This window comes from Momordica charantia (assembly GCF_013281855.1).
Source record: "Momordica charantia cultivar OHB3-1 chromosome 11 unlocalized genomic scaffold, Mcharantia_2.0 BLBB01000011.1, whole genome shotgun sequence".
Lineage (NCBI taxonomy): Eukaryota > Viridiplantae > Streptophyta > Magnoliopsida > Cucurbitales > Cucurbitaceae > Momordica > Momordica charantia.
The window spans coordinates 7,290,476-7,359,336 of NW_028275159.1; the positions used below are offsets into that span (position 1 = coordinate 7,290,476).

The following is a 68,861-nucleotide window of genomic DNA, read 5'->3' on the forward strand; positions in this document are numbered from 1 at the left end:
GTAATTTTTCCTAACATTTTTTTTTTTGACAAAATGTTAAAATGAATTTTTCAAACAACTAAAAACACCTTAGAAGTGGGCAAATTACTTGAAAATGCTTTTAGCTAATTATTTTTTTTTAAATTTACTGTTTATATTTAAAAAATTTTGTTTTAGGCCAGAAAAAAGGACTTCAACTTTGATTGACATTTTATATATTTTTTAAGTGCTCTACTTCAAAATTAATTTGGTTTAATATACTAAAGTCATTTCTAGCTAACGAACTTGTTTCAAAAAAGGAAAAAAAAATTATAGCTATAACGACCGGTTACGATTTCAAAATCAATTGATTCGATCCTCCACTTTTATAATTGTTGAATTAAAAAATGTTTAATGTATTAAAAATTTCTAATCTTTCTAATCTACATTAAAAAAAAACTTTTGAAATTCTAACTAAAATTTGAGAACTATAAAAAAAAATAGTTTTTTTTACCAAATTACATGTTTGTCCACATCTAATTCGGGTACTCTTAAAAATTGGGTTTATGTAAGTTTACTAAAATTTCAAGGTTGTGTCCGTACATCCAATTCTTGTACTCTTAAAAATTTCTAACTTTAAGTTCTTAAATTTTCAATTGGTTAGTTTATATCTTCATGTCGATGTGACGTACTAACTGTTTTATTTAGGGTTTGTTTGAAAACGATATTTATTTCTGGTTTTCTTGTTTCCTGTTTTTAGTTTTTAGTTTATTAAAATAAAACCATATTTGTTTGATAATTTTTTTTGTTTTTTTAAATAAAAAACCAAAAATATATGGGAAACGTTTTTAGTTTTCTGTTTTTTAAAAGTTAGAAAATTGAAAATATATTTTAGAGAAAAAAAAATTATATATAAAGTAGATAAAACAATGGTGTGGGACGGGAGTAAAATATACTCTCTCATTTTTGTGTTCGTGAAGATTTATAGTCCAGCATTTCAATTTTGTTCTTCTGTTCGGGAATCGAGATCCAATTAAAGAATCGGGGACGTGGATATTCGCAGAAAAATTACTGATTTTGTAATTAATTTTAATTATTTTTGAAATTTAAAAAATAAAAAAATATAATAAATATATTAGAATTATTATTTATTAATATAAATAACTAATTTTAAAAATATTTAATATTATATTCACAATTTAGTAAATATGTTAATAAATTATATATTAATTATTTGAAAAATGGAATCGAGGAGGGTTAGAGACATCCATTGAAAGTTCATCATATTAGGTGTCCAAGTGTGTTGACGCCTTGCATTAAAATACGCTTAAACCTTAAAAGACGAGAACACAATCTTTAAAAAATTTAAAAATCTATTAAAGACTTATAATAACCAATACTTTACTGTTATATTTTTTTACCCTTAACTTTCACACCAAGAAAACGTTTAAGAAATAACTTAAAACTTTTTATCTAGTTTGGAATTGGAATGATTTAAAATAAATATAATTAGATTTCTTTGTTCAAATATTTCTTAGAAAGGAAAAAAATTATTATTATAAGCTTTTAATCTTTAATTTATTAATTAAAAATTAAAACATGACAAAGTTAAATAAGTAATTTACTTTAAAAGTCTTTAAAATCTAGTTAAAGTTCTGAAGATTTTTTTTTTTAAAATGAAAATACGATTTGAAATCAAATAATTTTATTTTCGTGTAATAACATACAATGGAATACATTTGAAACTCGTCCCCATTCAAAATTTCTCAAAACTCTTAGCACCAGGCAGTATATGAAAAAGAAGAATTATGTTAACATTATAAATTTGTTGTTTTTCTTTTCTTTTCTTTTTTTTTTCTTTTCATTTTTTGGTACTTTGTGTTTTGAATTCCAAAGTACAATAATAGAGAGACCATTTAATTGGGAGTTGAATTAGGTCAGGAGGGAAATTAAAAACAAAACAATTAGTTCACATGGTGATTGGATTTGATTTTGATCTATATTGGTAGCCTTTTGGACCTTCACAAAAAGGCTACCACCCCTTAATTTGGAGGGCCTCCCCTCCCCCACTTCTTTTTTTTTCTTCTTATTTTGTTTCTCTCTCATCCTCTTTTTCTCTCTCTACCCTAAATAATACCATGGTTCTAAATATCGGTCGACACGTCGACATTTCCATCGACATATCTATATCCATCGACATCATCGATATGAGGGGTGAATCGACATTTTCATCATAGTACAAAAAAATCGACAAAATATGAAAAATATCAACAAAATGTCACTAATATATATATAATATTAATATTAATTATTTTTAACTAATTTAGAAATGAAAAAATGTTTATTTGTTCATTTAAATATTTTTTAATTTTTCTAACTTTTACAGAAATATTCATCGATATCAACATTTTATCGTCATTTTCATCGACATTGATATTTAAAAGCTTGAATAATACTATGTAATATCCTACACCATGTCCTTTCCATGCCAATAATATTTTTCCCTCCCTCTTCTCTTACCAGAAACTCGAAACAATAGGTTATAAACTTTCTCGGGTTATTCTATGTTTCATCTTATAAAATACCGATTCAATTTTTAAACTTTATAACGTTTATTTAGTCGGTGAACTTTAATTTATTGTGTTATTTTATAAATGAGTGAAAAGATATAACATCTAACTCTACAGATGTAAGTAATGTTTTGACCTTATTTAGATCCTGTCCCTTTACTTTTCATGAAACTCGATGACCATTAAGCCAATTCAGAAAGTTAATTTGAAGTACGTGTAAAAATGCCATAAATCATTGGGAAATTGGATTTTGGACCTTAAAGCTGACGAGAGAAAGAGAGAGAACTTCCCATGACATAAAATTGCTGCTCCAAAATTCAATCCAAACAAGGAAAAGAATGGGAAATAAGAGTATGGACATACTTTAGTAACCTGTCAAAACATAATGGATACTTCCAGTTTGCAGAAAGCCTCATTTCTTTTACCTTTTTGTTTTACCTTCGCTAGATTGCCCGGAGGCCCCTGAAAAAGTTACTGCACTATGACTACGTCCCAAATTCTGAGTCGACCGGTCGGTCGATCTACTAGGTTCATGTGCGTGTTTTCTTTTCGATGAATCCTTTTTCAAATGATCTTTGGACTCGGAAGGTTCCGGTTCCCGTTTTCGACTTGAAGGCTTTGATGGTTCCTCATATTCAGACACTGAACTCCTTGGTTTACTAGAGCTTGTTCTTCTACTGCTCGAGTGTGGAGTTCGGGATGTAGTTTGACGAGAAGATGTGGTCAACGAAATTCCAGAAGATTTCTGAAACGCTGATTTCATAGCTGTGGCCTGTTCGAGTTCTTCAGGTTCTGGATAATGCACGAGAGATATCCGCCGGGAAATCTTTCCAACTTCAAGGATATAAGAACAGAATCACAAAATGGAAACAATTTTATCAAATAAAGCATGGTAAAGCTACTCATACAATAAGGACCATGCCACTAGAATATTATGATGTGATGTGAACAAACATCAAGAGACAATTGGACTTGAATTGAGATGAACAACATTGTTCGTTCTCGTTCCGAAACATTTAGGCATGCAGAAAGTTTTTTTATTTATGAAAAACCAAGCTTTTCATTGACACAAATGAAAAAAGAAAGCTTAGAAAAGGGCATAAAAAAAAGCTCTATTAGAGGCACACCTAAAGAAAGGGGCTCCAACCAACAAGGAACACCTAACTCATAGTTACAAGAGAATTCATAAAATGACCACGCAAGGAAGTATTAAATCTAATAAGCTCCAAAAGATACTCTTTGGATCTCTCCACCCTTAAAGATTCCATTATTTTTCTTGATCTATATCTCCCACAAAATCGGACAGAAACAAGCCTACCAAAAAAACATCTTTCCTTATCCCGAAAATGAGGGAACAACAAAACCTCCTCCATTGGAGCCTAGCAGAAAGTTGAATCTAATGTTTGAGTATCGCAGCTGACAAATAAAATTTTAAGACAGAACCAGCAACGACAGATGCTGATGACATAAGGAGATTAAAAGTTCGTCAACTATACGGTCATGTGAAAACATACAGAATTAGATTTAGCTCGGGACAAAGGAGAAGCTAGAAATCTAGACGCTACTGTTATTAGTGTTAAAAGTGAAACTACAATGCCCTAAATCCTAATATAAAATATAGGGACTCTCAAACTGTAGCACGAATGGAGTTTACAACTGAAAAAGCGCAAGTACCACCAAGTATAACAAGAAAAAGGGCAGAGAGAATGTAGCTGCAATGGAGAGACTGATACTACTGGCATGTGAAGTAAAAGTGAAACAAAATCAGAATATAGATAAATTTGTTAGAATAGAAATAGGAGGCATTTACCTAACTTGGTGTCTGATGAAGATGGTAGAAAAACAGAAGCCTCGGGTTCTTGAGCCACACAGCTGACCACATCATACGATTTTCCTTTTGACGGTAACAAATAATACATTGAAAATATTGTAAGAAAAGGAACAGAATAGCTAAAGAAAATAATGTCGAGATCAGATTGTTGGCGTACAATAGCACCAAAAAAAATTATAATTACCAGATGAACCCTGAAAGCTGCCCAAATGTCCATCATGATGAAGTTGGAGAGAAAACTCTTGCCCATCAAAATCAGGGGGCTACAATAAAGAAAAAAATAAATCCTTTCCAAATTAAACACATGCAATGGCTGTACTGTAACAAACTACAATCTTGAAAGAAGGTACATTTTATGGGCTATTCTTTATTATATTTTCTCCCAAATTGCAGGTAGCTATTATGTTTTCAAGGATTAGTTTGTAGGATCTTACTTGATTAGCAGGCCATTGAATAAGCCAAAGCTCAGTGGAGTCAGACAAAGAGATATCAGCGAGCAATTCCCTATCGTCTTCCTCAAACTCTGGTGCGGGTTTGTATTCTTCTGCCCTTTTAAAAGCACCAAATTCGTTGCTCATACTGACAGCTAACTAAGTCCCTACGCTAGCAAATAGCAAAGCAACACTTCAATATCCAATAAGGGAATGAAAGACGATTGCAAAAGAATGAAACCAATCGATAACTCCATTTGGGCATTTCGTCGAACAATTCACGCGCACTGCTACTTCATTCAAATATCTCTTTTTAATGCTCGTGCGTTCCGGTGAGAGCAAAAAGAGAGACAAAAGAAAAAAAAAAGTAACTCCTGTAGCACAAGCTTAGTTCCCATATGAATAACAGCAAACTAACGTAATTCTTTCACTTTGGTTTAAATTCAGCTGAAAAATATAGATGGGTAACAAAATACCCAACGAGGTAGTCCAGAGAAAGCCGAATGAGGGGAAAAAGGGAAGAAAAACTTTACCTTTGGCCAGTGGAAACCGAAAACAGAAGACCAGTTTGAACGGAGAGTGATGAACTATTGCTAAGAAGAAACAGAACGAGAGTTGAGAGACTCGCGACTAGGTTTTGTTGTGAGAGGAGAACAACTTGGGCCCTCTGCGGGTCCGGGGTCGGGTATTCGGGTATACTCCTTAAATATGGGTAAATCCGAGATATTTTTTTTTTCTTAAATATGTTTAATTCAGCTGCAGAATTAAACATATCAAAGATATTATTATTTTTTTTCCTCCGAAAAAAAGATATTATTTTTTTTGGCACGTGTATGGTAAAATGTAGAAGGAAAAAAAATACGTTAAAATATTTTTTTAATTGCATTTGTATGATCTCTTCCTTGTATTTTAGCTCTTAAAATTTGCTGTCTAAATAATATTTCCATCCTCCTACTTTTAGTTTTAGTTCAAGTTAGTATTTGTATTTTTAAAAATCTATTTTAATCTTTGTATTTTAAATTTTTGTTCATTTTAATGACTGTATTTTTATAATGTTCATTGACGCTCGTATTTTTAATGAATTATTATATTGGTTAATTCATTTTCATTTTCATCTTATTTTTTAACTCACAATTTTAGTATCAAATTTCTTAAAATATATTCATAAATTTGTATTATGAAATTTCTATTGTGTATAAATTTTTACAAATAGAGATCAAATTGTTCGAAAAAAAATAGACATTTTAGAAGTATAATAATTAAAATGAACAAAAATTGAAAAGTAAATAATCAAAATGAACAAAATTAAAAAATAAAGAGACGAAAATAGTAGCTAAACATAAAATTTTATATCAACAAAATGGAAGTTACGTCAACAACACGATATACATAGGTGTTTTTCAAATATAGCATAAAGTTTAAAATGTTACAAAAACAACCCAATTCAATAAATGAAATGTAATGTAAATATATTAAAAATAACCAATGTTATACTGCATATATATATAAATACATATTTTGTCTTATATTATTTCATATGTCAATTATCGTCAACTTAGGTTCGTTTTCGCTATCTACTCAGGAGTGTTTTATATATTGAATTAGGTCGAAATTAATATATCTTTAACTAAAATGTAAATGTATAAACCTCTTAATAGTAATTAACGATTAATATCGGAGGATTAGTCAATTATCATTGAGTTGTTGTTTAATTGTATTTAAAGAAAAGAATGATAAAAGCCTATTTAGGGATAAAGTTTGATTTGATTTTGATTTTTTTTTGTTAAATTGTAATATTAACTGTTACGTGACACGAACAGTTTTAGGGCGGCGACTTCCATCCGCCGCTCGAATGTGACAATTCCAGAACCGAGAACCGACTGAAGATTATACTCCAAACACTCCCACGATTCTCCTTTTTCATTTTCACTTTCACAGCAAAACTCCGTGAGCAGAACAATGGAGGAATTTGCAGTGGATGATCCCACTCAACTGCTCGAAGCAGCTGCGGACTTCGCAAGCTACCCCGGTTAACTCCATGATATAGAAATTCAACTTCAATTTATATATATTATACTCAAAAAATGCATCAGAATCTGATTCTATTAAGCATTTCCCCTTCGCACAGGTGTTCGGACTGATGCCTCGGTGAAGGAATTTCTCGACCGTTTTCCTCTCCCCGTCATCATCAAGTACGAAAATCTTAGCATATCTTGTTTGATCGACTGTTTTTGAGCTGTTGTGTTATGTTTACTGTCATTGCTATGTTTTTCTGTATTGTCTGTGACTTGGGTTGGTGTTCACTTCTGCAAGTGCTTTACAAACAAAAGCAGAAACTCCTGGTCTGGAAAACACGTTGGTTGCTTGTCTCGACAGGATATTCAAAACCAAATATGGTGCTTCCTTTATCCCACATTTTATGGTATTGGACACTTTCCTTGTACTATTACTCATGTTTGGGACGTGCTCAATTTTCTGATACTATAGAGGGTGCCGTGGCGGCGGATTTTTGGATGTTTATTTTTATTTTTTAAATATTAATCATGTGTTAATGGGTCAGTTGGATTGAGTATAAATTCAGTGGAGATCACTCTACTTGGGTTCAAGTGCAATACCGTTTCATTATTCTTCTTCTTTTATCTTGTACTTTTGACTACATGAGGCTAGTCCATACTGTCAATTGTGTTCTATCCATGGCCAGTCGTATTAGGATCCTTTGACGGCCTTATGGTAGTTGTATTAATTGTTTATATTTCCCTCTTCCTCGCCTGCTTGCAGCCTTTTATACAGGTTGGACTGCGAGCAGATTCTCAAACAGTTAGAGATCTAGCTTGTAAAACGGTAGGTATTCGTATGCCATTATTTAGTGCAACTAGTTATCCTTGTTTCTCGTCAATTAATTTTCCCTTTCTTTCTGAACTTCATTTGTTTGTTATCACTGTGCAAGTTATAATCATTTGTATTCCTAATCTAAGAGTTGAATATTTTCTTCAGGTCACTTTCCTTTTAGAGGAGTCTGATAATGATGCGGTTTTGGCCATACAACTAATTATTGACTATGGAATTTATCCACTTTTGCTCGAGTGCCTTCTGAATGGGTAAGAACACATGCTGGTGATTGTGTATTAAGTTTATAAATGTTATTGAGCTTTGGATGGTATTGGGATCGTGTTATGTATGTGCATGTTTTTAATTAAGTACTTATTGTTCATATAGTTTTTTCTACTTAAACCTTTTCTACAAATGTATTGAGACTATAAATAGAATAGCTGTCTTGAATCATTAAAGAATTATTGTATTATGCAAACAATATTCTCTTCTCTCATTCCTGTACCTTACACACGTTTTTTTCTTAATTTCTACAGAACTATTATATAATTGAGTTATATGATTGACAACCCTAGGGATTTGATGTCAACCCCCTTTCCCTCGTCTTCTTTGTGTTAAGCAGCATTTAGCTGATAAAACCATAAAACTCCTAAGCAATATATATCTAATTAGAGCCATGAATAATGGAGCAAATGATGTTGTTCTCTGCATGCTCCATATTGAGTTTATTAATTTCAAAATAAAGGAAGAACAACTTTCAGCTCTTCGTAGATTCAAGATATGAGTCTATATATTTAATCTGTTTTTAGCTTGGAGTGGGGGTACACCTGAGGTTGTCATTATTTTTTGTAGTAATGAACAAGTTGCTAACTCATCAATGGATGCAATAAAGAAATTGGCTGCATTTCCAAAGGGAATGGTACGTATACTATACAAATAGCTGTTAATTATCTGCTCTTTCTGGTTTTAAATTGTCCTACATGTTGTTACAATAGATATTTTGTGCCAGAACTGACTGCAATTTATTGCTCTGTAGGAAGTTATCTTCCCAACAAATGAAACGGAAGCAACTCACCTAGGAACTCTAGCTTCAACATGTTCATCTCTGGTATTGTAGTGGGCACTATGACTTTGAGATGTATACATTTATTGGGTAGCATTTAAACTTGGTGAATATCATTTTTTGCGAAATTTGTTTCAATCATGTTTTCTTTTGCTAGAGATTATGTTTATTCATTCTCTTTTTAGCTCCATTACTTAGAAGAATCTCCCACTTGCAGTTTAGTTGCTAGTGATTTGTGCTTCTGTTTCTTATTGAAGTTAAAAATTTGCAGGGAAGAGTTCGAGTTATGGCACTGGTAGTGAAACTATTTTCTGTTTCTAGATCTGTGGCATCAGCAATATACAATTCAAATTTACTAAATCTACTGGAAAGTGAAATCAACAACTCAAATGACACACTTGTAACTTTAAGCGTGTTGGAACTCTTGTACGAGGTTACTCTCTCTTACACCTCAACTTCTTGTTCACGAACATGTCTGTTGCCCCATCTCTTCTTCGTGTTGGTCTTGGTAGCATAATGGGAAACATACAAAAAAAATGGTGTTATAGATTGTGTTATCCCTTTAGGTTTTTTTAATGTTAGTATACTGGTACAAGCTGAGTTACTGCAATCTCAGTGACAGGATTCTTAGCATGAATCTGAGACAGACACGATTTTGATTGTCATGGCTAAAATGAACTGCCTGTCTGACTTCCTGGAATAAGTTAAGCAGTAAGATGGTAGTGGATTAGTGGTTTGATAATGCAAGAAAAACCATTATGGTTGATCATTGTAGATTACGTCAATGAAGGTGCATGGAAAATTTGAAGTATAACCACATGACACAGCACATTTTCAATCTCAAGATTGGGTTTATAGAACTATGTCCAGGATTTTACTTTATGACTCTAATATGCATGAAAGGGCGCATCATCATGAGTTATTCTTTGCTTCTTTTGTTCTTCACTTGTTATATCATACCATCTTTAAACCTCTCATTCTGATATATTGGTTTTTCATTTTTATGCAATTTGTAACATATTTTTGTTATATCTCCAATTGATGAAGTTAGTGGAGATTGAACATGGTACAAAGTTCTTGCCAAGGACCAGCATTCTCCAACTACTAAGTTCTATAATCAGGTTTTCATTGAAAGAATTATAAATTTCAGTTATACAAGCAAATGGTCCGACTCTGTACGGTGATGGTGTTCATAATTTTTTGTTGTTTATTGCAGCAACTCATCAACGGAGTCTATCTTAAGGTCAAGAGCAATGGTCATCAGTGGAAGACTTCTATCAAAAGAGAATATGTACTTGCTTGTAGATGAATCTTGTAAGAAATAAGTTGACTTTCTGAACATTTTATTGACCTGTAACGCTGCATCATCATCTGATTTGAAGTTCTTTAAGAATTAGATAAGGCACGAATAAGAATAAATTTGCCAAATGTCTCACATGGCAAACCTTTTTTCATTGAGCATTTTTGGGACACCCATATTCCATAGGACCTATCGACTGTCGTTACTCTTTTAAGCGCCATTGGTGTAACTATATGTGTAGATCATGAAGTTCATGTTCTATAAGTGACCTATATGGAAGGAATTACACGCCTTCTATCATAATTTCAATTGAGGTTTTGCACAAATATCATTCAGATGAAAGCTACAAAATTTGTGCAAGGTTGGGTGAAAACTTGCATAAACAATGTCCAAAGCCAGGTTATGAGTTGGATCATTTCATTTCACTTCACAAGTAAAAGTTTTCAAGACTTAGTGCCTTCCACTGTTGATTTTCATGCCTTAAAAAAAAAATGAAAATTACTTGAGATATTAGCACCTCTTATTGATTTTGTTAAAGCAGTTGACAATAATCCATAATCATAACATACTGGTGACCCTATTGCCTAATTTATAGTATTCTGGATGACAAAATTCTTTGACGGTGTTTTGCTTTTTATATTCTCAGGCGTAAGGATTCTAATATCTGCTATAGATGAAGCTCTTGGGTCATCAGAAGGTCAAGATGTAAATGTATGTGAATCTGCATTTGAAGCACTGGGTCAAATAGGGTCAAGTAAGTGTAGCCACTGCCACTTGTAGTCTAAGATATGTCTATTTAATATGAGCAACTCTGATTGTGATTTATATTACCATATCTTCTTTTAGAGAGAGAGAGAGTGCAACTGGAGTTGCAATTTTATGTACTTGCAAATGCATGAAGACTAGTGTATATCCAGGAAAATAAACCTTGAACTCTTTAAAACATGTTAAGTGTTATCTTGTTTTTGTTTATTTATTTATTTTTTTTAACACAAAATTATGAACTTGAAAACTAGTATATGGCCACAAATACAAGTATTGGATGCAAACCATTGGCATTCTTTTAATGAAGAATATCTTCTATGATCAGATTTTAACTGTCATATAGAGAACTTACAGTAACCATTGAGGTGTCTACTTTGCAGTAGGCGCTCGTAATAGATATAATTTAGGAACTTTTCTTTGAGGTCCTAACATGTATGGAGGTTTCCATTTGGTTATGTGGAATATTGGTACCTGACCCGAGGAGTTTGTATATATGGGAATGGGGAACTTGTGGAAAAGGGATTGCATCTCTCCTTGTGAAATGATTGTTCCATTGGAACACGAGGCACATAAGGTACAATGTCATAACAACGGAGTACATACTTTTTTCTGGGGTTCAGTCTTCTGCTATGTCTGGCGTGAGGAAATGCTAGTTTCAAAATTCCTTGGAAATTTACTTTTTTGGTTAGAGGGATTTGCCGCTTGAGAATATTTATTTTGTGGTGGGAAATGGGGCAAATCTGAGCTGCTGGAAGGAGCCCTGGTGTGGCAGTGGACTTAATCCTGATACTTCTATTGCTGATTGCTGGATAGCAATCTGAATTTATGGAACGTCAACCAAAGGAACATGAATGTGGAAGAGGCCATTGAGTGGGGTCTTCTGATGTATAAGTTGGAAAGGTGTCACTAACCTGAAAGAATGCCAAAAGCTGGAAGGGTGATTCTTCAGGCTCTTTTTCTTCCTTTGTGGATTTTTTTTCCTCAGATTTCTGCACAGTAATTTGGAATAAAAATTATCCTAAGAAGATAGAAGTCTTCCTTTAAAGTCTTATGCTGAGAGGGTTCAATACTCATGCCAAAACTCAAGGTAGAAATCTAACCTCCTTTCCCCTAATTGGTGCAGCCTGTATGATAGGACACAGGATTGTGGACCATTTGTTCTTTTGGTGCCCTTCGAATCAAGCACCTGATTATTTTTTGCCTGAACTTAGGTTTTCCTTGGAGGATCGACATCTTTCTTTCTTTATTTTTGTGTGGCGATCTCCTAAATAAGAAGGCTAAAATCCTTTGGACTGGATCAACTGTGTTGGTAGTGTGGGGAATAGAATAACCTTCCAAGAAATGGAAAGAGATTTGAATTATTGTAGGATCTTTCTGTTTTTGTTACCTCTACATCGAGTAATATGGGCAGGTTTTCCTTTATTTATTTATCTATTATTGGTATTTCTAACTATGTTCTTTCTTTAATTTGAGCCAATTGGAGGAATTTTTTCTATTCCTCTTGGCTATGGTTTTGTCATGAATTAATTCCATTAAAATCATTTGTTTCTTAAGAAAATGTATGAGCTTATAATTAGGTTTACTTTTGGAACTGCGTAATCTCAATCTGAACAAGATGTTGCATGTGGACCTCAACCTTTATATGGAGAATACTCGTAGCTTTTTATTGTTTCTGGTCTTTACCATTTTATGGATGATGGAAAGATACTTTAGATGTAAACTGGAACAGTTAAATTTTAAAAAATACTTATAATGGTGTTTTTTTTTTTTGTTAATGTGAGATGTGGCACAAGTGCAAATATGAATTATCCTTGAACAAAATACACTTGATCACTGTTTGATTTGTACTAACCTCCCGAAACATTCTAAGCGACCTATTGGTTTGTGAAACTAAGGTGTTTTGCATCATCATGAAACTTTATTTAGATCTTTATAAGCATGTAATCCCCCAAAGCCAACATGTAAAGATCCAATTTCTGTTTCTCTCAGCTAATCGGGGAGCTACTTTACTGCTGTCAAGTTTCTCAACTTGTGTGAAGCTTTTAATTCATGCAGCATTTGATCGGCATGAACATGGTAAACAGCTGGTAAGTAGTTTTTAACTCTTTGGTTTATGTTTTTTTTGCTTTCTCCTCACCTCCTTTTCTCATTGATTAAACCACTAGGTATGGTAAGTATATGGTGAAAAGCTAGGTGTTTCAGCTAGCATTGTAAACGATTGAATTTGGATAAGTCATAAGCCCTTGAAACTAAATGTTGCTAGGATGAGAAAGTTCTATGGTGAAGTTCTTGCAAGGAATATAAATTGGGAGAGTAGAGTGAGATAACATTTTCAATAATGATAAAAATAGAATAGTGATATTTTTCCTATAATGCTATGATATTGACAGCAAATATGAAATTCAGAATAATTTTTTGGATTGTGAGGTTGTAAATTTTGGTATTCACTTTTTCTCTTGTTAATTTACTTCTAAAAAACATTCATTATTTTATCCCCGAAGGGGGTGGCCACGTTGGCAAGAACTTGGGGTCTTTTGGTCACACCATCTCAGAGGTCTCAAGTTCGAACCTTCAAGTGAGATTTATACACAAAAAAAAAAAAAAAAAAAAAAAAAAAAAAATCCTTGATATCTTCTGGGTTGGGTTTGGGGCGAGCACAAGTGCGGTGCCCCTAGGTATAGGACCATTGCGTATTGGTACTTATCGAGTATAGAATAGATCTACTTCTTTTTGTTCCTACGAATAGAATAGAATTGTTCCATTATTACTAAAAGAATAGACCAAATATTAATCCTTTCACCAAGATAATCCCCTCAAAAGGGGCTCTAGTGCGTTGTAGATTCTTATCCAAGACTTGTATCATTTGATGATGTCGTAGGGGGGCGGCTTGATTGTGATACGGTCCAACCAATTGGGAGAGAATCAATCGATTCCTTTTCGGGAGCGATTCATCCTTCCCGAACGCCGAATGGGATAAGATAATTCGTACTATTATTTAGTATTTTCTTTTATTTAATTGAAGAAATAATTGGAAAATAAAACAGGGAGCGGTTATCAAAAAATAAAAGAAGTATTCATCCTTTTATATTTTCTGTAAAGCTTTCTCTTGGCATGGAAGGGGATATTGTTTTAAAAAGATGTTTGTGATTGTGAACTGGAATCTGCCATTGCCAACTATATATTAATGCTAGGTGAGAACCTACTAATATATGCATGTGGGTATTAAATTTTTGTCCGACATGTCGACATTTCCATCAACATTTTCATGTGTCCATGAATTCGACATCGATATTAGGGGTAAATCAATCTTTCATAATATTGTAAAAAATAATCAACAAGATATGAAAACTATTGCTAATATAGACATAATATTAATATTAATCATCTTTTTAACTTATTTAGAAATTGTGAAAGGTTTATTTGTTAACAATTTAAATTTTTTAATGATTTTTTTATTTTTATAACTTTATAAAAAATATTCATCGACATCGACATTTTATTAATATTTTCATCGACATTTTCTATCAACATTGACATTTGAAACTTTGGGTACCTACTATATCTTGCTTATATTTTCAACTCAATACAGGCAGCCATGCATGCTCTTGGCAATATCTGTGGAGAAACCCGATCTGAGAATGATATTATGCTGAATGATATGGCAGAAGAAAATTTGCGGGACTTGATGTATCAAATTGCATCCAGAAGTTCAAAAATTATGCCATCAGTAAGTTAAGGATTTAGGGTTCATTTCTTTTGATAATGTTTTCCTGCTTTGGTATGCTTTATGTCTGAAGTAATTTGGAACTTGATATCTACTCTGCTTTAGTTGCAGAATACACATCACTCCATTTCAAACGAATCCTTCTGCACTTGCTGAGATTGAACATTCCTATGTTTCATTCCATGTTAGCGTTTAAAATGCTTAAGCTGTTAGTAATGGAGTCAGGTCCATACAGGTCAACAGGCTTCCAAATGTAACAGATTTATGAAACAAGAATTGTTGTTGGCTAATCACTAATGCACGTGAATTTAATTTGATTGCCAAGATGTATGGTGTTGGTGCTCCATAAATTATTTGGTTACCACTATCGTAAAGGTCTGTACTAGGAAGGAACTTTAGATGTATATCTTTTTTTTTTTTCTCTCTTTGAATAGGAAACCAAGACTTTAGATGACAGCAGTCATCAAGCATCAATTTTTTTAGTGTTCTGTTAGAGCGTCTGCAGGGAATCATTTTTTTCTCAATCAAGAATGCTTCAACCTGATTGTCCCATTTTCCTTATTTTAGCTTTAGCAAGCAGCAACTTTGACATTGTTTTTCATTTCTTTCGTGATTATAGTTTGTAAAAGTTTTAACGAGTTGCTATGGCAGGGCCTTTTTCTAGCTGTCCTTCAGCAGGACTCTGAGATTCGATTGGCGGTGAGTATTTGAGTCTTTTTTGTTGCCTTCGGGAATCCCTAATCTATTTGTTAATTGGCTTTCAAGGAGCTTGCTCTTAGTTTCTTAGAAAATTTTCCCTAAAAAGAAAATATGTAATGTCTGACAAGCCAATACTTTTTTTTTTTTTGATATCCATGAGTGTTCGGGCCAGCTTACGCGCACCTCAACTAATCTCACGGGACAACCGCTTGACCCTACAATATTTGGTGCCATAAAACACATAGGAATTACTAATTCCTAAGGTAGGTAGCCATCATGAGATTCTGACAAGCCAATACTTCAAGATGACATAAATTAAACGACCCTTGGATTTAAGAGTACATAAATTTAAAATTCATTTAGGTTATGTGCCTAAGCTTTTGTTACCTAATATCATTGGATTAGAAAATAGTCTTCGGTTTCAAACAGGGTGTGTCAAAAATGCTGCAAGGTGCAAGGTATTTTAATATCAAAAGAAAAAAGACCGTTCATGCTATGGACTGACGTGATTTATTATTTTCTTTTTTATTCTTGTGCGGAAGGAGTACTTTGCAATCCCCGTGTATGGACAATTAATATAGGACCATTTTTCAAAAAAAAAAAAAAAAGGTGAACGTAAGTGCTAAAAAAAGAGATGTGCACACATAGATGGGTGTATGTATGAAGATTTAGATATAGATATGTGGTGCTACACATTATCTCGTGCAAGATAGAGATGGCAAAAAATTCTGATGCTTAGAGAATAAATACCCCATTTAGACACACCCTAGATTCACATCTCGAGGGTTATATCTTAGTTCAGACAATATTCTTATCCTAGACTGAAACTATGTTGGTCCTAGCTCTCTATGCATCAAAGGTATCTAGCTTCCTATGTATTTAAATTTATGAGACATTGATATAAAATTTTTCTTCAGAGTTATAGAATGATAACTGGGTTGGTGGCTCGACCTTGGTGCCTTATGGAAATCTGCTCGAAACAAGAAATAATAAATATAGTGACTGATGCAAGTACTGAGACTACGAAAATAGGTATACACGTTTCCCTGTTGTGCATCCTTGTCCTAAGGTTGATAAGATATTCTGTGCATGATTGTTGTATTTGTATATGCATTAATAGAAATACTACTGCTGCGATGCAAGCATAGATCTTACTATTCTGACTATCTATCAATAGCAGTAATAATGCAAGCATACTCCTGCTCTTTCAGTGTTGCAATTTAGAGAGTATCTATTTCTTCAGCCATGATTTGATAGCCGTTGCTGTATGTAAATCTGCATTATTCGTTCAGTTGAATAGAATATCATTTTTGCCAACTCTTTTAAATGCATGCTACTGCTTCAAAAGAAATGTTGTAAGCATGTACAAAATAGGGTTAGTGTTGGCCTATACTCATGTTCGACATCCTTTCTTCAAAATTAATTTCAAAATTTTGCAAATCAACTTTACCCAGCTGTAATAACAGCTGTGCTGAACATATTGCCTTCTCCATCCTGTGAAAGCAACTTAAGAACTCCGCGTGATTTCAAACATGCAGTTGGTAATTACAATGCTCTTGTGATCAAGTCCTTTTTTTGGCTCTTGATTGATCGAAGACATTTATATAAATCATTTGCATTTATTTATGAATCATATCTTAATTCCTCACTGAAATTATTACAAAACGTTGCTGTGTATTACTACAGTCTGGTCTCATTTGTTTGGGTTAGATTTTTGTAGCGTGCAGCTACTTTCTGCGGTGCTCTTAAGGAGCGTCTTCCAGAAAGCATTTCACTCATAGATACATTTGAAAAAAATAAAAAATTGAATTCACTCCGCTTTTCTAAGATTCAACTTCTCATATGGGTTGACATGTAATCATGTAGATTCGGGCAATTTTTCCCTTATATCAGATGCTAATCCCAATCACATGGTTCTTTTTTCTTTTTGCAGGAATGGAAGCTAGATATAATTGTTGTATGGCTATCCACAAGGCCTTCATGTCTTCAACTAGGCTTACTGGCGATCCTGCCCTTGCAGGAATAGCTTCGAAGGTTAGATGTTGATCCAAATGAATTCATGTGCCCAAATATTTCATCCTTTTCTTGAACCTTTTCCTTTTCCAGGCAATTTATTCTATAGTAGTACCCATAGAAGTGCTGGGCTCCTGTCATGGGGGTCATATCTGATTGTTTTTTGAGAAGGAAATGTCTTTTTGATATAATATTTGCATACCTTTGTAATAATACCTTAAAATAGGGGGAGGGGGAGATAACTTATAGACCGGAAAACCAAAAAAGGGACAGAAAGATATCGTAACGGTGAAGAAATGCAACAAAAAAATCGCCTCCCCTCCTGTCAGAATTTGCTCTCTTGAAAAATTTCCCCACGTATAGGAGCCTTGTCTTGCTTAGTTACATACCCACTTACTACTACTACACATCCCTTTCTTGTCGTTACTCAATATCTGAAATGATGTTTTTGTCCATGTCTTCTAATTTGGTAGAAAAGCAGTGTGACATTCTTCTGTTTGAGTTCGTAAATTCAAACTTCGGGGCGGATATATACTCCGGCTAATGCTTAAACTGAATTGTCTGCAGTTGCAGGAAGCTGTTAGAAATGGTCCATATCTTACTAGGAGGAATTTTGAAACTCAACCAGCAGTTATGACAGCTGAGAGATTTTAAGAGCAGAGTAGGGTTCAAATGTAAGCAACCCTTTTATACAGTGGTTTGTAGGCAGACTCATCTTTGGTTTCAAGTTGATAGGTTAAAGAAGTCTTTTAAGATCCAAGGAGTTATGTGAAAATCATCTCTTGAATTGTGAGTTCACAGAAGTTGAAAAATGGAAAATGTTCTCCAAGGATTGTGTATAATGGTACTACTCTACTCTGTGGATAAAGACGAGTGAAATGGATGTCTAATGTTTACGAGTCCACTTTTCGTTTTGTTATCTACATTTTCTAAAATTGAAACCAATTTTTAAAGGAAAAAACTTCCCACCTTAAAGGTGAGGAGTATTGTATTGGCCCGATAAAAACCAGACAAGTGTTGGTTGTTGCTTTTTAAAATTATTTTATTAAATCTCCTAATCTCATCAAAATCTCTCCAAATCTTTTTTAATTCTTTTTTAGATTGGTTGGACTACTTTTCTCCCTTTTTTTCTCTCTCTGTATAACTTCTCACTCCCTTCTTTTTCTCTCATCTTCAATTTTCTTCTCAATTTGAAGAGTACTGTAACCTCATTTTTTCTATTGAAAAGTTGCGTAAATTGTATAATATTTCTCTTCCATTGTGTCATTTTTGCAGATGAATGTAATTTGAAGAAGTTTTAGGATATTTGATTAACGTTGTTACATCATTTTTCTCCCTTAACCCCAATCAATCTAAAAAAAGAATTCAAAGAGATAAAGAATTCAAAAAGATTTGGGGAGAGATTTTGATAGATTATGGAATTTAATAAAATAATTTAAAGAAACAACAACCAATTATTGTCTTGTTTTTATAGGGTCACGTGAGAGTAAGGAGTACAATACTCATCCGAGCGAAAGTAAAACTTGTTTTTGTTTTCAAATTGGGTATTTTTGCTAGAATGGTTCATAACATATTAAAGTATGCAATCAAAAATCAAATTTGTTATTAAAATATTGATTACAAAGAAATTATTTCACACATTACAAAGAAATTGTTTCACAGTCCTCAAGCTTACGAGATATAATAGAGGAAGGGTAATTGTAATAATTTTATGTTATGAAGTAAAACAAAACAAAACTCGAGAGATTATTATTCAATCCTAGTTTTCACATTTTTCATTTTAGCTTTTTACTATTAAATCATATTTCCAAAAAAAAAACAATAATAATAATTTCTTGAAGATTCTAAAATATTTTTAAAATTTCAGTTAAATTACGTAAAAGGATTAACAATAGATTAAATTTGTGGGTTTTGACTCAGAGATCGTAAGTTTATCTTATCTCCACGTATTTTATTAATAAAAAAGATAAAAGCTCAAAATTTAAAGATCATCCGAATAACATCCTATCGGGATTAAATTAAAGCGGAACCCGGATGGGGGTTATATAAAACTCGAATCCAAACAGCCAAAATAACAGAGGATAAAACGATACTCCAAAAAACTCTGCTTCCACTTCCATTCCAGTGGATAGCGCCAGCAAAGGTGCAAGAAGAGAACCACCATTCTTCAACCTCTGCAGCTTTCACAAAAATGGCGGCAGCTGCAATTACTTGCTTCTCTATCTCTTCTAAATTCAGAAATCTTTCTCTCAATGCTTCTTCCTCCTCTTTCCCCGCTTCCTCTTCCTCTTCAACCCTCAAATCTCTCACTTTCTCCTCCAATCTTTCATTCTGTGCCTTTTCCAATGGTAATTACTTATGGGTTTTGTTTTCCATCTTCTTCTAATCTAATTCGTGGTGGTTTCTGAAGACAATATAGAAATTATTTGAGGAAATAAGAAATTTGGGGTTTCTTTTTGTTCGTTTTTTGAGCAGGGTGTCTGTCGATGAGTGAAGCTCAGAGGCCACTTCGATACTCTGTTGTGTGCGAGGCGGCTCCTAAGAAAAAGGTTGATTCTGCTGCAAAGAGGGCTCGCCAGGCTGAGAAAAGGCGTATTTACAACAAAGCCCGGAAGTCTGAAATCAAAACCAGGATGAAGAAGGTACCTAATTTGATGGGTTTATTTGCACTGGAGTTTCGTTTTGGAATCCTGTCTGAATATGATGAAATCTCTCTCGTGAAATTGCAAATGGGTTGATAATGTGGAAAATTAAGTTTGGAGTTCTATGCTTCTTGGCTCTTACTTCAGAATTGATCTTATCTTTGATGGAGTATTTATAGTAGAAAGGCTATTGAAGTGAAACCAAACAGCCCAAGTCCCAACAGCTCCTCCCCTTCCCTAGAAACTTTATCTTTGCCTCTGGGAAATGGTGGAATTCTGTGTGGTTTTCATTTAGGAAATTTTTAAGTACCTTCAACAAACTGGGCTAATCAAGACTCAAGAGGTTAAGTACTTTTGTGTGTTCCTTAAGATAGAACTGACAGAAGTCATTACATTGAGTGTTGGAGACAAATGCCTGAAATGACTGTTCCTGAAAATGGAACGGATGAAATTTGTAAAATTAAGGGGTGCTTACTATTTTGTATTCAATATCAGTGGACTGTTGGCTGTATATTTTGTATGATTTTGTTTGATAAGGCCAATAATAGCTTCTTGGTTTGGATGCTTTGTAATAGGAAAATCTTAGTAGAAGTTCTTATTTATCAGAAATGGTTATCTTAAATGTTTGGATCTTCATTATTCTCTGTCATCAAAGCAAACAAACTAATAAGATTTTAGTTTTGATTTCAAATATATATTTATGGTATGGACTAGCAAACATCCTGACAGAATGATCAAATGCTCTCCTATCTTTCAACACTATAGTTTTGTCTCTCTTTTAACCAATTGGAAAGCTTTGTTGTAGCTCCATTGGTTTGGGATGCTTTCCCCTTTTGTATATCTTACATTTCATTGCATTAATGAAATCGTTTCTTCTCCAAATATATATATATGTGTGTGTGTGTGTGTGTATTATTGTCCAGTGGTAGATTGCTTTGGCACAATCCTTTATGATGGGCTTAGAGGTAGGTTTTTTTGCTGGTAAAGGCCAAATTTCTACTAATCATATATAGATGGTACCCTTGTTTTTTCAGCCTCTAACTCTCACAAAATTTTGAACTTATTCAAGACCATTAAGGTATTTGAATGGGCTGGGGCTGTGAATTTATTTAAATCTTTTGGTGATGGTATAGATCGTCCTTTGGCTCATTAGTTTTCCAAAATGAGAAGGAAAAAGAAAAGTCCTGAATTGGATTCACTTATGCAAATTCAGTCTAGACTCTAGAATATGGCGTAGGCATTTATATCTTACATAAACCATGAAATATTACAATTGCTCTGTCTCGGTATTGATTTATTAACTAGTGAAATGGGTAACATTCTTGCTTTTCTTTATTATCATTTGTTTATTTCTTGGTATCAAGAGAGGCGGAGTAGTAAGAAGGGGATTGAGGGTGATTCCCATTTATATCTAAGAATTCATCCTTTGCTTGTTGGAGCAAAAGAAAAGATTGACTTTTATTATTATGCTTCTCACTAGTATAACTTTCCTTTTTATATTGAATCTCCAAAGAGATGCTGCTGTCGGATGCATCGACTTGGTCTCTTTTCTATAGCTTTTATCTGCTAAAGGATGCAACTACGGCATAACCTTCATTTGCATTGCATAACTTCCATTCTCTGAGTCCTTGCTTTTGCATATTGTGAAGAAAAAGAAAAGATTTTCTGCTTCTTTCCAGAACTGGTTTAATTGTATACTTCTATGCTGATGCGACCTCTCATACAATCCCAGGTTTTGGAAGCTCTAGATGATCTCAAGAAGAAACCTGAAGCACAGTCAGAGGAAGTCCTTTCAATTGAGAAGCTCATTGCAGAGGCATACTCAGTGATCGACAAAGCCGTGAAAGTGGGAACATTGCACAGAAACACTGCTGCACGTCGGAAATCTCGACTTGCCAGAAGAAAGAAAGCCGTAGAAATCCACCATGGCTGGTACGCCCCTGCTTCACCTGCAGCTGCCTGATGTCGACGGGGTTGAGGAATGAATGGGAAGATCATTCTATTCTTTTTTGACGTAGATAATGGCAACTTTTTTCATTTTTCCATCATCTGTTTCTTTTATTTTTGTATTTAGTTCGGACCTTTTATAATTGAAGTTTTAATTCTATTGCATTTGCTCTTTGAAATGACATACTTCTAATTCTTGAAAATACAATAAGCATTGAACTGTATAACTCATTTACAAATAGTTCTCATCTCCAAATTTATAGGTCTGAAATAGATCTTATGACAATTCTAAAACGTCCCATCAGGTTGGAGTTCATTTTGAATCTCTAGAAGAAATTACTCAGAGCTAAATAATACAGAAATTACCCAAAAAAAAAAAGAGGAACAGAGCTGATCCCCTCTAGGTTTACCAAGTTTGTAATCTTGTGAAAGAAGATGGTTTAATTTTCACTCTCCTTTGTTATCTTCCTTTGGCTTTCCTTTCTTGCAGTTTGATTTCATGCCATTCACCAACTTTTCAGTCCTTGGCTCAAGCATCATTCCCTTCAATGTCATCTCTCTGAAATAGCGCAACCCGTCCTCTTTTCGTCCCTTCTCGTACAACCCATGAATCATTATAGTGTAAGAGCGACGGTCCGGTCCCAACCCCATCTGTTCCATTTCATTCCAAGTAGATTTAACCCTTTCCTGAATGTCCCAGTCCATGTACAATCTCAAAACCAGGTTGTATGTGTCAATGGTCATCTTGCAGCCACTTCTTTCCATCCGCTGCAAGAGTACAGTAACTTCCTCCGGTTCTCTCGACGACCCAACTAAATAGCTGAAAGTCACTGAATTCGGCCAACAGCTCTCTTTTCCCTTCTCCATTTCATCCAAAAGCTCATTAACCTTCTCCATCCTCCTAATCTTACACAAGTGTTTTATGAGAGTGTTGTAAGTCGCTACATTTGGAACACAACCTCTCTCATTCATTTCGCTGAAGATCTCCAGAGCTTCAGGAATCCTTTTCTTGAAACAAAGTGCATCAATGATGCAGTTGCAGATCACCACATCTGGTTTCAAACCCCTTCCCCACATGGCTCTAAACAACTTCAGAGCTGTCCCCAACTTTCCCTTCTTTGTCAATGAGTTTATCAAAGTCCCATAAGTGTATATATCAGGCTCGCATTTTGATTCGATTATCTCGCGCCAAAACCGCTTGGCCTCATGAACATTCCCCAGTATACACCAACCATTGAGGACGATGTTCCTCGTCTTTATATCTGGATGAAACTCGTGCTTCTTGGAGTGCAGCAATGTCTCTGCAACTTCTACATGCTTGTATCTGCATAACCACATTAAAAGTGACTGAAACGCAACCAAATTCATCTCCAGCCCGAGTTCTTGCCGTTTGTGGAAGATCCCAATTGCTTCCTCCACTTTATGTGCTGCAGCATATCTATTAAGAAGAACTGAATAAGTTCCCTCGTTTATGAGTTCTTTTCTTTGTGACATTTCTACAAACACTTCGTCTACTTCGTCGAATCGTCGGAATTTTCCAAGAATGTCGAGAATCTCGTTGTAAATAACAGAACCAGGGGAGTATTCATCTTCTCCACCTCCTTTCGAAACCCAATTGAAGAAAATGAAGGCGGGTTTCCAATCCGATCGATGCCTCCCCAGCACATTGAGAACAAAATCATCGGTTAACACAAGCCCGCACAGATTAAGAGCCCTCTCGATCTCCTCCACTGGTTTATCTCTTCTAAATTTGAGGACGTTTTGGACATAAACAGCAGATTGGTCATCTCGAAGAACATCGATCGATTCATCTGAATCAGCAACCGAGTTCGAAACCCTAGTTCTTCCATCCACTTGTGGGTGATGAACTCCATGGTTTCTGGGCCGAGGTCCGAGATTTGGGTCCTCGCGACCACGGAAATGATGAATCTGGTCGGAGACGCCGGAGAAGCGCCGGTGTGAACCGGGAGTGTGAGGAAGAAGATATTTTATCAGGTTTGATCGGAACCCTAATTCGAATATTGGCTGGAAATTTTGCCGCGTAATCTTCCTCCACAATGGGAATTTGAACCTCATCTCGAATCCTTCGATTACAAATCGTTCTGCTTTTGACACTCATTATGATCCATAATCCATTCCTTTAAAAATAGAAGAGTATTTCTCTTTCTACGTTTCTCTCACGAATCTGTCAAAACTTTAGTAGTCAGTCCCTAAGAACTGAAGTTTGACTCATTATATTGGTCTCAAACGTTTGAATGAATTTTGATGGAATAAGTAAAGGAGGAGATTTATGCTAGCTTGGGAATTCAGCTAGTAATCCTCATTGAATTTAGTAAATGTGATAATTTGGTCCTAGTTTCAATTTAATTTTATATTTTTAGTCTTTATTCTCATTTTTTAGCTGAGACGTCCCTCCTAATTTCATATAGCATTAGGCTCTAACAACGTAGATCTTCAAGGGGTGGTTAGGTTTAAAATTTTAAAAAATATCTCTAGGTAATGCATGTCTGAAAAAAGATGTTGGAAATCATAGATAAATTGTGTTCGGTTTCGGCAAGGGAATATTATCAGATTTTCGTGGACATAAATGATGTTTGTGTTTGTTGTTGCATGAAAATGTTACCAAACTTGCATATAAATAAATGATATTTGTATTTAGTTTGAGCGGTTATTTTCAACAATTTTATGCATTTATAGAGTATTAAAATTAATCCAAATTAATATATGTTAAGTAGTTGATCTATTTAGCAATTACATTAAGTAATTTAATATATTTAATAGATTACTAATTAATTAATATTTTCATTAAATACTTAATTACAAAAATGAATTAAGTGTATATTTTGATTAGTCTATTAATTATTATTAATTTATTACAATTTAATGATTACAGACATTATTATCAATTAATTTATTTTTTATTTAATATGATTGAGTATAAAATTCATTTAAACATTATAATTAATTTAAATTAATTAAACTTAATGAAATTCAAAACAAAAAAAAAAGTTAATTATTCACGAATTAAGAACTTCAACCAAAACGGTCTCTAATTAATCATACTAGTTGAAATATATGAATATGAGTGGAACTTTAAAGCATTATTTTTCTTAGTTCGATATTGTAATTGGAAATATTCGAACCTCCTGCATTTGAGTAAAAGGTAGAATATTTTAATTAACCAATTCAACTGTATTTTCATTTGTGTAAATCCTTTTGAAATGCAATTGGAAGTAACTTTTTGTTTTTATTTTCTTTTGACTAAATTAAACTTAAAATTAAATCCTGGACTAAAAAAATAATTTTACTCGAAAGTATCTATAATTATATAACTTTGATGGCGATACTATTCCAATTGAGATCCAAATATGACTTTTGATTTGGTGTTTTTTTTATTCAAATATTTGAGTGAATCCACTTATCCAAACATTAAAAATAGTTAAATTACACGAAATATTCATGAACTTTGGGATAAATTTCAATAATCCGTCTAAACTTTTAAAAGTTTCACTTTTACTATTAAAATAGTAAGACAATGACTTGCAAAATAGTGGTACTTGTGAGATTTTAGGTATACCTATCAATTTTCAAATATGTAATTTGGATTATATCCTTATCATTTAAAAACTTCATTAGCTTCCTCACATAAAATGGAGATGAAGTTATGATTTTATTGGTAAGTAGTAAAAAAGATCAAAGAATCTTAGTCACATTTAAAATGACGTTATACAGTAATTTGACAACAGACAAATAAAATTGGAGATTGGAGTAAAATATTGTTTTCTCTTCCCATGACACAAAATGTGGGGGTGAGAGATCTAATTCACTATTACCGCGTTGAGCTATGCTCGTTTTGGCGTATAAACATTAGATTAATTCTATATTTTATCTGTTCAGAATACGGTAGTAATAAATAATAAAATAAAGTATGAGAGCCAAGTTTCATATGTTCTTTGCGGTCTATTTACCTCCTCAAAAATTTTTGTTTCTCACATTTTTTCATCATGAAAAGATGAAACAATATTTTACTCTAATCTTCAAATTTGTTTCATCATAAATCCATCTTTCATTTTAAGAGCTAATAAAATGGTTGTTTTAAAATAATTTCAACGGTTCATAAGAGTTTTTTTTTTTTTTTAATAAGATGGAGATTTGAACTCACGACTTTTTGATATGAAATAGTTAAAATGAAGTTTTTTAAATAATAAAGGTATAATGAAAATATATACTAAAGTTTAGGGGCATAAGTAAAATTTGAAAACTTGGCTATAGACTCATATGTACCACTATTTAACAAGTCACTGTCATGTCACTTTTCCATCTTCGTCTTGATAGTTGGTAGATACCATGGTTAGTTTTGAAACAAGTTATAAAGTTTATGATTAAAAATAGTACTTAATTTTGAACGTCTAAGAATATTATTGAAACTTACCTTAAAAACTTGCAAGAAAATATTCGTATTGGCGACAAGTGTAGTTGAGGTTGATTATTTATTTGCAATGAAATTACTTTATCATAAAATACCGCATAATTTCCGACAAATTGAATACCATTCACTTATTCTACAGTGTTTTGAAAAAAAAAATATATTCCTTACTTGTATAATAAGTTTTTTCTTGCAAAAAGAAAACAGGTAGAGATAAGAAAATAATTTTGCTCAGCTTCAACTAATTACTTGCAAGCTAATTAAATACATTCTAGATTAATAATTCTTTAAAAAATATTTATAAATCAAAATTTAAAAATCAAAAGTCATCCCAAACCCACTCTAAAAAATATCTATATAATTTTAGTTTAAATTACAAATTTAACTTCTATGTTCGTTGTGTGAATCTTGTTTCTAATGGTTTTAAAAATGTCAATCTAATCTATGTAGCTTGATACTTTCAATTTAGTTCTTAGGATTTAAAAAATTTAAATTTGGTCCATATAGTTTATTCAAACTTTACAAATTGTCCTTACCGTAATTATAATGTCACATTTGTTTACGCGACAATCAGAAGATATTTTCTACTCAACTAACCATGCTTGTTGACAACATTAAAATTTATGGCCAGTAAAAATTTCCAATTGAAAATTTTGAAATTCTAAGAATGAAATTGAGCCTCAAATATCCGTGCCTTCTCCTTCTACGGTGATTTTGAGTTCAGTCATATCTCCAGGAAGGACAACTTTTTAGCTCACAAGCTAACTGTCGATGAGTGACTAGGATCTTATCACCAATGTAGTCCACGTGGCATCTCTCGTTCTTGAATGAAAAGCTTTATTATTTTTCAGAAAAAGAAAGAAGAATGAAATTGAGACAAAGCCTAAAGTATAAAGATTAAAGGTGTAATTTAATTTAAGTAATAATTTTGTATGAATGGTGGTGGAGTTGACGTGGCAGCATCAGAAGGTACAGGGAAGTACAGCCGTTGGATGGGAACGTACAGTCTTTGATGTGCAAAAGTAAGACTTTCTTTCCAATTTCCAAAACCTATACGATTTGATCCGATCCGAGTTCGACCCCACGCGGCGCCGCAAACAGGAAACCTGCTACATTTTCCCCTTTTTTTCTTCTTTCAAAATAAAATTTTTTTTTTTCCAATTTTTCTGTATATTTTCTAAATATTAACCGGTTACCGGTGGCACCAAGGGACAAAACTTGCCACGTGATGCACGGACAGATCCATCTCCACCGCCGTTGGGAATCCGCCGCCCCTTTATTTATACCTCTCCGCGTGGCCACAAAATCCACCTTTCCAAACTTTATAAATTAAATACTATTTTCATTTCACAGCATTTAGCAATAATGTGGGTCTATTAATGTACTCTTAAATTTTATTTTATTTTTACCAATTTTAGTCTGCCGCTTCCAGAAAGAAAATTGTTAATTGTTAATTCTTTAATTTTTTCAGAAAATTATTTTTATCTCTAAACATTTTAAACCTATAATTTAGGTTCGATTTAGCGTGACTATTATGATTTGACTTTTATATTTTCATAAATTATATGCGGGTTTTGCTTACAATTATTTTTTGTATGTTTTAATTTTTATTTAAAATATATTTGGATTTTTTAACCAAATTTTAAAATTAAAAATAAAAATTCGAAAACTGGTTTTTTAGTTTTTAAAATTTAACTTAAATTTTGAGGACGTCCTTGAAAAAGAGATGTAAAAAACAATTATTTATATTTGCTGTGAGTACATATATTATCTATTGGTTAAAAACGAAATATAAATTAGAACCAAAATGTTTATTAAAATGAATAGCTACCCTAAAAGTTTATAAATCGAAAATTTTAAACAAAAATAAAAAATTTAATTTGATAAGTATAACAAGTCAGATTCGAGTTCACGGCTTTTTTTTAAGACGTACCTTAAATTTTCTCTCTCCTTTTGCCCTAAGTTAATGTTAGGCAAATAAAAATTTAATTATAAACGAATTAAAATTGAAATTTAAGATTGAAGATTTAAACCAATAATGAATTGAAGGAGCAGCTACGAAAGAGAGAGGTACCTTAAATTTCCCCTCTCCTTCCACGTTAGAGCATCTCACGCGCCGCGCGGGCCCCACCGGCGACGAGGAAGCGGCGCGGCGGCAAGAAGTCGGTCAAACGCCTCGTTGACCGAGCTTTGGCTGAGCTTCCTTTCATTTTCTTTTTTAATTTTTTTTCTCTTAAAGGCTGCGTGAGGGCACGTGCGGTGTGCGTGATTTAGACGCTCCCGTTTTACGCTACAAATTTCTAAATTTCCTTCCTATATAACCCCTCCCCTCTCCCTTAATTTTTCCCTCAAATTTCAACTCATCGCATTCTCTCTCTCTACAACTTCTTTTTTATTAACCAAACTGGGCCCAATATGGCTGCCGGAGATCGGCCGACATCCTCCTCCGCCGCCGTGACTCCCGAGATCCGTTACCGCGGCGTCAGGAAGAGGCCGTGGGGCCGTTACGCCGCGGAAATCCGGGACCCCCGTAAGAAGACTCGCGTTTGGCTCGGCACCTTCAACACGGCGGAGGAGGCGGCGCGTGCTTACGACACCGCTGCGCGTGAATTCCGAGGCGGTAACGCCAAAACCAACTTCCCCGTTCCCGCCGAGTTCGCCGTCCTCGTCGGCGAAAATCACTACCGTAAATCGGCCTGCAGTAGTCCCAGCCAGAGCAGCACCGTCGACTCCTCCTCCCCGTCGCCGGCGCCGCCGCCCGTGGATCCGGCTCTCACTCACTTCATCGACGGCGGCGCCATTTCACGCCCAATTTACTTCTTCGACGCGTTCGCCCAGGCGGAGAAGACGAGTGACTTTCACCGGACCGTCACCGTCGCCGTTGCCGGCGGATCAGCGAGTGACTCTGATTCGTCCTCTGTAGTAGTTGATTTCAACCATACTCGGAAACCGCGGCCGTTGGATTTCGACCTGAATCTTCCGGCAGTAGAAGTTGCGTAGGGATCCGGTTTTTTTGTTATAATTGATCATCTAATTTTCTAATTCGCGTCCGTAATCCATTTTTAGGTTTGAAGGAAATATATTCGGCCGGAATGAGATTGAAACTAAAGAAATTAGGTTTTAAATGTTTGTGTTGTATAGATCATGACCAGGGAATTCCTCCTTCCACTTTGAATGAAGAGATTTCGTTTTTCTTTTCTTTTGTTGATTAAATCAATTGCGCTTTGGTTTTTTTATTTAATTGAATTCCTTTCGTTTTCTTGGAACTTTCTGGGATTTAGAGCAGATCTGGTTTCGCCGGCACCGTTGGGCGGCACGGAGCACGAGAGCCGCCCTGGGTCGGTCGTTTGAGTTTTTTTTTTAATAAATAAATTGGATTCGATTAATTATCCTTGCCCGCGTCGGCCGTTGTGGGGCGGCGGGGGCCCATAAATGAAATCATTTCAATAACAGGAGAGAGAGAAAAAAGTATTATATATATATATTTAACACGAGGGAATGTGATCGAGAATATTTCTATTTTTTGGATAGGTGGGCGAGAGTTCGAATACTGTGGTACTCATAATTTGATTTCTTAATCAAGTCACAAATATCAAACTTAATATATATATAGTGTATAATTATTGAAATTGTGTTTTTTTCTATTATATCTGTAGTCTCTAAACCAGTTTACGTGCACATCGATTAATCAAACGGAATAGCAGTTTGATCCTACAATATTTATTGTAAAAAAATATATATGAAATAATTACTCATGTAGGTGATCATTATAGGATATCAACTAAAATTTTGATGTTAATTATCATTTTAACACTTATCATACATGCAAACTATCATATTTAACTATCATATTTAAGAGTTAGGTTTGAAATCAGTTACCACATGATTATTCAATATACACAATTATTGTGACAAATAAGGGTTTAACTAATTAAAATAGGTTAATTATCATTTTTTTTTGTCGTAGCTTGTTTCTCAATACCCACAATTTGGTATTTTGCATTAACATGTTATAATAAATTAATGGGATACTAGATGTTAGTAGCTCACCAATTTCAACCAATCTCTAAAAACTCCATTAATACCAATTTCTATGATAAATTTTTCTTACAAAATTTTCAAATAAAAGCTAAACATAAGGACTGATTTGATAGAAATAAAAAAAAATTAATAAAGTTTAGAATAAAAATTAATTTAATTGTAAAAATTCAATTATATTAAAAAATAAAAGATAATATTGAAAAAATAATTAATGAATAATAAATGGATGAGAAGAGAAGTGAGAAATGCAACCGCGCAGGTTCATGATGGAAGGCGTGGGGGCGCACTTCTGTTCCTTTTTACTGTACCAATCTGACCGGCCCTCGTGATCGGCGTGGTGGCTGTCATTTCACGACACGTGTCCTTAAGATGTTCCGGATCCAACGGCTCAAATTTTTCTTGTTCCTCCCACAATTCTCTCCAACAAAAAACATTTAATACTTTTGCAGGCGGCATATACTACGTCACCTGCGTATTTCTCCACATTTATTATTTATCCAAAAGTAAATTCGTGCCACGCCACCATAGGTAATAAATAAATATAATATACCACATATATTATGATATTATAACAACAATAACTCATGGATTCGGCAGCCATATTAAAAAGAAACATAACTATTAAATATAGAATTTACTTCATAATAGTTCAGATTCGATTTTTTATCCTATATATTGTTGTATTGAAAAAAAAATCATAACATTGATAAATTATGAGAAGTTAATATTAAAGTTGTAAAACTCTTGTGATTTTTTTAATAAATATTTTAGGATTGTGCAAAATGGTAAATTACAAAATATATATTATATTAACTTGTGAACTTAGAATGATTGGGTTTGAATTTTTAAAATTATGTTGAATTTAAAAAAACATCAAATAAATTCATAAACTTTCATCCTCGTCTAATATATTTTTACTTTTGTTTATAATCTATTTTAACTTATCGTGACAATTTTAAAAATTCATAAACTCATTATATACAAAATTTAAAGTTTATAATCATGACTAAAACTTAAAATTTTGACCCGCTAGTTTAAATAAGACAAATATACATTAGACATACCATTTAAATTTAAAGTTTCTTTTAAAAGTTATAGACTTATTAATAAAAAATGCAATTTAACTGATTGTAATTTATAAATATCAATCTGCAATAGATTTTCATAAACTCCTAAACCGATACAACAATTAATTAATAAATAAATCAACTAAAATCTTGGTGCGAATCTTCTAGTTTTTTATTTTATTTTTTATAAATAAAAATGAAGAACGAACGAGTCCAAATCTTCTTTTTCAAAAATTAATATGATTGTGTTCTTTTAAGGCCAACAGCAAAAGGAGATGCGTCCACGTGGCGGAGAGCAGTCCCCTCGGCTCGTAGGTGGGTCCCATTATCCGCGTCGCGTGGAACCCGTCTTAACGCGGCTGTGCGTTGTGGCGGTGCTGGATCCGTAAGCAAAGCCCAATCATTTGGGTCCACGTCAGCGTATGTACGGATAAACAAAGGGTAGGTCGGCTGTTGTGGCGGTGAGGTGTCTGAATAAGACAGACCAGTTAAGCCGGCGCGTCGGCAGATCTAAAAAGTTGGGCGCGGGGATGACTTTGATTCAGCCCTGCCACGTGTATTTTTGCGTTTTTCTTAATTTTGGGTTATTTATTATTTCGATTTATTTATTTATATTTCAGCGGCGGTTGTTAAAGAGATGGGGCGGCTGGGAGCGTGTGCGGCTTTAAAGCTGCATTTCTGTTGGGGTGTCAGGTAACCGACCCGCTGTCTTTAGTTCTCTTTGGATGATTTCGACTTTATTTCATTTTTGTTTATTTTATCTTCTATGTTTTTCAATTTTTGTTAATTCCAAAGTCTTCCTATAGAAAAAAAGCCCCTTGGAGAAAAAACTACAGCCACGAGGAAAAATTATACAGCGAAAAGTTATTACAATCACACATATTTTTATTTTTAATTCTAATTACACAAAACACTCTCTTAACTAGAACTATTATACATATATAAGATTTAAATATTTTAATTGGATGATTAAAACTCAAAGTTATAAGCTCTTTTTATAATAATTGTAACATACATTTTTTTTTTTTACCTTTTCGACGTGGGACAACTTCATTCCATCATTACTTTTCCAACGTAGGACAACTTCTATTCGAATATTTTGCCAAAACCCTGGTCTCTTTGCTTCTTATAAATGAACATTTTGATCTTTTTGTTTTTGTTTTTATCTCATTTATTTCAATAAAAATTTTAACATGATACTTCACTCGCTAATTTTTTTGAAATGTAACAATAAGTTTGTATGCAAAGGTTCCCATTGTGTATAAAATTTTGGAAATAGAAATCAAAATAGTAATTTTTTTAAATTACAATGACTAAAATAAACGTTTCGAAAGTACGAAAAGAAAATATAGGGAAAAAAAATAGTATTTGAATATTGTTTTTAATTTAACCTGAAAAAAAAAAGGAAATTTTGAAGGATCACACATGGCGGTCACACCCTTTTTCTCTTTTGTTTGAATATAGTTTCAATGGTTTAACTAACCTCCAAAGTCACGTTAATACTTAGTTTAAATTCTTCCTCAAATTAAAATTAAAATTTATTTTATATTGATTCATAAACTTTAGATATTATATTATGTAAATAACTTTTAATTTTTAAATACTCTCTATTTTAGTTATTAATCTTGTTTATAAACTAATACCTTACCTACTAACTGCTCTTGGCTGTATATGTTGATTTTTGGATGGGGAAATAATTGTCGAAAATGATCTCTCCTCGTGTCAATACACTATTTGACCTCTATGAATAAATGTGAATAATAGAGAATGAGAACCTAAAAATACATACGAAGAAGAATTTGGATATCGGTGTAATGCTTAGAAAGCATTTTATGATTCTTTAAGTTCGATCAGAGTTGTTCTACAGGAAGATAGATAATCATTACTTCATCGTGATTGGATGTTTAACTAGTCATCTATGTCTATGACTAAATACCTAATATATCACAAACAATTATCTAATCTTTAAAGATGCATCGTTTGATTATTGAGTGGTTGAATGTGAACAATCTTTCAAGACATGTCTTTTAAGCTAGACTATACTAGGATAAGCCCTCTCGCCTACTTAGGGATGTATATATTATGTGTTCATAAACATCTTTTTACGGTAAACTAGGTATATGCTTGCTCTACATTTCTCTCGTTGAAATATACAATATCTTGTCATATCTTACTATGCATATAATTTGTAATATGTTAATGACCTCATCAACAAATATCACGTGAATGTATTACGCTCCGAGAATTTCACCCATAATAATAGTAAATATCCAAATATATATCTATGCTAAGTTTATGCTAAATAATTTATAAAGAAAACTAAAGAGGAAGACCAAAATAATAATTTTATGCAAAATTGAGAGACTAAATATTTGAAAGTTGAAAGATCACCATATGAAAGAAAAACAGAAAAAAAGAGCATTGGGCCCAGAATTCAACCCATCGTCTCTGTGTCCAATGGGCCAGACCTTCAGCTTCTTCTCACCTCTACAATGGCGGTATCCGTGTCCTTCACCTACTGGAAGATGGACGGAATTAGGGGAAAAAGGCGGTTCTCAATTTCTCGAGGTTACAATTTTTTCTCGATTCAAGCTACTACTTCTGTTTACTACAGATTAGAGATTACCAGTACTGCTAGGGCAGGTGTCGCTGAGCGATGGGGCGGATTTTTGTTGTTGAAAGGGAAGGGAGGTCGTACAGATGCCGGTTCTGCAACACGCAGTTAGCTCTCGCCGACGACCTTGCCTCTCGGGTGGGTATATTCTTGGACTCCGACGATTTTATGATTTGTTGATGGTGTTTTTGTAGAGTAATTGCTGCTTTAGATACTTAATTATCTTAGTTTTCAGAGCATAATCTTCGTCGAATCTTGATTATAACTGCTTTCCCAGTGATTGCTATTGAAATGGAAGTGGTCGATAATTGAAACTCTCTGGCACTGCCAGATTTTGAGCTTGAAAAGTTGAAATCACCCTTCAGAGTCTTGGTACTCTCAGACGGGATAACAATTTCAAGTTGAAATATGCTTTCGCTGAAACTTGTCATTAAAGAATAGGAATGTGTTTTACATTTCAAACAGCCCCTTGTGTGTGTGTGTGTGTGTGTGTTTACTTTTTTTTTCACTGAAGTTTGTCTTATCCTTTTCGCTCTTATTTGATTAGGCCTTTCATTGCCGCCGTGGAAAAGCATACCTTTTCAATTATGCGTGAGTTCTCTATCTTTTGGTCGGAGCTGCTGTTTGTTTTTCTTCGTTGATTTATTAGTACAGTTACCATGCACTCGCACATTGGACTAATTTATATATTAATGTCGCTGTCGCTGACCATTATGTATTTAAGTCATGGTTCATGTAGAGTACGTAGGTAGACAAAGCTAAGCCATAGTACTGATATTGGTATTGGTTCCATAAGGGCTTATTCGAAGTAATCATCAGCATTCAGGACTTTTTGGCTAAGGGGCAGTCACCGATCAGGTTTTCCGCTAGAGCTGGCTAGGAAAGACAGTTAGATATTCTAAATGCTTGCTATTATCAATTTTTGATTATACGAAGCATATTTTTTATTGCATAAATGTGAACAAGGAGTTTCAGCGCCCCAACAACTGCCGCGCATTCTAAATTAGTCCAAGAATTCCAGTGGTAGCATTTCTTCCTAATTGGGTTCAAGCTTAAATAGTGATGAAAGCATGTTCAAAGGAATTTTGAAGTTTGCATAGCGACAGTTCTATGAGAGCGTGTAGAGTAAAAGTGAGTAGAGCCTAGAGAGGGTGCTCAGAGAGTATGTAGAGAGAAAGTAATGGAAGAGTAAGCACAAATCCGATGAAGGTGGATACATTAACGTTTGAGTCCTGTAAAAATTAGGGGAAAAAACATTGTTGAAAGTAATTGCTTCTAGTTTTTGGAATTTGGCCGACTTAAAAACAGATAGAGAACAGATCAACTATTTGTTTCTAGTCAGTTAAATTCCAAAAAATAAAGGGCTTACCAAAAATTGTCCCGTCTATGTCCTTAAGGGGGGGTCCTAATGACAAGGGAAGTTCTCTAAGGTCTTGGGTCCAAGCATCTAGGTAAGAAGAAAGCTGCTTGATAAGTGAAAATCTTTGACATCTTTGGGAGCGTGCGAATCTTCATGGAGTAGCAGGGCGGGGCAACTGGCCCATAATATTTTTTGAGAAATTGCCTTCAGTGGAGCAAATTTAGTCGATTTCTGAACTAGGAAGGGCATTATGTAAGCCATGCAACTGAGGTGATCCTCCAAATAACCTCACTCCGGAAATTGTTGAGTCTGAATTGAAGGGAGACGCGAGCAACCGTTTTTTTCTTCCATTTCTTACATACAAAATAGTAATGTATATTGTTTACTATGTTCTTATCACTAAAAAAACCTTTTTCAGTTGGGGATTGTAGCACTTACTTTATGAAGTTCTTCATACACAGGATAAACATTTCATTGGGAGCATTGGAAGAGAGGATGATGCTCTCAGGATTGCATACTGTCGCAGACATATTTTGTTGCTCATGTGGACAAATTGTCGGGTGGAAATATGTAAACTCTCTTATTCTCTTTCAAATAACCTCCACACACAGGAACCAAATGCATTTTGTGTCAGTATTTGTATAATCAGCTATAAATTTGCATTCATTTGCCAGGCGGTTGGTCCATGATTATTTGAGGTGCGTGCAAGCTTGCCCAGACACACGGATTTCAAAAAAAAATAAATTTTGCATTCATTTGCTCCTGATGTTTGAACAAAATGCATGTAGTTGTTGTCAGTATTTGTATAATCAGCTATAAAATTGTATGCATTTGCTCCTGATCTTTATAACTCATAAATTTCTTTCATTCAGGAGGCAGCACATGAGAAGAGCCAGAAGTACAAGGAGGGCAAGTTCGTTCTTGAAAGGTCGAATTCTCTTGCCTGCAAGTTGGTTAACTCGTAAAACTTTTTTGCTTCTCGAACCGTTCTTGAATTTTTATCTGTACGTTTATTGAATCAGGGGGAGGATAATCGACGACATTGAATTCTCAACTGGCTTCTACATAGACACTCGGTCTGGTATGAGTGATAGTGAAGATAATTAAGGGCATGATATTATATTGTTATTAAATATAGATACCATATATTATGAAGGTAAGTAGGACTAGGACTAGGGACTTGATATTATAGTGTTATTAGATATCATATACTATAATAATCATTAAACGATGAATGTTCAGGTTCTGTATATAATCTAATAATGTCTGGACTCTGGACTATGTGAATGTAGGGTTCTCTAGATGAGGATGCTGTTTCGCTCCATTTGACTCAATTTGGTTCGTAAACTTTTTAGGTATTTTTTTTTGCGTTTTTCTTTTTGAGAATATTAGGTAATAAATACGAGGTCAAGTCCTTGGATAAGATAAGAGAAGCTAACTATTGAGTTATTCTCATGTTTGATGTGTTTTCACTAGACTGAGGGGCCGATGATAACTCCTCTCGAACATTTAACATTTCAATCTTTTATATATGATTTAATTTAAGTTTGTAAATGTGTCAAAATGCTCCGAGGTTAAGGGAATTCTACTTCCTCTCAAAAGTCATAAAAGTTCGTAGGTTCGCCTCGGAACCATTAAAAAAGAGTGAAATGAACCTTTAATTTTAATTTTTATAGGATGGTTTAATTTTCAAGAATGGAAATTTATGAATAATGGTATATTTTAACAATTTTAAAATTTAAATTTATTGACGTCAATAATTATTGGTCTCTTAACTTTTGCATTTATTAAGTTTTTATTCTTAAAAACTTTCAAAGGTTTAAGTTTCAATTTTTTTTTCTCTCTTAAATCTTTTATGGCAAAGGTTAAGTTTTAATTCTTAAACTTCCATAAAAATTTTATTTGAATTGTCATTAAATCATTGAGCAAAAACTTGGTAGATGGATATTTTTTTGTTCATTTAAAAAAATCTAACTGGTATGTATACCTATCCTGTACAATATTTGAATTTACATCTGGGTTAGGTTTTAAAAGATGAAAATCTAGATTAATGGTAAAATTGCTAATGATTAATGGTAGGTGTAGGACTAAAATAATTTTGGTTTAAATCTATTTCGATATCTAAACTTTTAGTATTTTTCTATTTTGGTATTTGAATTTTTAAAATATTTATGGTCTCTAAACTATAATGCTTATTGCATTCTAGTCTCTAAACTTTAATGATCTCGTCTCTAAATTTTAAAATGTCTATTTAAGTCATTTAAGCCTTTAAAGATAACTATTTTGGTTATTGCGGTTGTTAGGTAAAATATGAATAATCCAACTTTAAATATGTGTATTAGGCTATTAGCATGTAGATGTGTGCATATATTGGGATCATATAGATTGATTAAGGCAGACACTTGGTAGATAGATACTAGATAATAGAATAACAGTAACGACCAAAACAATTACTTTTTGAAAATTGAAGATTAAAATAGATATTTTGACGATTCCTTTACTTCGGCACCATATAAAGTTTCTCGAACAACGTAATATCTCACAGATAGGATTGCATACTTGATCATCCGATACTATGGAGGATAATTGAAAAAAAAATAGTAGATCTATTCCGCCTAAGATGGAAATGAACTAGAGTTATGACCTTATAATCTATAATTTGATGATCGAGTCCATTCACTTGAAAAAGAAAATGTTACATACTAATGCATTTGATTCCACAACCATAGGTTTCAATGTACAAGACCACCTTTTGGGCCTAAACCATTAATGAGATACCACTTTGGAAGAGTTAGAATTCTAACATTGTGTCAACGCCTATGGAAAAGATTGTGCCTTCCACGATGAAATCTGACAAGTGAGATTTCGAGTTAGTGTTTACATAATCTACCTAACCTATGTCAATTTTGGCGGACGTGCTCCACTCTAGTGAACTTATGTAGTCCGAGGTAGAATTTGATGTTCAAATAACAATGAAGGTGAAGTAGGGTAAGGAACAACAAATTTCTTCCTGATAAACAGGGTTTTTTTTTTTTTAGTTTGGAAACTAAAATAGATATTTGAAATTTTCAAACACCAAAATAGAATAAACCTCCTTTATGTACAAATACTTTCCAAGTAAAGTTTATAATTAAGATAAAATATTCGAAAATTTAGAAATGAAAATACTTTTTTCTAAATAAAAATATTTGAAAATATCTATGTTGGTTTTATCGTACATTTATGTTATTCGATCGTGCCACGTGATAAGCCTATTGCCTTAGTGTGTAAAGGATATCTTCCAAGTCAAATACGTCTAAGAGATCATTTAAGCTTATTTCGAAAAGTTAATGACCAAAAGTACTAGATTTTGAAATATAGGAGACCAAGGTGATTGTAGGTATTTTTTTTAGTACAACGAGTGTAGTGGGAGATTCGAACTCATAACTTCTCGATCAAATTGATATGGGCTCGTTGGCAAATGACACGTGGTAATAGAAATTTCGACTTTTTAATATGATATATAACTTAAACAGAGTTTAGGCCTCACGAAAATAGTAGCCGAGGATGAAAGAGGAAAAAGTATTTATTTGGTAGCGGAATGGTATTTGTGCAAAACTTAGCTATTGAAATGTAACACGAAATAAGTTTGGAAAGATTTTGGCGTGAAGGACGCGGGTTGGCGAAGGAAGAACAAGAACAGGCCTCCTCTTAGCGATGAAATCCTCCGAAAACAGAGCAACCCTGCATTAAGCTCGAAGCCATCCAGTTCTCAAATTTCCAAACCCTAATTCCCACATTCAAACCGATTCTTGTTCTTTTGCATTCTATTTTCCCTTTTTTCTTCTTCTTTTTTTCATCTGTTTTTTCTTTCTTGGGCGTCGTAGTTGCATTGCAGGTGTTCCAGATGGGAAAATCCCGCAAGAAGGAGCGTTCAAAGACTTCTTCATCCCAGGTACTCTTTGTCTCTCTCTCTCGCCGAATGTGTTCTCTACGTTGCTATGTCAATTGGATTTGTCTTTATTTCCCCCTCTTTTGTCGAAATTTCTGCCTAGTCACTGGGTAATGTTCAAAGATTACGCTATAATTTGGCTTCTGACCTGACAATTACATGTGGGAAATTTTCTATTCGTTGATTCATTTGCATGAACTTTGAGTTTGCGTAAAAGGGTTCCCTCTTCGTCTTCACTTATTTTTTCTTGGTAGCCAACTGGAAAATGTAATATTGGCATCGTGGTCGCATTAAAGATATGATTTTTTTTGTTTGTTTTCACTTTCTCTTTCTTTTCCCTCTTTTACCTCATATAAGTTTGCTTTGATGCCGATGCAAATGAAATTTGCATCCACTTTTGTTTTGTTTTGTTTTTTTGGTTCGAACCATGAAGAGAAGTAGGAGAAAGAATAGAAGTAGTAGGAAATTGAAGTCCAAGAAGCTGCGGTATCGCCACGATTCTCCCTCTTGCTCTGACACTGATTTTGAAAGTTCAACTTCACTGTCCTCTTCTAGCTCTGAGGATGATGAGAAAGTAGGAAGATCTCGATCCAATAAGCTAAAGAATGCAAAGCCTGGTAAAAAGAGAGCTAAGAAGCGATCTCGTGATGATCAAATTAGGGATTTATCTCCTCACCCCAGAAAGAGGAAGCATTCGAAGAGACACGACCGTTGCGAGGTGAAGAAGACCAACAAAAGGAAGAAGCGTAGAAGAGATGTGAGTGTTAGTGCCACGAGTAGGGACTCTTTGAGCTGCTCAACTTGTGGAGATGGGAGTACAACCAGCAATGAGAGTGAAATTGATAGGCATAGGGGCAGGTCTGGAAAGAGAAAAAGAAATAGGGGGAAGACTGAAAGAAGTAGATACAGGTCAAAGAGTCATTCACCATGCTCTTTATGTAGTGAAGGTAGTGATTATCAGAATGAGGTTGAGGATGGCAGTTATGTTGAGAACAACTTTAGACGATTAAGATCAGTAATTGTTGTAGTAGGAGAGGAAAACAAATTAAAGACGTTTGATGGGAATGAACAACAAGAAGAGGTCATGCATCATCCTGATGACGACCACCCTTCTTTTGGAGATATGGACAGTAACGATGGGATGAGTAAAAGAGAACTAGATCGTGTTACATCTAATGAGGCATCAGAGGTAGAAAACAAAAAAGAAGTGGTTATACCTGATATTAGAAACTTTTTGGTTGTAAAGGATGGTGGAGTTCAAAATGAGGGAAGCAACAATAACCATGGAGGAGTAACTAATGACCATCCTTTAAATGAAGGAAATAATGGCTCTGGAAATACTGACAGGATAAATTGTATTGATTTGGAGTCAATTTTAAGACAGAGGGCTCTGGAAAACCTAAGAAAGTTCAAAGGGGTGCCCCCAAAGAACGTAGAAACTTCTGCTAACTGCCAAGTTGATAATAGTAATGATGCGAAGCAATTGTACTCTCCTGTCTCTAATTCAGTTCGCATTAAGTCCCCTAGGGATGATGCTGAGATAAATGGTAAGGGATTCTCTGGACAAGGTGGGGGGAATGCGGTAAACCCAATGATAGTTGAGGAGAATGGTGTTGAATCTACTAATGCGATAGATTCAGCAGTTGCATCTACGCATGATCCTATCTATTCTTCACAGAACCTGGGTAAGATTTCCAGTACAAGCAATGGTATGAATGAACTAAAGCAGGATATTTCTTCATTAGACCAGGAGGCCGTAAATGACAATATTTGCCAGAAGGTGGATGCAGATATTTGTTCTACAACTAGCAGAAGCAATTTGGTTTATGCAGCTTTGAGACCCGACTCAAAAGTTGATTTCCTTGTAAAGCAGGCATCTGCTCCTCAAGAATATATCCAAACAAAGCCATCTATATCTGACATGGGTGTAGATGAGATTGCTCAAATGCAGATCCAGACGAGGAATAATGATGATCAAAACATTGTTAATGGTTTCGATTCTTCAGCTCACAAGCCTTCTTCTTCCCTTAATTATTTTTCAGGAGAAAATAGCTTGAATAAGCCCAGACATGAGAGTGGGGAAGGCTCACAGTTTGAACAGAAAACAATGTCCGTGATGAGAGGTGGTGAAATGGTGCAGGTGAGAATATTGACTAAAATTTATATATTCAACAGTAAGTATAATGATACTAGTTTATCAAGAACTTCTTAGCATGGATCTGCAATTATTCATTTCAGGTGAACTACAAGGTCTACATCCCGAAGAGAGCTCCTGCTTTGGCCAGGAGGCAACTCAAGCGGTGACACAAGATCCGTGATTATGCAGTCAATATAGGATGTTCCTGTTCATTGATCACTTTCGTTAGCAAGGAGATCCATAAGCCTTAAAACATGAACAGTAATTAGGGAAGTCAATTGTGGATATTTATGTCTGTTAAGTTGTTAGCTGTTTTCTTTCCATAACAATGATCAAAATGATCTTTTGATCTAACGAGATCCTCGTGTTTACAAAGCCTTCTTATTTAGTTTTCCTTGTGATGCCAAAACCTGGTATAGGTGAGTTGATGATCACAATTAGTTTCACCTTCTATTCTATCATGTCCTTGTGAATAAACTCAAACCTCTAAGTGGTGTCCTCTCTAAGTATTGGTGCTAAGCCTTAAGATTGGTTTCGGTTCCGGCTCCTAAGTCTTTCTTCTTTCTCTATCTTTTAGAACTTGCATGGGTGCTTTTGGTTTGGTTTGATTTGTACTTAAATCACTAGCAAGTTTCAAGATCATGGAGGCTCGGGCTGGCTATGTAGGGGAAAAGGAAGGGGGATGTTGAGGGGTGAGGAGAGAGTGAGAGAGGAAATTACTTTAACGAGATACGGATGAGATTGTTTTATTTCATGGATTAAGTTGTTTAGATTTAAGTTGAATATATTGTGGATTTTACTTGTAACATATTATGGATTTTTTTGCAAGTTGAATATTTTATTAACCATGGATCTCAACGAAATCTTGTCTTTAACGATGGAGGCAGGCTCGATTCTTCAGTAACTGCATGTTTTAGTTAACCATCAGAGTTAACATTTATATTCCAACACTATTCAGACATGTTAAATCTTGTTTTTTAAATTGTTCTTGATAATATGTTATCATTGTGAACAAATTCGTTATGCAACTATGTTTTCATTTTCAGGGGTTTTTTTAACTCTTCCCAAGTCACTATATATAGATGTTTGATTCATGATTTTAATAAGTTTGGAGTTTTTTCTATACTATATTTGATAATAATTGATGAATAAAATGTTTCAATCTGCATGAATTGATTTTTTTTTCGAGAGACATCGAAAGAGAATTGGATTTGATGATTTCAAATCCTGAGGTGGCAAAGTTTCAATTGGAGACACATTAAACTAAGGTGGCATTGTCAATTAAGAGCTTATATTAGTAGTTTCACCGAGTGGTTAATAAATTATATTTTACAAACACCAGATTAGTGTTAAATACTCAACAACACTGAGTCACAGTTACAATATGGCTAAAACTAGAATTAGAAGCAGTTTTCTTGCCTTCATAATTCTGCATTAGTGGAGACTGAATATGATCCTCGGTGGTTGAAGCCTTGGAGAGGGATTGGATCTGGAACAAGAAATAAAAAACAGGAACGTTATCAAACAGGTCCAAAGTGACCCGTTTCTTATTTATTTCCTTGACCTCTCCCCGTTGTCAAATTAGAGCAGGCAACCAACCACACAGAAGGCCTGTAGAAATTGCAGGACTTTCCTGAGTATTGTGCTAGATATTCATTCCATGCTGCTTTCATCAAATTATCATCCTTCTGTTGAAGTTGTGGAAATGGCTGAGTGGACGACTTTCTCAGCTGCCTGAATGCAACCTTTTCTTTCTGCCACTCACACAGGCCCAATCATCCATAGTTGAAACTGATATGCCTTCCAAGTACTGTGAATACCGTTCTATAATATCTGGAACCTGTATATGTACAAGACCACAAGAATATAAGATCTAGCCCAGCTAGAGAAGTCAAAACCTCAATTTACACCTAATATTAACTGAGCACAAATTACCCAATAGATGAAATACTTCACATGCTGAAAGTTGCGGTACTTTCTGAAATTTGGTTTTTCTAGCTTAGGGCATAACATCCCCTTTCTTAGATAAGCTAAAATTTCTAGTTAGTTTTTGATCAATGGTTTTAGAAGATACCTGCTCGGATAGAATACCAGAGAGACCAACAACTGCCTCGGGTTTGGCGTAAGAGACAACATGATCTGCTAATTCCAGCAGAGGATTTAGAAGTATGTTTGCAATGACGATGTCGAAGTTCTCCTTTCCAGAAATGTATGTTTCACTAAATTTATGTTCTGCAATATTACTAGGAACCAGGTGCAGTTGCAATTTTTCAGGTTCTACACTGTTCAGAGCAGCATTTTGCTGTGCAGATTCAATGGCTTTCGGGTCTACATCGACGCCAACAGATAAGGCAGCCCCAAGCTGCATTTGCAATCATATATCAAGTTTAATGGACATTCATTGGCTTACTCAATAATATGTCACTTCGAGTCAAGGTGTGAGTAAAAGAGAATGAAATCACATGCATAGAAGTTTACAGGCAACTCTAGATGTGTACGGGCACAATACATGCATAAGATATGAACTATTTCAAGGGTAGCCTCTGGCTGAGCACAATTAGATCAAATCCAGTACTGTATCTGCCTCTCTTGCTATCGATCACTCTGCTCCCAGAGAAAACCCATTGCCTCATCGATAACGACCATTTCAAAACAGTCAATACCTGTACCTCGTAGGTAAAATATATTCCCTCACCATCTTCATTGCACTTGCTGCAATAACTCGGCTTTACGCTCTTCTTCTAAAAGACTCCAAGCCAGCTAGAGCCACTTTTTTTTTCATAACATTCGTGAAAAGCACCATGTGCTATATATGTTAATAAAATTAGATGGGAGTTGTTTCAGGCATCATTGAAGTTTGAGCTTGTTTGCATTATTTTGGATATTGTACTGTACCTTTAGCGATGCAATTGAAAGAATGCCAGATCCTGTGCCGTAGTCCAAGACATATTCTCCTCCTTTCACTAAGCCGTGCAGCAGTAATATACACAACTTTGTAGTTGGGTGCTCCCCTGTTCCAAATGCTAATCCAGGATTTAGAATTATATTTGTTGCATGCACATCCTGTACAAATGGAGGAAATCAATGAAATTTTTTCTTCTAGGAAAAATACACGGATGACAATCTGCAATTTCAGATTGATAAATATATGGATGTAAACAAGTATTGAAAGAGGATGCTTAGATCAATACCGGGGGAGTTCTCCACTCAGGCACTATCCAAAGTCCCTCAGTTACCTTGACTGGATGAAACGATTCCTGTAATGCATGGGAAATATAATTAATTAGTAATTGAATTTGGAATATTCAAGTTCATCACACTGTGAAACTGTTGCTGAACATCAACCTTGCTGAGTGCACTGCCTTATCCTTGTTTTAATAACCGAGAAACATGTTTGATCAAATAGGTGAGCTTGTTCCAATAACATGCAGCCAACCAATGAAAGGAAAAGCAGGTGCCAAACCGAGCATAGCTCAAGTGGATAAAGGCGATGGTTTGATATTCTAGGCTTCTAGCCCAACAATTCTTTACTCAAACAAAAAAGGAAAAAAGGAATATACAGGTAAAGGAAACCTGGGATTTCTTTAACCAATCATGTTGTTCACCAATTGTGACTTCGTATAGGGGTATCTCCTTCAAGCCTACAGAATCAGCCGCATATGAGATGCACTTACTTACATCTTCACCATCAGGGAATGTTGTGTCAACATATATCTGCACAATGTAGATTAGTCATTACATCTTTAGTTTCCATCAATTGAGAATCTTCACAATAATGAAGATGGCAAAGCATTCCAAATCAAGTTAACAGGTAGAGAGCCAAGATTATCAAGCATAAGAACACCACCTCGTGGGAGCTGCTGGAAACATGTTCTTCATCCACACTAGTAGAACTCGCACCAAAACTTAGCAGAGCTTCTGAAAGCAAATCCTGCCCAACAGAAAATTCCTCTTTAGCTCAAGTTTACTCAACTTTCATTGCTTCAGTAATCCTGCAAGCTCCCTAGCGATTTCGTTTCCTGGTTACTTCTAGTCCAATTGTATGTCTTAGTAATTCTTGCTAAACCAGAAGAAGAAGTAAATTGTTGAGAGTCGATACCTTTGATTACTTCAACTGAAGTTTTTCAAGTCATACAAGCAACTTACAACGAACACATATATGCTAATTGTAACTTGTTGAGAGACTAGAAATCAATAAAAAATTTGAAGCCCAGCAGGCAAACACAAATTCCACATGGAAACAAACAAAAACGCAGCTCACCACGAAATTCTTTCGGCAGCGGATGCGGACGGAAAGATAGTTTGAAGAGGCGGAATCGGTAATGGATGAAGAAGAGAAGTGCGTAATGAGTGAAGGGGAAATCAAGAGCTGTGGTCTTTTATGGGGAGTGGAAGAGAAGGGGCAAGGGAGAAGACGAGAGAAAGGAAACAGGGGAATGCGAATGGCGGAGCCGATGAAGTGGGAAAAGTTCTTGACGTGTTTTCCGGCGATGGCCGCCATTTATTTGGTCTCTTTGCTCTGGTTATGGAGTGGAAGGTAGCACTCGTAAAATGTAATCTTCTGTTGTGTTGTTCTATTTGAGAATAATATTTGTGGAGTTTTTATGAAGCAGCAATTTTGGAAGGGCAGATACTAAAACAAACATTTTTAAATGATTGATTAAAATGAATTAAGGTTTTTTTTTTTTTAATTTTATGGCAGTGAGAATTTGAACTTAAAGAAAGTCAAATTGTCTTCACAAATATTTAAAAAAATAAAAAAAAACTATAGGGTATATAAATTTTGTATCTATTATTTAGAAATTTTTAACTCTTGATTTTTCAAAGAGGGTCGGAGAACTAAGACTTCGATCTCAAATCCCATCAGACCAAGTGATGGGGGAAGGAAATGATGGGTGATCCAGATTTCAACTATTGTTTCTGTCGTTCTACCACTAAAAAACTTAGGTCCATGACCTAATCTAGATTAGGTCAATGAATCAAAGTTAGATCGAGTTTGGATTAGTCCATATAATAAATTATTTTTTAAATAATTTTTTGAATTATTGAATTTAAGGTCTCTTAGTGAGAGACAAATGACAATTACTGTCGAGTCATTTTTTTATGTACAACATTTGAGATTGGGAGATCGAACTCATAAGGAGATATATGTCAATTATTGTTCTATGTTCACTTTGACAACCATATTTTTATTTAGCTTAAATGAGGTATCATGGGGTCATTATTATGCCGTGTAAAAATTATTAATTCTATTATACCAATCCGTGCATGTTAATTAATCATTTAAATCAACTACATTTGTTTTTTTCTAAATTTCTTACTCGTGCTTTGATAATAAATATGAAAATTTGAAATTTAATAGTAAGATTAAAACAGATCTTGCTATTGGATGTATTATTAATATACCTTATTAATAATGAAAAAGATATAAAGGTGGTATTTAACTTTTGTTATCTATTAATAATAATGTACTATAACTAGCATGTATATCATATCATTAATATAAAAAATATTATATCAACGATATTTGACTTTGTTTTTGTTTTCTACCAATTTGCATTCTCGTATGTTATATCTATTATTGATATATCCTATCATTAGAAAGAGAAAATTTAAATTCTAATTAAAACATTAATTTTTGAATTGTGATTTTTATCTACACTATGAACTAAATAATAACTTGACATGTCTATTCGCCTAAAACTATAGTTGAAATAATATAAAATTACATGTTCATTGTCATTTTAAGCTATTTATAAAATTTCGTCTCACCTTATTTTATCAAACTATCAATTCTCTCCTTTTTGTTTATTTTGCGAAATAAATATTTCATAAATTTTAACATTTAAATAGGAATGATATATATATATATGTGTGTTTCTTTTTTTATTTTTTAGCATTCAAAGATCGATGAAATATATTTTAATCCAGTTGGGTAATAAATACATCATACTCTCGTGTTGAGAATGACAATAACATTGATAAGATAGATTAAAATAATAATGGAAGGTTCAAACACAATCGACAGACCCTCCATAAAATATATATGTAGACTATAGTTCTGCAAATTGAAGAACAAAAAAATCCGAACTTTATAAGTTTAAACACAAACCCAATTCGGGTTTTGATCTTGCAATATAATCCTTTTTGTCTGTTTTGTTCTGAATCCGTGTTTTTGTCGTTAGCAATGAGTTTCTCATCCAACCCACTCTCCCTCAGCGTTCCAGACGGCGCCTTCGATTCATGGCTTCGCGATTCCGGCTACCTTGAAATTCTCGATCAGCGCACCTCCGACCTCCACCGCAATTCCTCCGCCGCCGCCCCCGCCGGACCCACCTCCTCCTTCCCTTCTTCTTCCGCCTCCTCCACCGCCCCTCTTGCCACCGGTTTCTTCATCTCCCTCTTCTCTCGCGTCGGCACCCTCCTCTCCCTTTTCACCCTCAATCCCTTTGCCAAGCTCTCTGCTGCGGATTTCTCTGGCCAGACCCCCTCCTGGACTTCTGCCTTTGTTGGGCTTTTCGATTCGTACTCGTTTCCTTCGTCGCCGGCCCAAGCTCGTCTTCGAGTCCACGAGAATGCTAAACGCTATGCTCGCAACTACGCCTCCCTCTTTGTTCTCTTCTTCGTCTGCACGCTGTACGTTTTACCCCCCCCCCCCCCCCTCTCTCTCTCTCGTTATTGGTGTTTGTTGATGTGTTGAAGTGCTGTGGATTCCGTTCTTGAAGTTGAAGTTGTTGTTTGCGAATTGGGTTCTGTTTGTTTTTTCATGAAGGGGAGGAAAAAGAGCACCTCTATGGAAAATTCAATTTGTTAAGAGCATCTCCTTTAGATATGATAATGGGTTTTGGTGGTTTAATTGGGTTTATGATGCTGATGGGATCAAAAAGTTTTGGGGCCTACTCGCATGCTAATCCCAATCTCAAACCTATAGAAAGAATTATGACAATACTTTTAAACTCTGTACAATGGAGACTGTGACTTTCCTGAATATGAATACCAATATCTCCCTTTATGTTTGCCATTTTATTGTTTCTTGAGTTTAAGTTCTCTGGTGGGGATGATTTCAGGTACCAGATGCCTCTTGCCCTTGTTGGACTGATATCATGTTTAGCACTTTGGGACGTTGTTAAGTTTTGTGGCGATAGGTGGGGATTAGACAGATATCCAGTTGTTTGGCAGTGTTTGGTTCGCATTGCCCAATGTGGTAAGTTATTAATGTTTTAAGCCAGACCGTTCATTTACATTTCTGAGAAGTTTCTCCAAAATCTTCTCTTTAAACATGTATTAATTGATTGGTTAAGTTTTTTTTTCCTGGTTGCATTATTCCTTAAGAGGAATTCACTTGAAAAATGATCATATGATATACACCTATTTCCAGACATCAGTAGATCTACTGGTTTGGATCCCAAATTATAAGTAGAAACTGGATTTCGCATTTTTGATAGAGCATTTCTATATACTCTATTGCTGCTTGTTGAATGGTTATTCTTTTTCCAATTCCATTTGGCTTAGATTACAAGTCCTAACATTATCGTTTTCTTAGTTCACGACGACTGAGAACTTTAGCTCGGTTGTCTAGAGTTGTGAGAAATTAGCCAATGTGTTAGCCGAGTGTAGCATAAGCATAATACCCGCATGATTGATCCCATAAAAGTTTTACGTACTACTTCAATTTGCTATTTGGAACCTTTGGGATGTTTTCAAAACTTAGCTTCTTTACGAGAACAGCTTTTGTGGAATTCTTGGAAGTAAAATTATTACTGCTGGATCTTTCTGCATTTATTTTTCAATTCCATTGAACTGCTTTTGGTAGTTAATTACATCAGAAATCTTATTTAACCCTTTTTTTTTTCCAAATACTTACCTGAGTACAATGTTTGCAGTGACTGTCATCATTCTTTTGTACTCCAACTTTCAAATGGCGCTCTTCTGTGCACTTGGCATTGGATACGCAGGTGACTCCAAAACATTCCTATGCTATGTTATAGAGTTTATCTTTATCGGTTGATCTCATCCTTTGAAATCTTGACAGGCATGGTTTTTCATGCTGCATTTCGGAAGCTGACTCTTGCCAAGCCACCATCTACTGGAAATAGAAAAATAGCCAGCTTCAGGCAACAATATTCGTAGTCTTATACATGGGGTATGTTTAATCCAGTCACTGCTACGCATCAACAACCAATTCTCTGGGCTATGGCTAACACATGCCCTGCAGGGGGCACCTTGCCCTTGCTGGCAAGTTCATACTATGGCATGGGGTTCTCTGATGATCCTATTGCCCAAGAGTTTCATGGCTTCGTCTTTCAGTGTTAGAGCCAATTAACAAGTCAAGCTCAAATCATGTTTAATTAGTTTGTTCAGTTAGTTTTTTCTAATGGAGTTTGGTTAGTTTGTAGCTACACTACAAATATAGCATTTTGTACTCACGATCTTTATTTATTTTGAACAAGGTACAAACTTTTCTGATAAATGAAAAGGAACAAAAAATTATATTCACGACTTCCTTTAAAGAGTGTTCAACAGATTTCGGATCAACGTACAGGAAGCTTTTACTGTATTAGAGCACAAAGGCTAAATGCACTAATTGCTTGCACACATGATCTTGTCAAAATATGTCACAATCTTGGTTTAGGGTTCACCTCTAAACCATCGAGTTGTAAGAGAAATCAGTTCATTACTGCAACGCTTAATAACGAACAACTTTACTCTTTAAAAGCATTGAGTAACCTGAAGCATTCTCCATTTTTATTACTTGTAGAAAGCATGTTGATGGTGTTAAACGTTTGTAACTATGTTCTTGTTGATTCTGCTGATGAATCTAGCTTCCATTGTTTCTAAACATCCTATTGCTGCCACTATGCCTATTGAGCGTTGACTCTTCATCAGATGATACTCAGACACTCTTTGCTACACAAAACAGGCTTTGTTTCATTGTACTAATGAGATGGAAGTCAAAAGATTCAACTGGGTGTTACTCAAATGAGATCATAAGCCATCCATTGCTAGATATGAATCATAGTACTTTTACCCTTTGAAGGAAGGGGTCTTGCAGGTTTGAGCTATTGCTGGTACTTTGCAGTCATATCAGACCAAATACATACACCTCGAGATTTGTTAGTTCGAGCCACAATGGAGCCAACTCCATCGCAGTCAGGGGCGTTTTGCCTTTGGCCATACTAGTCAGTCCTTTTGCAATTGTCATTTGTATAGATATGATGTTGGTGCTCTGCAATATGATATTTGTTAATCGCTTTTGATGTTAATAAAGTCTTTCAATTTATGCATTCTCCAACTCTTTCATCATTGGCAAGTCTGTTATTCTTTGCTGGGAAGGTTTTGCAAATTCTGACGAGTTTCTAACATCAACCCTGATGATGTTAGTCATTCTACTTCGGGTTATATCTAAGCAGTTTTGTATTCTACATTCGCTCAAATAGCAAATATACTTACCAAACCGTTATCAAACTTATCGTTGTACAACCGTGTTAATGCTACATAATAAGCCTATCTGGATTCTGATAAAATCATGGAAGTTCAAGCAAATCAAAATTTATTTACATTTACAGAATGGTGAGCCATGAAATAGATGAACAAAGTTGGCATCTCATAAAGATGCTCTCTCTATGTTGCAACCTTCTCCTTCCTGAGTTATTGGGAAGGTTGAGAAAGGTGTTTCCAAAGGGATCATCTACCAAAATATGAAAACTTTGCCAATTTTAGGCATCATGATGATTAGTTTTTATGATGGTCAAGTTGTAAGTAATCCCAAAATTTTATTTTTATATGATTTTATTTTTATTATTTTACAACACTTTTTGAAAGCAAAAAAGATTTATAAGTTTTCTTTTTAAGGTTGAGTTTCTTCCATTAAAAATAAACTCTTTATCATTCATTTCTGTAAAGAGCACAATTTTATGCTCCAAAATTGAACCATAGGCAAGACTTTAAACATCTATCTTTATGACTCATAGAAATCTCAATGGAAGGTATGGATTTTAAGATTGTAGTTCCAATTGGCAAAAGTGATAAAAGCTTTATAGGTATTCAAATTTATTCTATTAATTGACATCTAAGATATTTGCCTTGTAGCCTTCATAATTCTCTCAAAATGCACGACCCTTTTAAAGTTATGACATAACAAGCATCTCTGATGAACAAAGAAAAAAAGAGAAATAATATATTATTCCAAGTAATTTTCAAAAACACTTGTTTTTTGTGATATAAATGTACATCCGTAACAAAAGATGAAATGTGACCAAAACAGATATAACTTAGAAAGTAGTACTTATTTTAAAATTCCCTTCTACCACATCATGTCAAGTCATCACTTACGAGTCAAATCAACGTGCAACAACAATGAAGGGACTAAATTAACACAACCATCAAAGTTTAGAATTAAAATTTGTAATTTAAGGCTATAAATGTAAGTTTTAAATATTTATAAAATCAAAAAGAAAAAAAAAAGATAATGATATCCCTATTTTATTTTATTTTTAAATTAAACATTGAAACATTCTCAAATCTCAATAAAACATAAACAAAATTTATGTCAAGAAAGGGTAGAACATGATTGATTTGCAAATATTTAGTGACATTAAAGTTTCCATCAAGAAGTGTTAAAAACCCTCCACTATTCACAGCATTTCAATAATAATGATAATTATTCATCAATCTCAGACAGGTTTCAATAATATTACAATGAATAGCAAGCACCCATATTCAAAGAAAATGCTGCTAGTAAAACAAAAATTTCATAAGCAAAAATCACAATTAATAATTAATACACCATTTCTTACAGCCACGTATGTACATTCATTAACTCAAATAATGCACTGCCAAGAATTAAAAAAATAAAATAAAATATCAAACAAATACACAAATTCTCCTCCCTTTTAAGCTGGACTCAGATCCTTTGATACCTGACCTTGCCATCTGATTCACAAACCCATGTAGTTTAGCTCAAGTGCATTTGCCGATAATCAGAAACAATCTATATGTATGATGTCTACTCTTAAAAAGAATTTAGAAACAAAAACAATTTAAATCGTATTTGATCTTAAACTTCCATACTCATCTCGTTTTAGTCTTAAAACTATCAAGTCTTATGTTTTAGTCCTCTTTGATTTCCTAATGTTTTATTATGGTCACTGAACGTGGCATAAGAAGTTACTACATTTGAAAACCCAACACCTAATATCATATGTTGCTTGTTTACATAGACCTAAAATATCATATATTGCTTGTTTAATGTTTCTGAGTAACTTAGAAACATGAAAGAGATACAAGGACATTAAAAAAAAAATATCAGCCCCACAAGAAGAGTCCTAAACTTAACTGTGTATAAAAGGACTCCAATTCGAAAAAAGAGGCCTAACTGATCATTACAAAACGATGAAAACGGTGGGCAATTATATTCAATATTCATTAAGTGAATGAACAAACGTTGATTTATAAGTTTCAATATGGTGGGCAAATAAGTGCATGAATATGGGTGAGACAAGAACTTAAAGAGATGATTGATGGTGAATGGTAGATTGTTTCACTCTATATGAGTATTAGTACTACCAACATACTTTCTTACCAGTTGATGCAAAAAGAATGACTAATATGATGTGTATTGTCACGGTAGATAAAAAAAACAATGGTGTTTCCAAATCTAATGCAATGACACTTCAAGTGTACCCATTTTTTAAAGCATTCACTGAAGAAGTCAGGAATGGTGTGAATCCCATATGAGACATAACAAATTATCATAAAACAAACCTGGAGAGTAAAAATCTAGCGAGCGAGCTCAAATTAGAATTTGAATGAAGTTCCCTGTTGGGTATCTTTTTGCTGCTATCAGAATCTGGAACGTTCTGTGTATCTTCGGAAACAGGAACTGTCTTAATCTTGGCGAACAAGCGAGTTGCCAAGTCTTGTAAATCTTTCAACGAAGTTTCCTTTGAACTGCTGTTACCCAAGTTAATTTTGAGATCTAAACATAACGTGATATTGAGAGGAGGATGGGGGGGTAGTAGATAGATGAAGAAAGTGAAAGAACTAATAAACCTGGCCAATTGCTGTAGAAACTTGGTAACAAGAACCTCACATGATCCAGGTTTTACGTGTTCCATATTTATAAGTGCATTAATTACAGCACGAGCAGGTGATCCTTCTGAGTCATCAGCAACTACCTGAGATGACAACGCATGAGAGCATGTTGTGACTTATTGGTACATTTGTACAAAGAAAATAAAAATCATTCAGTTCACTAAACAGAAAAGTACTATGCACATTGGTTATCACTATGACAGGACAATGTGAACCAAATCTAAAAGCTTATGTGCTATGCCAAATGCGTCACGTTGAGTGGCTCCTTTTTTTGGGCTGTTTATTCTTTTTTTAACGGTCTACTGCTTTATTTTTTTTCCTTTTCTCTTAATCATAGCTGGTTTTTTTGTTAAAAGAAAATGGGAGACTCAAACTTTCTCCTGTACCATGAAGCTGTTGCAGGTATTGTTAAGGCAGACAAATTATTAGATCAGCCAGGTTTACTTGGTTGCACATAATTCAAAACAAATAAATTGAATACAATAAACAGACAAAACTCAAATCAGCTATAAGGTTACCTCTTTCAAGGATGGCATAAACAATTTCGATAAAGGTGCAGAAGATAATGCTACTTTTGCACTTTCATCATCATGAATTGATTGAGATGGCTTTGGCAATGCTCTTGGTGCATCAAAGAATTCACGAGAATGCCTGGATAGAAATTATCGATATCAGGCACCAGTACACCATTCTGTGAAGCAAAAGTTGTTCTGGAAATTACTAAGATATACCTCGAAGAGTCAGAGCTACTCACTGTTTGCTCTGTCCTTCTATTTTCCTTCCTGTCGTTGAGTTTATGTGCTGATCTTTCCCTTGCATTAGCTTTTTTCAATCCTGCTTGAATCGCAGCCTTTGCCTACAAATTCAATAAACAGTACAAATAATTATTAATTGCAAAGCACTAAAGCATATTTTGATTTGTGGTAGTAAGGAATAAACGAATTATAATTTTGTAGGAAATGCTTATAAATTCCACAATAAAACCAAAGTGATAAATAAAATGAGTGAGGATTGCATCCTAAATACATGATCTTAGTTATTCAACCTAAACTATTTGAGAAGCATATTTAAAAAGGGAAGATACTACACCGTGTTTAAATCCAACTTCTGAGGATAACAAAAGAATACTACTCATAAAGATCTTAAGAAATACATGTGTTGCCTACAATTAAAATTAAATCAACCCAACTAAATTTAAAATAAGTAGCACTGTGATAAAATCATAAAAACCAACAGCAACTTCTATACTGAGTCATGATAAGAACGCAAATCAGAAGACTTAAAAGCAACCTCCGAGAGGTTTACTGCACTATCTTCAGGGGAAAAACTTGAAGTCCTTTCTTGAATTCCCGATCTGGATAGTGGAGTCCGAGGAGAATCAGAATCATCACGTTGACCACGCATAACAACAGTACCACTAAAAGGTGTGTCCTCAAAATATGTTTGTGCATTTCCAGACTGCATGGAATCATTGATTTCATAAATAAATATGCTAGACAAGCTCAACAATCAAGGGCGTCATTGAATTTAAGATAATTCTACCGGACTGCTTTGACTATGAAATTGAGCAGATGATTGAGATCCCTTGGGAGACCGGATCACGATAGTTCCTGAACCACTTACAGATAACTCTTCCTGGAAGTTGAGCATTCAAAATAAAAGGTAAGAGGTAACATTATCCACAATCAATTTGATCACTATTGCAAATAGAAAATGAACAACCATAATAATCAGTAATGGTTACTAAAAAAATTTTGCAGGTTTACATAGTAAAGTTGGCTGTAATAGCAAACATAATTTAAAACTTCTGGAACAAGTGAAATTCCTTGAAGTCTTGAACTTCTAAGTTCTAAGAACCAATATCAGCACATAATCGTCAGTTTTGGTTGAATAAGGAGGGAAAGTGCATATATATGTGAATGACTATCCGATCATATTCATAAACCAGACAAAAAAATCGTGTAAAAACAACTCCATAATTATTGATGTCAAATAGGCTTATTCTAATAATCTAGTTGATTGACGAACTAACAAATATGATTGCAAAAGCATCTGCAGCAAAGAGAAGTGAGTGAGAAGAGAATTTACATCTTCACTCGCATCCCCCGTATTGTATGAATCTCTAGCATCTTCTGCTACGTCACGTGATGCATTTCCAGATGCAGCTAGCCAGTTGCCACTCTCTGGAATTCTGCTTGGTGCAGCCTGACCATAAGGAATGTCTGGCTTTCTTTCCCTAATTTGAGGCGGTTTTACCACACTTCGAACAGTACCCGTACTGTTTGGTCCCCCAATACTAAAGTCCCATCCAGCATTCTTAGGAGTTTTACTCTGGTTGCTGCAACAGTCAGCAACAGCTCAATGAGTATGTCATTAATAATCTTTAGAATTTTCTTTATTTTATTTTGTAGGAAACTGAGATATATATTTGGTTTTACCAACCTGGCATGAATAGTTTCTTCTCTTGTATTTCTCGATACTTTTACCGTGTCGGACGTTTCGCCTATTGCTCTAGTACCATTAGTTGGTGTTTCTTCATCTTCATCCTTTGGAATTTGGTATTTCGGACGTTCTCTATCAATATCAAGAAATAAGATCATAGATACATTGCCTTATACACGAGCATTTTTATATTATTTGGCTTTCCTTGATTCTTCAGATGCATTAACACAAAAATGTAGAACTATGGCCTATAAATTAGGCAGATATGAAATTTGGTGTTCCTTTTGACCTTTTTTTTTTTTTTAATTTCATATCTGCCTAGTGCCTACGACTCTGAAATTGAGGAAAAGTAATAGACAGTAATGAAGAATAGGAATATCAGAAACTACCATATAAAACAAATAGAAAGCGAGTATCCTGACAGACCTTATTCTCTCCTGAAGCCTAGGACTCTTCCTGGCATTCCTAATGAAGCGATGCTTCAGAAGCTCTTTGGCACTGGGTCTCTGAAATTAAAAGTATAAAACTGCACTAAACTGTTCCACAGAACAAAAAGATACTAAACAGAAAAGATATATCCGCACATCACAAAAATCATGACTTCAAAGGGCAGGAGACAAGAACAATTTGAATGATTGAATCAAGTTTGAACATGAGACAATAACAAAAAAATATAACATAAATCAAAGGACATTTATATTAGAGAGAGAGAATAAAAAAAGATGAATTACCAGGAAATGAAATAATTGATATAAATCCTGAGAACTTTTTTTTTATAAGAAACATAATGTATAAGAATCAAAAGGACAACAACCTAAGGGTAGGGGATGAGGAAGCCCCCTTCCAAAAGATCTAGTAAAGTAAAACTTTCCAATCTCGACTAATCACAGCCAAACTACAGTTACAGAAGAATTTTCTATGATTGAGGCTAATTTGTACACTGTTACAAAAAATATCGAAAGGATGAGCTATATTATTGAAGACTCATTAATTCTTTCCTTCCATAAACTCCAAAAGAGAGTTCTTGCAGCACAACTCCATATAAATCCTGAAAACCTTAAAAATAACCTAAGAATGCACCAACTATCCACACCTTTAACACATCCCGGTTCTATTATTATATTGTTAAATTGTCATTGAACCCAAAAACTCAAGCTCATAAATTACGGTATGCATATATTTAATCATTTATTTTTATCCTAATCTCTCACTTGTGGGCTTGGAATTAGTCCAAGTGACTATCAATATTAATTGGGTTGGGGAGGAAATGACACTAAAGAAGTTCAAACTTTAAGCCTCCTACACTAATATCATGTTAAATCACAAGACGATAAGTTACAATATATTAATCATTTATTCAATATTTCTAACATATACTGACTCTTTGAAAAAGGATAAGCAAAAAAGTCCTACGAATTCTATAAGGTTTCCCTTACCAAAATATTGACATTCAACACACAAGAACAAGCCCTCAGGCAATATAAGAACCTCCAACCCTTTAGAGAGTGTTGGTCCTCTTCCTATCCCAACTTTGCCAAAATAAACAAAAACAAAAACATCCTAACAGACCCTGAAAAGCATATAAAGACCCCTAACTAACTTAAGGGGGTTAATTCCCCTCTTTACCCTTCCTTGCATAAGTATTTACCATTGGGGGTCTCACATCCAGCCACAGTCAACCTAATGCAACATATTAACCTACCATATAAGTACTGTAAGAAAGTAAATGACAATGTCCATTGTATCATTCATGCTCGCTCTTCACAGAAACACCAATTTGTGGCTCCATATACTCATTTAAGACATAGTATTATATATCCACACTCTTCTACTTCTAACGAAAGAAGTTTACCAATAAAATATATTTTCCACCAATTGAAAACAAATAAACTAAACACGGAACTGATTGCACAAGAAGATTGATGCTTTACCTCAGCAGGTATTTTCTTCAGACACAGTGACACTAATTCTTTCATGGGGCGAGAAAAATGCTCATCCAACTGCTCAGAAAACACACACAAAGACACACTGTCATGAAAAATGATAATGCACTATGTCATGCTCGGAGTTCACAGTCTGCAATGAAATAGTGTCAAGTATTGAGTTATTAAGTGAACCTGAGGTGGATTTTCTCGAGGTATAATAAAAAGAACTCTCATGGGATGAAGATCAGCAAGTGGAGGCTCCCCTTTCGCCATCTCAATAGCAGTGATTCCTAGAGACCAGATATCTGCCTGCATCATGCGAAATCAAGTATTGAGAAGCATGGTTATCATACAACCAATTAAACCACAAAATGCCAAGAAATAGTACTCTGTAAATAGCAAATACCTTCTCATTGTATCCTTCAGAATTTTGAATTACCTCCGGTGCCATCCAGAATGGAGTTCCCACAAATGTCTGTGGTCAAGAAATTAGTGATAAGTAACACAATTTAGAAGATCTCATCCAATAGCACTAGAAGATGGGCGAAGAAAAACAAATCTCCAGAACAATAACAATTCAGCAAAACTTCACACAGAAAGACAAACAAGAAAGCAAGTGTCACAAGGAAATTATCACAAACAGAAAACATTTACCAAAAACTGTCATCTTACTTTAAATAATGATTACAAGAAACAATTGTATGGATCTAACAAAGGAAAGGAACAGCAGGAGTCGAAGGAGCTAAAGTTCTCCCGAACAACCAGCCAGCCGATGGTGTTTAGAAAAACCTACTGGTTGGTCAAGATTACCATAATCCATAAACGTGGGGAATAGAACAAAGTCCAATATTTAACATTATACTCGATACCTTTCGTCTTGATATTGTCCTCGTTAATTGAGCAGAAACACCAAAATCTGCAACCTGTAGAGATTAAACCTTTATCCTTCTAAAGCAAAACCCAGCTAATCCTTAACTATTAAATCAAGGCTACGCAAAACTTTTTAATTATCAAAAATCATACCTTAACATCACCATTTTCACTCAGCAATATATTTGCCGCTGCAAAGTAAAATACAATCTTTCATTATACTAATTAATGTAGTAGTGAAATTCATTCATGAGAGTTAGCTATTTACTCTTTTAGCTATTTTCTTCTCTTTTTATAGACCTTCGTAAATGATAAGAAATTAACTTTTACAAATTCATTGAGTTGTGAAGAAGAAAGAAAACCTTTAATGTCCCTGTGAATTTTTCCTTCACAATGCAAATAATCAATTGCATGCAGCAAATCACGTAGAATGCATGCAATTGACATTTCATCGAGCGGTGGACCAGACTGCAGCTGCAGAACCACAGTTTATGGTGAGTTTCTATAAAAAGTTTCCCAAAATAGTTGAAATTTTGCAATAAATACATAGTATAAATAAATAAAATATCAAATACCAACAGAATTACATTGAAAGAGAGGAATCAAATATACTACCCAGTTCCCTGTACAGAAATTTCTTTAACACTGCTATTAGCTCTGAACCTTGGGAAAACTTCTCTGATAGGCATAAATGAGGAAGAATAAGCCTTGCTGCCCAAGGCTAAGATGTTAGGGTGTAAAGTGAAAAGTATGCCTTTCTCCTACTTGGGCATTTCACTGGGAGGAAACCATCGAAGAAGTCCTTTTAGGACCCATTGTAAGATAACGTTTGGAAGAAAATTGACAAGTGGAGCGTTTTTTTTATGAGAAACATATAAAAATAAAATTAAAAATCTGTTTCTTTTCCAAAAAAAATAAAATTAAAAAAAAAGCATTCCACTTGTCAATTTTCTTCCGACAAGTGGAGTGTTCTAACCCTTTCAAAGGGAGGCTATCTCACGCTTGCGCAATCGATGATTAACAACCTTCCTGTTTATCAGTTAGGTTCTATTCAAAGTGGTTTTGTAATTATCAGTTAGGTTCTATTCTTTTGGATTGGAAGCCTTTTTTTTAGTCAAGGCTCCTTCTTCTGGGCTTTTTTTTTTGTATGCCCTTTGTATATGCTTCTTTTTTAATTCGTCTTAATGAAAAGTTCGTTTCTTATCAAAAAAAAAAAAAAAGCCTCCCTGTTTATTACTTTTCTGTTCTTAAAGCCCCATTGGAGTTATATAAGATCTAGAGAAACTAGTGAGGAATTTTTTCTGGAGTGGAGGAAGTTACAAAGGCACATGCAATCATTTAGTTAATTGTGGGGAAAACTTCCCTTCCTTTACAATACGGTGGGGTGGGCTAGGAAATGGGGCTTTTCAACAAAAGAATGACGGTCTACTCCTCAAATGGTTATGGTGGTTCACTCAAGAGTCTGATGCCCTGTGGAGAAGGATGATAGCTAGTATTTATGGAGAGAGTCCTGTGGGTTGGTCCACTCTTCCCCCCAAGGAAAAGTTAAGGGATGGACATTGCTAAAGATAGTGAGTTCTTTCTCAAGTTTTTGGAGTTTAAAATGCATGAAGGGAGAAGGATTAAATTCTGGACTGACAAATGGTTAAGTGATGATACTCTCAAAGATACCTTTCCTGACACTTATAGCATTTCTAGAAGCAAGAAGCAAGTATTGCTGATTGTTGGAAAGAAAATGTAGAGGCCTTTTTGATAGGGAATTGGACGGCTGGGTGGATCTAATCCATCTACTGGATGTGGAGCGGTTGGGAGAAGAGGATGATAAGGTCCATTGGGCGTTAGAGAAAGGGGGAAATTTTACAACAAGTCTGCACTTTTGAAGCTTTCAACGGGTGTCCATATGCTAAAATCTACCTTGATCCATTGTAGTTCAGAATTCCAAAAAAAGTCAAGGTTTTCCTTTGGTCCTTGGCCCACAGAAGCATTCATACTCAAGACATGCTCCAAAAGAAGTGTAGGCAGGGGGCTCTTTCTCCTTTGGTGTGTAACTTATGCCTTAAGAGTGAGGAATCCATGGATCATCTCTTTATTCATTGTCTGTTTGCTGCTAGAGGGTGGTTTTTTCTGCTGGATATTTTCGCATTGTGGCCTGTCTTCTTAAAAATATTGATGGCTGGTTGTCCGAACTCCTTTGGGGTTGGGTGAGTCTCTCCATGTTGTTGAACAATTGGAAAGCTCTTTTTGTTGCCTTTTTTTGGGCGGGGTATCCTCTACCCAGGCCCTTAGATTGTTTCCACCTCTTTGTTGATATGTAGTCGATGAGACATTTGATAAGATTGCAATGATATCGATGCATCAAGCATGCTAAGAAGAATGTCTTACCAACAATGGTTCTTTAGGGGTGTAGGTGTTCAAAAACTCGATGACCCAAAAAAATCCATCAACCCAACCAAACTGTATGGCATAGGTTGGGTTGGAATCAGATAAATTGAAATTTTATAGATTATGGGCTGGTCCATATGTGCTTCTAAAATAAGAATGGGTTAAATCAAATTATCCTAAAATTATTATTAATTAAAAGTATATCTATGTCACTCACGATATAATGAAATATGGATATATCTATATTAATTCCATTTCATTCAATGTTGAAAAGTAAATAGTTGCTTAAAAGGACTAAGTTAACCCAAATTTCACAATTGAGTTGGGTTGAATCCTCCTAAAAATTTTGTATAGTTTATCGGTTGGTTAGTTTTATACCTCTGTATTAGGCGTGAAGCAAGAAGTCAATTAGAGACTTACCAAATCTGCAACAGAGCCACCAGCCATATATTCCATTATTATCCATAACTTAGTCTGGTGGAGATAAGAACCATAGTACTCAGTAATGTAGGGTGATCGACATTGTGACAAAACAGAAATTTCCTGGCACAAAACTGAGGTAGATTAGCACCTAGGCATTCACCTCATTAATTTAGTTAACCAGTTAATTAATACCTTCTGAATATCCTCAATTTCGTCCTCGCTGCAAAAGATTAATTCAAAAACAAATTCAGCGATATCACAGAAAATAGAAGGGGCAAAACAATACATGAATAATTGAAAATGGTAAATTACTCCATCTGCATAAGAAAAAAATATGAAATGGAGATGTGGAAGAAGAACCGTCCCATCCTCCAACCCAAAAGGAATTCTAGTGCAAGGATATTAAATAAATAACAAGTCACGATCACAGTATTTAAGTAGGCTACACATTTTTTATCCAGAAAAACTGCTATATATGCAAAATAAAGTAAATAATATAAAAATGAAAAAATTAACGTAGAATTCAATCCAAGAACATCCTCTAAAATGATGTTTCTTCCTATCACGAGGGGAAGGGAGAAAACACATTTCCTTATTCCTCCATATCTAACATGCTTCACTCAAGTAGATTATCTGCATGTGGTTAGTAACAGCCATTAACTTAACATACAAACTTTGAAATAACCCCAAATGACAGGTACTTTAAGTAAAGCTAGGGAATCCAATGAACCTGTATCAGCAATTGAATTCGAGTAAGCTATATATACTGACAACTTCCTTTTGAGTCTCAACCAACCTATTCTATCCACTATATAGGGAAATCTAGCAATATATCCCGTTCCACACGTACCCTGCTTGCTTCTTTCTGTGGGTATGCTACCATTTTACAACAGAACCAGTGTACACTGGTATCAATTAGAGGTACCAATAAAACAAAATTATAGGACTCAGGTCAAATTACTTGCAAATTCAAGTTATAGTCAGCAAAATAGCCCTTTCAGATTCAAGGGAAGTTCCATAACCGAGGCAAACATGGTAGCAAACTTTATTTGAAGAAATTGTTTTCCCCCTCTCTTCTAGAAACTAAGCAGTGACATTAAATGTTTTTTGGCTGCTCTTGATCTCAGTTTACCAACTCATACTATTTGGATCCTAGAGACCATTCCAATGATTAACCAACCGAGTTCAATCTTAATTAATATACTGTCCATAGAATGTACAAGCAAGGTTAAAGCCTTCCCAAAATTTTCATGGTTGTGCAAAGAAATCTGACTTATTTAATATGTATGGACAAACCTCCACCGATGTTAGGAAAGAGTCGATAATAATCATTTCAAAACCATTTGTTTTCTGCTCGCACTTTTGCTCCAAAATTTTGGTACTTCATGCTACTTGACCACGGCTCTTCCTAACAATATGACAGACTTTCATGCCAATATTTTGTGGGTCGCCCTTTTAAGAGGAAGAAAAAAGCCCTTCCACGATAGTGTTTATTTTGTTTAAAAAGAACTCTCCAGATTTAGCAAAGAATGTGGTAATTCATGCCTTGCTGCTATTTAAATAATTGCACAAGCTTTTTTAATAAAACAAAAGAGACAGTATCTCATCGTGTTTTTCATCATTAAGGCAAGAACTTCAGTGAAAAATATAGGGCAACCTCTGTACTTACGATTCTTCCAAATCAATAACTTTGATGGCAACTTCTTTGTTAAGCTCCTTGTCAAACCTGCAAATCCAGAAAGGCGTGAGGAAACTAGATCAATGAAGCAGTTCATTTTCCAATTGATTACGAGAAAGCATCTTGGTTACCTACCCCCCCCCCCCCCCCCCAAAAAGAAATAAAAATGAAAGAAAGAAAAAATTGAGACGTGCCCGAGAGAGAGGAGCAAAAAAACCAGCATCTTGGGTTACAAAAATGATATCTTGATGAACTTTTTATTAAAGAACCCTTTTCTTCACGTTTAATTGAAATTAAAAGCAAGAGTGATGTAGTATACAAGTGTACTCTTATCTAAATCCTCGCTAGTGCAAAGATCACATATCACCCCATTTTCGGCCTTGCCAATAATTTATTTAATCGAGCACACCATAAGATCAAGTGTGTAATAAATTACATTACAACACACTGAATTACAATAATAACAGAATTGAAGCTTACCCCTTGTAGACATCACCAAAAGATCCTCTTCCAATAAGCTCCAAAGAACTAAACCTTGCAGCCACTGCCTCTGCTATACTCGCCACATCAGACATTTTGTTCTAGCAATCTTTTTCACCTTTCACCCACTTCGCACACACTAGATTCCCAAACTGAACCACAATTTGAGACTAACTCAACCATCTCATCTCCAGATTTCCCTCATTTTCTGTACAAATAATCCAATAGGAAACCTCAAATTCACAACCAAAGTTTGTCTTTACCAATCCCAACTGCAGCCTTCAATATCAAATCTGGAATAGCATTGGGGAAAACACCGAAGAAATACAAATTATCCACACCAACCAAAACATGAATTTGACAACGAAACAGAATCCAAATTCACAAAAAGAACAATTGAAATACACATGAGATAATGCGCAGCAGCCCTTGAACCCTAAGTAAAGCAAGTGAGTCTCAACATCAACATAAGAAATGTGACAGGTTGGAGGAACTAAGATACGCAATGGCGACGAGCCAACGGGAAAAAAAAAGATAATGCGAAACACTGGGGGAAAAAAAAAGTCAACATCGAAAGTGAAACAACAACAAATGAGTGGCTTCAAAATGGGTTTTTCAATTTATGGAAATCCAATTGCAATCCATTCGTTCGGAGATTGAGATTCAGAGACTTACCCAATAATGCGATTCCAGAAAAAACAACGAGGAACTGGTATTTGAGCAATAACAACACAGATCTCTTCCTCCTTTGCTCTCTGTGTTTTGCAGAGGGAGGCTTCGTGAGAGCCGCGAAATCAAAGAGAACAAATTTGTTGGTTTTAATGGAACTGCCCCTTCGCTCTTCTCTCCTTTCTTCTTCTTCCTTGTTTCCTTTTTTTCCCTCTTTTTTTCTTTCTTTCTATCGCAGACTGCAATAATTCTACAAAAAAATTTATCTACGGGCTTCACTATGAACCGAAACCCCAAGATTTGGACAGATATGAAAGTGAAAAATTGGATGGGATGATTAAACAAAACGCACCGTTTTATCATTATAGGTAATTTTTTAATGGTTATAATTATCAATTTGTCATTTGCAAACAAAAAAAAAATTATCAAATTTGTAATAAAAATAAATAAATTATCAAATTGTCTCGTGTTTAACATGTTAAGGCATATATCATCGATGAAAAAGTGAAAAGCTTGAATTTCATCCTCACATTGTCAACTCAAAATGTTCTATTTAGTCTTCACAGTTTAAAGAATTTTAATATCAACTGGTTAAAGTATTAATAATCTTTTTAAAAATGGAGAGTTGAAATTTATACCTAGCTCACACATCTTTACTGTACTCAAAAAATTACTTTTGAAAATATAGTGTATGTTTTATTCACATATTAAGAAATTGGTATTTTTTTTGTTATTATTATGGCTAACTATGCTAATTAACTGTAATAGGATCGTATACCATTGGATGAATTTCAAGTAGATAAACAATTTAATATGGATTTTATGAAAATCTTATCACACCACGCTAAACTAAAACATTGAAATCTACCTAAGTCAAGTTGAAATTAAGGTTGAGTGATAAAGAGTTCATTTGAAACTTTTAAGATTATAGGTATCAAATTAATATTAAGTACAAACTATATAATCCAATTGGTAATTTAATCTACTTTAATTTATGAAATAGAAGCTGTTGTGTGCAGTGTCCCTCTATTTTTTTATTATTAATTTCTAACTAATCCATGATATACTGTCAAAAAGTGGTACTACTTACTCTTCAACTTTCAAACATCTTTAATCTTTAACCTCAAAAGTTATTAGTTTAATACAAATTATATTCTACCTACTTTGACTATTGTATAAAAAATATATATATATATTATTATTAGCACTTTAATTATTATTCCGTTTTTCAATAATTAAGAAATTATTACAAATTACAATATTGTAACGTGTTGTTTATGTACGAAAAAGTAATGTTAGCAGTCGAATAATGTATTTTTTAAATCAAAATGTCACCCGTAATGTGGTGAGAGTTACATTCACTAAAGAAAAAAAATGCATGTCAACCTGAGAATATTTCATTTGATTAAGACACCTATTTCTGACTAAAATGTTGTGAGTTTGAATATCTACCCCACATATTGTACTAAATGAAAAAAAAAATGATCATAGAAATTATTTAAAATAATTTTAAACTATAAATTATGATATAGGTAAATAATAGAGATATAAATTGCAATGATACATAAAATGAAAGAAAATAAAATAATAGATAACCAAAATATAAATATAACAAAAAATATGGTTAAAGTATACAATTAAATGTGAATAAAATAACTAACGAGAGTGCAACTCAACTTAAGAAAATATTGATCTATATTTCCAATCTTTTAATTTTCAAATTGTACTTAATAAATATCATTCTATTATATTTATTATTATATTTAAAATGTATTTTTTAGGATTTAAGGATTATAATATATCCTCATCCGTTAAAATAAAAACAAAATCCTTTGCAAAAAGATAAAAACAAAAACAAAATTAAATGATTTTATTTACTATAATTTTCTGCTGCAATTTCCGGCTGCTACGGCGATAGCAAAGAGCAGCCCAATTGGAAAAGCCCTTAAAATATTTGGGCCACTTTATAGACGTTTAGAAGAATATTGGGCTACAACCGGCCCATTAGAGTTCTCATATTCACTATAAATACCAAACGTTTGTTATAATTTATAAATTTATAGATATTTTTTTTAGCATCACATTTCTAGGTATTTGGACCTACAATTTTAATAAAAAGTACTAGTACCTTAACCATGCATTAAAAAAAATCAATTTATTTGTTGACGTTTTCATGTCAAGTATAGTTTTAATGTATTAAAAAAAAAAAGATAAATCGCTATTTAAAATGCATTAAGTCATATTTAATAATAAAAAAAGAATAATAAAAGAGGGTGATATTGAGAATTTGTCCAACAAACAAATGGTCAAACAAAAACAAATCAATATAAATTGGGTTTAAACATGTGTTCACGAGCTAAATTTTGACCAAACATGCACCAAATATATATGCTAAAAATATTGCCCCTAACTTATTTTATTTTTAAATACAATTTTATTTGTTGATTCAAACGTAATTCAATAGATAAAATATTTATTATCTTAATTCTCTCTCATTAATGGGTTGATTTACTTATATATTTGTTTAACTAAAAAGGTACACGATTTTATCAAAAGTTACTACTATCACAATAAACATGGATGAAATGATAGTCGATAATAATGTCCCGTGTTTCTTAATAATTTTTACTTTTGAATTTTAAAGCAACATAATTGAAAAACATTTACTCCATGTGTTTCTTATTGACTTTTATAATCTTAATTATGTTGTGAATTTGAGCTGAGTTGTATTGAAACACTTTGGTTTCAACCATATATATATACACACACCCACGAGAGATTATTTTAATTTCGATACATGAAGATGAAAAAAGTTCAAGATTCAGTTTTATTGTCATGAGAGCTAAATTAATTTATTTTGGGTTTAGATATTAACTAATATCTTAGTAAATTATTCTTTTTTTACAACAAATTGGGAAAGTTTGATTAGTTAATGGTCTGTCCAGCCTTTGGTTGGAAGAAGCTCCGGTTGCCACGGACTCCGGGAGGACTTAGGACACTTGAACTTCGTTGGTGCGAGAATCCACGTTTGATTGTTTTCTGAGCTTTTCCCTCTTCGTTTGATCGTTTGATTCTATGTTCATATTGACTGGCGAGTTAAATTTTATCTTAACAATGTATATGTTAATATATTGAGATAGAAGAGTAAAAATTTAATAAAAAGTTGTCGAAGCTCCACCCCACAAATTGTACTAACCAGTTGTATATATAGCTCGTAAAGCAAAATAAAAATCACCCCAAATTCTTTCAAAGCATCCATCTAGTTAACGACAAATTAAATCATTGTTTTTAAACTTTTATTTTCAAATAAAAGATTTGGGAATGATCAAATCTAAATCAGTGTTTGTTTGAGATTATGGGGTATTAACTGTTAAGCACCCTCTTTCCCTGTTTACTTTTGTTTTAAATCTAAATCAATAATTATCCTTTTTTCCTTTAATTATCGTTTAATCATTCATAATAATCAAATTAAATTAATTGTCGGTTTCACTCTTTGATCCAGATTTTCACTCAATGCCAGTTCATAAGCAGCTCTAGAAAGCTGCTGATGCCATTCATTTCGTCACCATTATATCATTTAATTTCCCATTATCACCGAAATTGGAATCTTACGCCTGAATTTCTTAATGGATAAAAGTTAATTTAGACCAAAATATTTGTGAAAATAAAAATAGTATATTTATTCCAATTAAATTTTTTTCTATGATTTAATCTCTTTCCACCTCATGGGGTTCTAGTGATTTATATTTACAATGTTCTTTTTCAATTTAAAATTCATCGTCTAAAAAGTTTTCACCTTGTATTTTAACATTTTTCAATTTTACCGCCATTGTCATTAATAGAAATTTTGAATGGTAAACTTTAGTGAATTTATGAAATTTCACAAATAAATTTATCTAAGAAAAATAAAATAAAATTTGTACCTATTCACTTAGTATAATATAAATATGTCATGTAAGTTTATCATTAGCAAATTTTAACATTAACGAACGATGAGAGTCTAAATTTGAAAAATATTAAAACCTAATAAACTAAATCGAAACTTTTCAAACCAATATATGGACTAAATTAAAAAAAAACCAAAACATAAAAGACTAAAACGTATATTATCTGTAGTTTAATGCATTCTATCACCTAAATTGTGATGTATCGTCATTGAGACGATATCCGCTTAATATAGGAAACACAAGGGATAATTTTTTTAGTTCAACAATTGATGGGTTGGAAAATCGAAACATTAGATGGTAACATATATTTTATCTATACCAAACTTGAACGGGTACGAAACTTTTTTTTTAGTACAACATGTAGGGGCGGGGGATCAGATATATGTCAATTACCACTAAGGTATGCTCACTTTGGCCACGAAACTTCTTTTCCGGGAATTGAAAATTCCCCCTAAGATATTTCTCTACTAGTATAAATGAACCCGAATTATAAAGTAAATTATTGATCCTCATTTGCAAAATTTTAAAATTTAAATATAAGAATCAAAATGTAATGTTTCAAAATATAAAAATTAAAACAAGAAAGATATAACCATATAGCTAG

At 34.1% G+C, this 68,861-nt stretch overlaps 10 protein-coding genes across 14 annotated transcripts; 6 read left to right on the top strand and 4 right to left on the bottom strand.

Moving 5' to 3' along the window:
• Nucleotides 1-2,792: 2,792 nt before the first annotated feature.
• Nucleotides 2,793-5,463, bottom strand: LOC111010319 (mediator-associated protein). The gene is made up of 5 exons (XM_022283674.2): nt 5,324-5,463; nt 4,794-4,957; nt 4,544-4,622; nt 4,339-4,422; nt 2,793-3,362 (listed from the first exon to the last, which is right to left on the bottom strand). Exons 2-5 carry the CDS (start codon nt 4,935-4,937, stop codon nt 2,950-2,952), a joined length of 720 nt encoding a protein of 239 aa, XP_022139366.1. The 5' UTR covers nt 4,938-4,957; nt 5,324-5,463; the 3' UTR covers nt 2,793-2,949.
• Nucleotides 5,464-6,573: 1,110 nt separating this feature from the next.
• Nucleotides 6,574-18,087, top strand: LOC111010386 (ARM repeat superfamily protein). Of its 2 annotated transcripts, none has more exons than XR_015788892.1 (17): nt 6,574-6,819; nt 6,919-6,982; nt 7,104-7,212; nt 7,569-7,631; nt 7,785-7,888; nt 8,472-8,538; nt 8,656-8,727; nt 8,954-9,115; nt 9,730-9,803; nt 9,899-9,996; nt 10,629-10,736; nt 12,737-12,834; nt 14,337-14,474; nt 15,123-15,170; nt 15,331-15,433; nt 16,088-16,202; nt 17,104-17,128. XR_015788892.1 is itself a non-coding variant. In XM_022283771.2 (17 exons), exons 1-17 carry the CDS (start codon nt 6,750-6,752, stop codon nt 17,835-17,837), a joined length of 1,578 nt encoding a protein of 525 aa, XP_022139463.1. In that variant the 5' UTR covers nt 6,576-6,749; the 3' UTR covers nt 17,838-18,087. The 2 variants fall into 2 exon arrangements, 1 of the variants encoding a protein (XP_022139463.1); XM_022283771.2 differs by lacking the exon at nt 15,331-15,433 and adding an exon at nt 17,751-18,087 and having other exon boundaries at nt 6,576-6,819; nt 17,104-17,204.
• Nucleotides 18,088-19,265: 1,178 nt separating this feature from the next.
• Nucleotides 19,266-21,954, top strand: PRPS20 (chloroplast 30S ribosomal protein S20). The gene is made up of 3 exons (XM_022283916.2): nt 19,266-19,531; nt 19,659-19,825; nt 21,558-21,954. The coding sequence occupies exons 1-3, from the start codon at nt 19,375-19,377 to the stop codon at nt 21,786-21,788; spliced, it is 555 nt and encodes a 184-aa protein (XP_022139608.1). The 5' UTR covers nt 19,266-19,374; the 3' UTR covers nt 21,789-21,954.
• Nucleotides 21,955-22,003: 49 nt separating this feature from the next.
• On the bottom strand, nt 22,004-24,033 carry LOC111010467 (Tetratricopeptide repeat (TPR)-like superfamily protein). Its single transcript, XM_022283915.2, has one exon. It carries the CDS (start codon nt 23,846-23,848, stop codon nt 22,220-22,222), a length of 1,629 nt encoding a protein of 542 aa, XP_022139607.1. The 5' UTR covers nt 23,849-24,033; the 3' UTR covers nt 22,004-22,219.
• Nucleotides 24,034-28,530: 4,497 nt separating this feature from the next.
• ERF4 (ethylene responsive element binding factor 4) lies at nt 28,531-29,397 on the top strand. Its single transcript, XM_022283914.2, has one exon. The coding sequence runs from the start codon at nt 28,614-28,616 to the stop codon at nt 29,196-29,198; it is 585 nt and encodes a 194-aa protein (XP_022139606.1). The 5' UTR covers nt 28,531-28,613; the 3' UTR covers nt 29,199-29,397.
• Nucleotides 29,398-33,818: 4,421 nt separating this feature from the next.
• LOC111010603 (Yippee family putative zinc-binding protein) lies at nt 33,819-36,614 on the top strand. The gene is made up of 5 exons (XM_022284087.2): nt 33,819-34,058; nt 34,468-34,511; nt 35,742-35,850; nt 36,153-36,208; nt 36,303-36,614. The coding sequence occupies exons 1-5, from the start codon at nt 33,963-33,965 to the stop codon at nt 36,385-36,387; spliced, it is 390 nt and encodes a 129-aa protein (XP_022139779.1). The 5' UTR covers nt 33,819-33,962; the 3' UTR covers nt 36,388-36,614.
• Nucleotides 36,615-38,847: 2,233 nt separating this feature from the next.
• On the top strand, nt 38,848-41,899 carry LOC111010601 (transcriptional regulator ATRX-like protein). The gene is made up of 3 exons (XM_022284084.2): nt 38,848-39,214; nt 39,645-41,351; nt 41,450-41,899. Exons 1-3 carry the CDS (start codon nt 39,167-39,169, stop codon nt 41,513-41,515), a joined length of 1,821 nt encoding a protein of 606 aa, XP_022139776.1. The 5' UTR covers nt 38,848-39,166; the 3' UTR covers nt 41,516-41,899.
• Nucleotides 41,900-42,606: 707 nt separating this feature from the next.
• On the bottom strand, nt 42,607-45,945 carry LOC111010602 (ribosomal protein L11 methyltransferase-like protein). Its single transcript, XM_022284085.2, has 7 exons — nt 45,610-45,945; nt 45,196-45,279; nt 44,922-45,062; nt 44,540-44,605; nt 44,244-44,411; nt 43,423-43,710; nt 42,607-43,188 (listed from the first exon to the last, which is right to left on the bottom strand). Exons 1-7 carry the CDS (start codon nt 45,847-45,849, stop codon nt 43,075-43,077), a joined length of 1,101 nt encoding a protein of 366 aa, XP_022139777.1. The 5' UTR covers nt 45,850-45,945; the 3' UTR covers nt 42,607-43,074.
• A 1,325-nt stretch (nt 45,946-47,270) lies between these two features.
• Nucleotides 47,271-49,844, top strand: PRA1.H (prenylated RAB acceptor 1.H). The gene is made up of 4 exons (XM_088119362.1): nt 47,271-47,984; nt 48,416-48,552; nt 49,232-49,303; nt 49,381-49,844. Exons 1-4 carry the CDS (start codon nt 47,536-47,538, stop codon nt 49,476-49,478), a joined length of 756 nt encoding a protein of 251 aa, XP_087975488.1. The 5' UTR covers nt 47,271-47,535; the 3' UTR covers nt 49,479-49,844.
• A 2,146-nt stretch (nt 49,845-51,990) lies between these two features.
• Nucleotides 51,991-64,581, bottom strand: LOC111010400 (Protein kinase superfamily protein). 4 transcript variants are annotated; one of them, XM_088119769.1, is made up of 21 exons: nt 64,317-64,581; nt 63,642-63,849; nt 63,153-63,209; nt 61,676-61,703; nt 61,481-61,603; nt 59,041-59,152; nt 58,832-58,869; nt 58,678-58,731; nt 58,215-58,283; nt 58,001-58,117; nt 57,815-57,883; nt 56,310-56,389; nt 55,884-56,015; nt 55,530-55,779; nt 54,984-55,076; nt 54,732-54,899; nt 54,173-54,297; nt 53,960-54,092; nt 53,400-53,524; nt 53,112-53,300; nt 51,991-52,280 (listed from the first exon to the last, which is right to left on the bottom strand). In XM_088119769.1, exons 2-21 carry the CDS (start codon nt 63,734-63,736, stop codon nt 52,241-52,243), a joined length of 2,097 nt encoding a protein of 698 aa, XP_087975895.1. In that variant the 5' UTR covers nt 63,737-63,849; nt 64,317-64,581; the 3' UTR covers nt 51,991-52,240. The 4 variants fall into 4 exon arrangements, with proteins under 4 accessions (XP_087975895.1, XP_087975896.1, XP_087975894.1 ...); XM_088119770.1 differs by having other exon boundaries at nt 53,112-53,297; nt 63,642-63,934; XM_088119768.1 differs by having other exon boundaries at nt 63,642-63,934.
• Between the last annotated feature and the right edge of the window lie 4,280 nt (nt 64,582-68,861).

Excerpts from the sequence above, each read along its gene's own strand:
- LOC111010319 (XM_022283674.2), bottom strand. The coding sequence starts at position 4,937 with ATGAGCAACGAATTTGGTGCTTTTAAAAGGGCAGAAGAATACAAACCC. Across the intron at positions 4,423-4,543 it reads CAGCTTTCAGGGTTCATCTG|GAAAATCGTATGATGTGGTC; the intron begins GTAATTATAATT and ends TACCGTCAAAAG. Across the intron at positions 3,363-4,338 it reads TTCATCAGACACCAAGTTAG|TTGGAAAGATTTCCCGGCGG; the intron begins GTAAATGCCTCC and ends ATATCCTTGAAG.
- LOC111010386 (XM_022283771.2), top strand. The coding sequence starts at position 6,750 with ATGGAGGAATTTGCAGTGGATGATCCCACTCAACTGCTCGAAGCAGCT. Across the intron at positions 9,804-9,898 it reads CTACTAAGTTCTATAATCAG|CAACTCATCAACGGAGTCTA; the intron begins GTTTTCATTGAA and ends TGTTTATTGCAG. Across the intron at positions 14,475-15,122 it reads GTTCAAAAATTATGCCATCA|GGCCTTTTTCTAGCTGTCCT; the intron begins GTAAGTTAAGGA and ends TTGCTATGGCAG.
- PRPS20 (XM_022283916.2), top strand. The coding sequence starts at position 19,375 with ATGGCGGCAGCTGCAATTACTTGCTTCTCTATCTCTTCTAAATTCAGA. Across the intron at positions 19,532-19,658 it reads ATTCTGTGCCTTTTCCAATG|GGTGTCTGTCGATGAGTGAA; the intron begins GTAATTACTTAT and ends TTTTTTGAGCAG. Across the intron at positions 19,826-21,557 it reads TCAAAACCAGGATGAAGAAG|GTTTTGGAAGCTCTAGATGA; the intron begins GTACCTAATTTG and ends ATACAATCCCAG.
- LOC111010467 (XM_022283915.2), bottom strand. The coding sequence starts at position 23,848 with ATGAGGTTCAAATTCCCATTGTGGAGGAAGATTACGCGGCAAAATTTC.
- ERF4 (XM_022283914.2), top strand. The coding sequence starts at position 28,614 with ATGGCTGCCGGAGATCGGCCGACATCCTCCTCCGCCGCCGTGACTCCC.
- LOC111010603 (XM_022284087.2), top strand. The coding sequence starts at position 33,963 with ATGGGGCGGATTTTTGTTGTTGAAAGGGAAGGGAGGTCGTACAGATGC. Across the intron at positions 34,059-34,467 it reads CCGACGACCTTGCCTCTCGG|GCCTTTCATTGCCGCCGTGG; the intron begins GTGGGTATATTC and ends TTATTTGATTAG. Across the intron at positions 36,209-36,302 it reads GGCAAGTTCGTTCTTGAAAG|GGGGAGGATAATCGACGACA; the intron begins GTCGAATTCTCT and ends TTATTGAATCAG.
- LOC111010601 (XM_022284084.2), top strand. The coding sequence starts at position 39,167 with ATGGGAAAATCCCGCAAGAAGGAGCGTTCAAAGACTTCTTCATCCCAG. Across the intron at positions 39,215-39,644 it reads CAAAGACTTCTTCATCCCAG|AGAAGTAGGAGAAAGAATAG; the intron begins GTACTCTTTGTC and ends CGAACCATGAAG. Across the intron at positions 41,352-41,449 it reads GAGGTGGTGAAATGGTGCAG|GTGAACTACAAGGTCTACAT; the intron begins GTGAGAATATTG and ends TATTCATTTCAG.
- LOC111010602 (XM_022284085.2), bottom strand. The coding sequence starts at position 45,849 with ATGGCGGCCATCGCCGGAAAACACGTCAAGAACTTTTCCCACTTCATC. Across the intron at positions 44,412-44,539 it reads CTGAGTGGAGAACTCCCCCG|GATGTGCATGCAACAAATAT; the intron begins GTATTGATCTAA and ends CCATTTGTACAG. Across the intron at positions 43,189-43,422 it reads CTGGTATTCTATCCGAGCAG|GTTCCAGATATTATAGAACG; the intron begins GTATCTTCTAAA and ends GTACATATACAG.
- PRA1.H (XM_088119362.1), top strand. The coding sequence starts at position 47,536 with ATGAGTTTCTCATCCAACCCACTCTCCCTCAGCGTTCCAGACGGCGCC. Across the intron at positions 48,553-49,231 it reads GGTTCGCATTGCCCAATGTG|TGACTGTCATCATTCTTTTG; the intron begins GTAAGTTATTAA and ends CAATGTTTGCAG. Across the intron at positions 49,304-49,380 it reads ACTTGGCATTGGATACGCAG|GCATGGTTTTTCATGCTGCA; the intron begins GTGACTCCAAAA and ends AAATCTTGACAG.
- LOC111010400 (XM_088119769.1), bottom strand. The coding sequence starts at position 63,736 with ATGTCTGATGTGGCGAGTATAGCAGAGGCAGTGGCTGCAAGGTTTAGT. Across the intron at positions 56,390-57,814 it reads TGAAGAAAATACCTGCTGAG|AGACCCAGTGCCAAAGAGCT; the intron begins GTAAAGCATCAA and ends TTTTAATTTCAG. Across the intron at positions 52,281-53,111 it reads GCTAGATTTTTACTCTCCAG|ATGGCAAGGTCAGGTATCAA; the intron begins GTTTGTTTTATG and ends TTTGTGAATCAG.